This window comes from Cyprinus carpio, chromosome B12, assembly GCF_018340385.1.
Source record: "Cyprinus carpio isolate SPL01 chromosome B12, ASM1834038v1, whole genome shotgun sequence".
Lineage (NCBI taxonomy): Eukaryota > Metazoa > Chordata > Actinopteri > Cypriniformes > Cyprinidae > Cyprinus > Cyprinus carpio.
Window position 1 is genome coordinate 708652 of NC_056608.1, and position 72089 is coordinate 780740.

The following is a 72089-nucleotide window of genomic DNA, read 5'->3' on the forward strand; positions in this document are numbered from 1 at the left end:
GGAGCGGGCCAAATGAAGAGGGTCATCAGTCCTCAGATAGTTTGCACGCTGTCATGGGTCAGTGGAGGGGAGCAGCAATTAAACAGCAGCTTTATGAGTGATGACCTACTTGTGCTTGAGGCGTGAGTTGTGAGTTATGTGTGTCTTGTGTTTCTGAGACACATTGATTATTGGTTAATGGAAAAAAAGCAGTTTGCAATAAAAATACAAAAGAAACAATCTATAAAAGAGGTTTCTCAACAGGACCATGCATGAAAAACTTCTAATGGATTTCTACCATTGTTTCTATTAGGCGCACTCATTAAATGTAATAAAAGTAAATCAACTTTGACATTATTTATATTTCTATAATTAGACAAGCTACAATTACAACAAGCATGAGATAAAAAATGATCGGCAATATTAAATCTATACAGTCCCCTAATTATTATATCTTCTCTATTCTTCTCAACATTAATGATGTTTCACAAAAAATCGCTGTCATGGTGGTGTTTAAATGCCGCATAGAAAAGGGTTTTTTTTTTATTAATGTCTTTGATGCCAATGCCACCCCCACTGTGATGATCCCAAAAGAAAACCCCTTTTCCTTAAGATATAAAGACATCTTTAATTTTCCATCAATGAAAACCCATTTAAACTGTAAGGAAAATGTTCAAGGGGATAGTTCAACACTGCAAAAAATGAAATTCTGTCATTAATTACTCACCCTCAGATTGTTCCAAAACATATAAGACAAATGAAGATATTTTTTAATGAAATCCCGAGAGCTCTCTGACCCTCTCATACACAGCAGGATGCACTAACACGATCAAGGCTCAGAATCATAGTAAGGAACCAAAATCGGTTAAAATAATCCATGAGATAGAATCAGGGGTTCAACCGTAATTTTTTGAAGTTTACGAGAATCTTTTTTGTGCACAAAACTAAACAAAAATAATGCACTTTAGTTCAACAATTCGTCTCCTCCGCATCCACACCGAGTATCACAACACTATGTGCGTGCTTTGAACTGAACTAAAGGGGTCCATATGATTCGATTTCAACTTTTCCTTCTCTCTTTGGAGTTTTACGAGTTCTTGGTGAATAAAGAAGATCTGTAAGTTGCAAAGACTGAAGTCTCAAACCAAAGAGATATTCTTTATAAAGAGTTGAGACCGCGTCCACGCCCCCCCCTGAAAACACTGCTCGTTCTAACACGCCCCCACATCTCTACCGCGCCAGCATGTTCACATATGCAAGAAAGGTGTACCTTTTATTTCTCCGCTTAGTATTGTTGTTGCTGCCCCCGGCGCCCATGTCCTTTGTAGACGCTAGTGTGTTTCGACTGTGACCAGCGAAACTACCTTTGTTTGGGCTCTTCCAAAAGAGGACGATATCCGCTTCCGTCATGCCTGGGGCTGATCCGTTGCTGGTCGCTGACGGAAATACTCCAACTTTGACTCTGTTGGATCACAGAATCGGCTTTCCCCATGACAAAGCGCAGTCCATTTCCGGGTCATCACATGTTGGTTTGCTGCAGAGCACAAGGTACTTCACTTTCGTAGAATCCGGCTTTCTTCTCAATCATGTCGTTGGTGTGTGATGGCGTTTCACATGATGAAAGCGAAACTTGCCGTTGTTTTGGCCATTCAAAAGAGGCACCGCGCGCGACTCGAAATCATGCTATTATATCATGTTTATACTGGGTTCTAAATGTTGTGTCGCTTCACTTCGGCTGGACAAGGCATCACATATCGTAAGGGGCGTTAACATTCCGCCACCACACTTGACGGCATTCGGCCAATCACGGATGCACTGGATATCTGGCCAATGCACAGCACACCTTCCCCTAACTTTTCAGAGAGATGAGCCTTTGTAAAATCTACGTGTTTCAGAACAGTCGGGGGCATAGAGGAAAAAAAAATAATGTACAGTCTGTGGACAATAATGTGTTTTTTTTAACGCTTCAACCGCAATAACACAATTTTCTTACACACCAAATACGACAAAATAATGTTCTCTTTAGGCACCATCATATGACCCTGTACACACAGTAACACACCCGCCACATGTGCTTCGATGACAACGAAGAGCATTCAAATCATGCGCATACGTTGCAATCCACTCCAAAATAGGCGCAGGGGGACGCGGAGGAGATGAGTTTGTTTTGAATCAAGTCATTATTTTTGTGTTTTGTGTGCACACAAATTTTTTATTCTTCACTCGTAGCTTCAGAAAATTAACGCATTAAACGCCTGAGTTTAGCAATGATTATGTGGGTTCCAAAGTTGCCGAGTCACGCGTTATGGGAATTGGGTACGGGTTGCGTGAACTATCCCTTTACGGCTTGGACACTGTAAGGACCAACTTGGTCGTGTGCGTAATTTCAAAGTCCATAGCGAAGCAAGCAATAAATAAATAAATAACTATGGGTAATAAATAAAATAAAATGCTAAAATAAACACTAAAAACTAAATAAATACATTTTAATGTATCTATCAATCTGAATGTATTATTCAACGTAAATAAATTGCTCATAATAGCACACCTATAACAACACCAAGATCCATAGGGTCAATTCTCCCCCCCCCCTTTTTCTCAGAGAATGCATGAATATATATATGTCTATATATAAATTAATATTAAGCCACACACATACACATATTCAATTTTTACCTTGTTCTCTCAACATAAAAGTGTAAATTTTCTGGAAACTGAATTTTCAATCTTTGTCAACCCAGATAGAATACAACACCACTGTCACGTTTAGTTTTCATAAACATTTCGATTATAATTGTTTGATGGTGGTTATTTTATGTTTAATCCGTTTTTTACCTACCAAAACCTAAACTTTCCTTGTTTAAAAATAAATACAAATAAATTAAATCATATTGTACCAAGCTCATATAGAAACATACAGTATGACTTGAGTGCGACTATTCAAAACTCAGTTTTCATTTTTCCTTTTCAAAGCTAGTTGTTCTAGCTGACCTGGGACGCTCCAATTTATTTTGAAGGTTTTCTTGAACTATAATACAAACCAATGTGACTGAATTTGGACAGAACAGAGGCCATTCACAACATCTAACAAAGAAGTGGGTTTTAAAAGTGACACACTTAGTTCATAATCCAATGGTAACATCCACAATGGCCACAAATGGAACAGCCCTACATGTAAGTGCTGTGGTACTTAAGAGACACCCCTGCGAGCATGAAAGTGACCCACAACCACGTATCCGATTGCTGGCCCCAATCGGCCATACTCCATTAATCCGGCGGACTTTTGCAGAACAAATACAGGCAGATTTATGAGGATATCCAGCTGCTGTTGTGCATGATGTTTTTAACCCCCCACCTAAAGTGGATCTGAAATCCTCACTATTTACAACAGTCTTATTTAAACACCCTACCAGATTGTTCTGGCCTCACAGGGAATCAGGTTATACATTCAAGCAGGTAGTAATCTCTCTCCTCTCTCCTCTCCGCTCTCGTCTCTCGGACTCAACTCGCTGCTCGCTTGTTTAAAATGAGCTTGTTTTTGAGTTGAGACCCTCTCTCAGATACTCAGTGATCGACAAACATTGTCCTTTCAAAGCCAAACCTCCGTTCCATCCATTTTTTAATACGTCACATCAATAATAATATGTTCACATAATAATGTGGGTGGCTCATAATTATAATTCCATTGTTGTAAAAAAAAAAACAAAAAAAAAACAAAAAAACACTATAGTGCTTAAGTGCTTAACTTTTTTTTTTAACATAATCTGTTAAATCACATGGTTAAAAATCTATTTCTATGTCAGGGATCGTCAAACTGTAGGATTCAGTTTTAGGGAATCCTCAAAATATTTGAGAGAATAAAATTATGGTAGTTTATTTATAATGTTCTTTTAAGGGCTGTCAATGGTTCATTATGTGGCACCCAAAAACTCTTGATTGGGCGATTTGAACGTTTTAATTGTGAAGCAATGAAATGTTGCGGTTGTTCAAAACATACATTATGTGTCTCATAGGCGTATAGTAAAAGACTCAAGTTAGCGTTTTTGCAGTGTTGGTGCTATAAAATTTTTGCACTAATTTTGTTACTGTTCTAATGGAAAAAAAACATAATCAAATAAAAGGAGCAATATTCAGTTTAAGTTTTTCACTTTTGTGCATGTTGTGCTTGCCAATTTCCCTGCATGAAAATTGTGTTCAAAGAAATCTCAAGTAAATCATTAGTTTTAAAAAAAAAAAAACACACTTTTTTCTGAGTATTTCCAAAAAAGTGCAACTGAACCAGCAAAGTTCGGCAGTCAATAACATACAAATTTGTTTGAGAGAAAAAATACAGAATTATTCACGGCTGCATTAGCAAATGACACTCCACAACATCATACTGACTAGATGTTGTTTTACAACTATCCATCTGAAAACACTAGACAACCCCATGCCGTGTTCTGAAAGTGAAATTTGGTTTCTTACACCAATGGTTTTTCAGAGAAATGAACTTGTAAGGAGGAAGGATGTTTTATTGTGACAACTTAAGTAAGCATTAGTGAGGTTTCAAACGCCTTCATCATGCAATGTGTCTATTTTATCTAATAACACAAATTGTTCCAGTCATTGGACAGTTTATGTGAGAAGTACTGTAATTGATCCCCCATGAGTTCGTGACTTGGATAAAACACATGCAAACTGAAAGGCAGAAATGTTCCAGTTAGGTTTGCAGGTCAATAGTTATCCAGCCTTAAATCTTCTGACAGCACAAACTAAGCATCTTCAGCGCTGAATTAAAATGCCTGTCTCTACTGCTAATCTGGCTTTCAATTTAAGAGGGTTTTGTGCTTCACAGGATGAGTAAAGTGATTAACTCCAACTAGGAATACAGGTGCTGCACAGAGGAGCTTGTCCAACACCGGCATTGGGACGATTAACGGGGTTAAACCATTAGCACACAGTCTGTCCCGAGACCTGAAGAGAGGACTTCAGATGAGCCCAAACACAGGGACAGCCAGGAATAAATCACGCAGACTTAGAAATTGCAACGACCTTTTTTAGTGATATTATTAGACACAAGTGAAAGCATGTCCTGCTTTATTTACAAACTGTAATCCATGTAAAACAGAAGCTTCTTGATTCAGCAACCAGCCAGAGCAGAAGCAGGAACAGAGGCTGCAGTCTGCTCTAAAAAAACTGAAACACAAAAAGCACTTGATCCAATATCTGCCTCACACCCCTCTGCCACTCCAGCTTACAGCAAACACATTCACAATCTGTCTGTGCTCACACTCAGCTCACGGATGTTCTAAAAAATTCCCATTACGTATGCAAAAATTATGTTCATTTTTACAGTGCTTTTAAAAAACATTTCTTATGTGAAGCTTTAAATATCTTTCAACGGATGGTTCACACCAGAAATGACCAACATGTTGATATTAACCAACTGCTTTGATTTCTATGGAACACAAATGATCCTCACTGTAAAAAAAATAAAGTAAATAAATATAAAAAATAGAAGAGAAGAAGAAAAAAAAGATTTCTGCAATTAGTTATCACAACTTAAATTCAACATTAGAACAAAATCAATTGGTCATGCTTGACTTAAAAATGATATGTTTTAATTTACTTAATTAATAATTTAAGTTATTTCAACATATTTTAAGCGTGTTATACAGTAAACTAATTGGAAGCACATTTATTTTCATTATCGTATTCATGAAAATGAAATGTGATCAATATAAACCATGACATAAATTCTCTAAGAAAATTGATATAGCAACTAGTTTTACTCAGAAACTGCTAAGGAAATATTACAAATTAATTACCAAGAAACATTAAATGTAACTTAGATTTTTTTAAGTAGAAGGACTTTCCAACAATCCAATAAAAAAAAACTGTATACTGAACTACGAAAATGTACTGTGCTTTTTCAATATAACGTAAATATTCATTATATTAATTATACCTTGATCATTCATGTTAGTTTATTGTTTATACTATTTATTTTAGTTTATTAACTAATTTTATAAACAATGACACGTTTAATTTTTAAAATGTTGTATAATGTTGAACATTAAAATCTAACAATGAGACAACTAATTCTACAGCATTTATTAAACTTATATGTAACAAAGTGTTACCATTTAATAGAAATTTCTAACAGGTGCTTAGATGCCATTTTAGTTTCTACAACAAAAGGCCATAGCATTGCAAATAGAGAGTAGCCTACACATGATATGTTAACAGTGTATAAAGACTCTCACATGTTACGTCTTTCTATTTTAACATGAGACCAGTTTAAAATATGCAAATGCACTGTTTAACGAATGCCTAAAAGCCCGACAGCTGGCATACAAACTAATGCAAATACATGGATAACAATAAACATTTGGGTCATACTTGCGTGGAGGTTTTGTTCAAACAGTGTGAGTGCTGCTAATGTTCGTGTGACTCACAGTCTATACAGCAAACATACGGCTGTACTTTTCTTCACTAATGCAGCATTCTAGTCAATATATGAATTACTTTATAATGATATGAAAACATGGGGGGGTAGGGACTACTGTAGTGTACGCACTATTTTCGTTGTCTATTTTAATCTGTAGGCACAGTGCGGGAATGGCCTACTGGAGCAAACGGATTAATGTTTTATTGATGTTGTACTTTATGAGTTTTTACAACAAGAGCAACTGTTTTCCGGTTTGTTAAGGTGAAGGCCCGTTTGACAAATCTGTGGTGTGCTTGCTTGTCCCCAAAGCACTGATTAATCCTAAGGTGATTGTATAACCATTGTCACCAAGGTTTTTTTCGTCATAGGATCACTTTATGCTTATGATACTTTTTGGAACCACCGCCCATGTATGTGTATAAAGTGCTTTAGACATGTTACTTTTATATTACTAAGGTCATCCAGAATAAATATTGTCTAATAATTCTTTTGTTTTCCACAGAAGAAGGAGAACTAATACCAGTCCTGGCCTGACCTGAAAGTTTGTCAGCGATTACATAATTTCCATGTTTGGTTGAACTATCACTTTCCGGTATTTCTTGCGGCAGTGCAAAAGGACTACAGGGGACAACAAAGCATGGCGAGGATGTTTTCAGTAATGTATGACATGAGAGCCTTGACGTCTGAAATATTAATGTCCGAGCACAAGCCGGCGCTCATCATTAAGCACACGCGTCACCAGGCTGTCGGGGGTTTTTTAGCTGCTTTTCCATAGTGCATGTTGCCCAGTTAGGGGGGAGATGCAAATTCACTGGTTTAATCTCATGAAGCTCTTTGTCCTTTACTTCAGCCGCAGTTATTTCCCTTGAATGACTTTGAGACAGAAGGTTGAAAAGTAGAACACCAATTTTTCGACCTGTTTTGATGTTGCTGGCTGCCACAAACCCATGCAAAGCTGTGATGTGTTTAGATGCAAAACAGCCCAACTGCATTACTTGTGCACCACCTCTTCGTCTCTAGCACGTATCCGCCCCAGTCTATTGGTTACCATCAATCAAAACTGTGCACTCGCCGTGCTTCGTTTTCCTCAATCCGTGTCACAATACAACATTAATCCATGATGAATGAATCGACTGTCAATTGCCAAGCGAGCTTCCTGAATGTAGAAAGGCGCTATTTCTAAATGGTATTTCAGTCTGGCCCTCTGGCCACTTATGGCAGGCCGCTCCATCCCTTCAAAAGATTGAAAGGGTTCGTCTGCCAACTTTATCTTACTGCCATTCTCGACGCAAAACAACAGCATATATCTCTTGGAAAACAAACCTGGGATAACAGATTTTGGATATGGGAGTGCGTTGCCTGCCCACAGCAGAAAATGAAAGCCAGCCAGCAAGCAAAGCAATTATTTCTTATTTGAACATTTCAAGAACGGCGAGCCAGGTATGGCTCAGCACCTTAATAAAGCTCTGCTGCTCGTTATACTTTCATGAAAACAGTGTTTTCTAGCCTGAAGGAAATAAATCAGTCTTGCTGCTCACTGGCCCTGACCCAGGGGTCACATTTTTATAGATGGCTACTTCATCATCCAGCAATCCGCTCTTGGACTGCACACAGAAGACGTGCAATTGCTTGGACTGACTAGAGCGACCTTGTTCTCGTGATCCCTTTTATGGCATCAACACAAGTTCAAATAGATGTAAAAACAGAAATCCGCGTAAATCGCGCTCAGATCTACTGCCATGCCACTTACCAGCGCACTTGCAGGTGAGCGACCCCGGGTTTAAAGAGTGCTACTTTTTGTTGGGTTGATTGCCTACAATTATTCTGAATCGGTTTGTCTCGTTTTTTCGTTACTGACTTCTTTCTTATTTATCTCTAAGTCATCTCTTCCGAATTATCTTTGATATAGCATGTTAAAATCATTTCCACCACAAACATCATGTAACAAAAAAAAGTACTTTCTTTTCGACAGAATATTTTTACATTCTCTTCTAATGGCCTTGACAACCAAACCGGCCATCAGTTCGAGTTCCTTATTGCATTATGTACGCCATCACTTATACTGCACTCCCTCTAAGTTTCGTTTCCTTTTTCTCTCCCCATTTTCGTCGCTATTCATTCGTGCGCACTTTACGCTTCGTCTACCTTGTCCGTTGCAGCGGCTATCTTTATCCGGAGCTTCCTTCTCATACACGACAAAAGTATGGATGGCAAGGACATAAGTACATTATTATCTGATGTGTGTCTGTATTTGCATTCTATTTACACTCACTGTCACAACATTATCTGTGATGTATTATAACTGTCAGCTTATACGATGTGAAGGAAAAACACAACAAATTTTGGAGAATGCACTAACGGTTACCGGCTCTCTTTAACATGAATGTAGGCGCACGTGTGTTAAACGGTATTCTGATAAAACTTCTACCGGTCACACAGTCTGCAATCGGAAGATGGGATAGAATAATACACAACATAAAACCAGACAAAACCACCACAAAAATGGCCAGGTAATTCTGCATTGTACACTTGATGGCTGTCATGAGTGGAAAAGGATCATTATCGTCCGCTAACGGCACAATTAAATATCAGAACTGTTACACGCTATGACACTGTTTGTTACTAGATTTTGAACTTGATTTCAGAGCCTCGTTATACCAGGCAATCGCTAGTATTTTTTTTTCTTTGCAATCCTTTCTGGCTGATACCATTCAGAACTGGCTCACAGCGTACTATAGTCTGCCTGTACAGCCACTTGTCCGGTAGATTTCTAGGTACGTCGCTCAAACTTATACCGGATCTGTAGGCCTCCATCATTGTTACTCTCTCCATAACATGCCCAGCTCTGTAAATCACAACATATGCTAGCCGCGCCTTGCGACTTTCTAACAGCGAGAGGTGCGGATAACCTGGTCATCTATGTGCTGTGCTGACAGCGCTATATTTGATCACCAGCTTTACTGTGCTGACTGCATGATCACTGTACTGATCTCGCCAAACCTACTCTCAGTAGATCGATCACAGCACATCCACCCCGTCCCATGCCATCTTGAAACTGAGTTATTCCATAAGGACCGTTGGTAGTGATTGCTAGGCATCTGGGCGAGGGTCACAGAAGGATGCCCTTGCTCTGCCCGGAGGTCTGCGGATTCATGTAGAATATTTGGAAGTTATGCAGTGGGTTTAAGAGCCTTGACTGCAAATCCAAATCTAATCCAAACACTTTGAGCTTCTGACTGCCTAACACGATCATCTATCATAAATTTAATGTAACGTATTCCCAAAAAAAAATTTCGTGACTGGGTCAAGTTGTAAGCCTTCCATATGGTGGACTGGTCCGCCCGGTGTTGACGTACATTAAAAAAAATAGGGTATCATATATTAGTGAGACGCGATTGTAACAAAACTTACTCGCTTCCAAGCTATGTTGAAACCCTCTGACCTTTCTCTGAAAACTCTGTAATAGGAACAGTGCTCTATAAGCTCTACAACGTTGGATTTACATATTTTTGTTGACGTTGGGGTATAGAGTGTCGCCAATATGACCGTTTTCCACCGCTGAATTAGTATCACGCCACCAGCATGTCCCCCAGATATGGTTAGAGCCCTAGAATTTTTGGGCTTAAGCTGAGATCAGGCTGCGCTTATGATCACCCCGGGAAAAAGATAAAAATAAGTTTTTTCACCCCTAAAACCATCCCAGACCGTGATATGTTACAAATTCCAACTTACCATAAAACAATACCACAGTAGTATCATTAACCAAGGTTGCTATACACTGAAATCTGACTGACATTTTTGTCCTAGTTATGCTAAGATGTTTATGAAGCATTCGACCAGCAGAAAACATAGGAGGTCCATTCAGTGGGCTTCCGAACAACTTTGTTTGAATGCCTCACGGCACCAGTATTTTAATTGTATTGGAAAGCAATACTACTAAAGGGACTACCAATAATAAATGGGATCTGTTTGAGTTTCCTGAATAATACCAAATATTGACCCAGGCAATAAATGCCTCTAACTCTAATGCTTGATATGGGTGAAAATTTTGTATTACAAAAGTATAGTTGGACCTATCTTGGCCTTGGCCTTAACTTGATTGTTTGGACGCTATCAGGGGTCGGGGAGGTTAAAAATAAACCAAAAAAAGACCAAAAACGATATATATAGTTATAAAAGTATTTTTCTCTGGATGTATTTTCATATGTGATCTTCACATTAGTTTTTGTTTTACAAACCAACGATTTATACTTATCTATACTCGTATTTGTTACCCGCATCCTCTTTACTATAGGACATCGCTACTTACCTAGTTTTATATGTATATATACTATTTATCTCTAGACTCCACCTTCCCCGATTAAGCTTTTCATCCTCATGATATTCGATATAAATATAGTATAAATCATTTACCATAGTTAGTGGTAGAACTAATAAATTGATTCCTTTTAGCTTCTCACCTTCTCTTACAGACACAGAATCAAAACTAATTGTCACTTCCTGTGTGCAGTCACGCGGAATGCTAAAGGAAGGCAAGAATGTTTTAACAATATATCATTTCTCTCTAAGCAACTGCGTCATCATTGATTTATTGGCGAAATCGCAGTTTGTCACATTGAAGCTTCGTTCGTCGTATAGTACATTTAAATTTACGGAAATTAAAGGGCTTACGCGCAACCACACCACCATACTGAAACATTTTGTCAATAATCACTTACCCCAGTATGTTACCAAACCCCGTAAAAGCTTTGTTCATCTTCGGAACACATATTCTAAGATATGTTGGGATGAAAACCGGGAGGCTTTGTGACTGTTCCATAGGATGCCAAATACATAACAGTGTCAAGGTCAATATAAAGGTATGAAAAAGCATTCGTCAGCGAAATTCACTTCCCATCTGCCCATCAGTCCTGATTGCATCACCGTAACGTGTATGAAGCGACGAGAATCACTTTTGTAACCACGAAGACAACAAAATTTCCCGACTTTATTCACACATCCTCTCCTCTTTGTCTCTTCAAATCAGTGTAGCGCAATTTTGGAGCATATGAGTTGAGCCGCGCACAACCAACGGTCCTACAGTTGTTACTTACATGTATATTATCCTTTGCATTGAACAAAAACTGAGCATTAAGTGACAGCACGGCTAACACAGAAGAGTGTAAGCTGCCTGCGTTTAGCTCATATTCTCCAAAATGGCGCTACGGTGATGCAGAGAGATACAAAGGAGATGAATTGTTGAATAAAGTTGTTATTTTTGTTTTCTTCGTGTACAAAAAGTATTCTCACCGCTTCATAACATTGCAGTATGATCCCACTGATGGCCGTTGGAGTATTTCTGACGATGTCATTTTCATATTCTTTCTGAACCCATTGACACTGCTATTTATTTGACAGTCTATGGGACAGTCCACAAGCCTCCCGGTTTTCATCCAAAAATTCTTAAATTGTTTCCGAATACAAACAAAGCTTGTACGGGTTTGGAACGGCAGGGGGGGACGTGATTAATGACTACATTTTCATTTTGGGGTGGAGTAATCCCTTTTAAAAAATGTTCCACAGACTTTTGTCAGTGTGGCGCAAGTTGTAAACATTTTAACGACAACAAGGTTTTATAAATGCCCAATCACCAATGAATTCTGGTCAAATGAAATTCTATTTATCGAGGAAACCATTTAAAGTATTCACATGTTTGTGTTGCTTACCTTGTATTTTGCTATTTTAAGCCTGTAAGCCAGGCTTCGCGTGTGAGAAAATACCCTGCATAATATGTTGACCGGTGCTGTGTCCTGATCACATAAACTAATCCAATTTGATTTCCACATCTCCTAACTCTACAATCTCTCCGTCACACATTTATCAATTCAATCATACCAGTTCTGCAAAATTGCGCAATACTTTTTTTGTATCTCAAGCTACCGCCTACTTGGCTTTATTTACCCCAGAGCCTATGCAGGACTGTATATCTTCTGCCCTTTGGTAAACACTTCTTCCTGAACCCTGAACCACTTGTTGATATTCATGAAATATATTCGTAATGGTGTACTGGAGTAAAAAATGTGAAAACTGTCTCTGTCCTGTTTCTAACTATAATTAAAGTATGTGCAAATAACTGACATGAGAGTGGAAGTGCTCCTCCACACTCTAGGTGCACAAAGGTCCGGTGCCCGCACTACATTTTACTGAATCTAGTTTTGCTTTTCGCGTGCCTCCGTCGGTTTTGCAATTTTACTGCGGAGTAATTATCAAAACAACTACTTATTAGATGAAGGAGAGAACTCATACTTGTTTTCTTTTCAATGCACGCAGCTACCTATGTCATAGCTGTCACTCCAGGATGACATTAGATTTTCCAGCCCTATGTCTCTATATGAAGTACTCTACAGCATCCGGGAGACAGCATTGTCCATACACCACCTGCCTTCGAGGCGTCCCACCTCTCCAATCATACTCAGCAGTCAGGCGGCTGCGCGCACTTTCATGAATGACTGGTAGTCCGGTCTTCAAGCCGCCACACTGCAAGCCGCCAGGGGACAGTCAACATCATCGCTTTTCTTCACGGAGTATTACAAAACTCTCGTCCTCTCCCGTCCATGCTGCAAAGCAGGACAATGTCTTCCTTCGAGTCCCTCTCTTCAGCCTCCCCTCTCGTTCATCCTACCCCTCTGCCATGATGACACTCTGTTTACTACGATAAAACGCCCCTGTGGATTTTTGTGGTATGTGAATGCCCGCTCCGCCTCGAAGAGTCGACCGGAATTGCGGCACTCGCCCGACTGGTCATTCGCGCGTTTGGCTTCCCGCTGGTCGCAAGTGAAGCGAATATAAATTCCTGAAGAGAAGGGCCGTTTACAGAGAGTCCTCAAAGGGATGGCAACTTTTAGCATTACAGCGCCCCTGGACCTCCGGAGACTCTTGCAGAGACTAGTCATACATGTTTTTCCTTGCACAGCCTCATCTCGCGTCCTCCGACGGCCTCTAACTATCTGCTGGGGATGCTGCGAGCCGGACTTTGGGGGACAGCTTCGCAGAACTCAACGCTGGGATGGTACTAATAAGCCGTGCTGAGAGAGGACATTGACCGCTCCTCACATATGGTGGCACGCTCGCTGATAGCGTGGATGGATATAACAGCTCAGGGAAGGACTGGACACGCGACCGGACGCGGGGGACAGTTCGGGATGGATTGGAGTTAAGAAGGGGGTGAGGGGAGCGTTATTTGAGCTTCCTGCGGCTGCACCCGGACATCCGCGCGCTCGGCGCAGAGCCGCACTTTTTTGACAGACACTTCGCGCGCGGACTCGGCTGGTACAGGTGATAAAGACACAGGGAACGAGGGATGCAGGGTGTTGTTGTGGTTAATAAAAGCCCGCTACACAGGGAACGAGGGATGCAGGGTGTTGTTGTGGTTAATAAAAGCCCGCTAGTGAGTGAACTACACATGGAGAGTTGGGACGGCTGCAACACTTTTTGCATTTCCCCATAAAAGTTAAAATTGTAATCGGGGGTCTATCAACTCCTTTCCACACTACTGTATACATGGTGGTGTCATGAAAAAATAAGCATAGTTTAGTGATTGAATAGACAAAGGGCAAATTTGCACCCTGACCTATTTAAATTCATGTCATGCAACATTCATTGTAGCACGTAATTTCCGATATCCTCGTGGGCAGATTTGCCGACATAATCGGGTGCCCGAGTTCGAGTCCCGGACCTAAATTAAATTGGCACCCCTCTCCCACTTTGCTTCATGGAGAACTGTCCTATTAAAACACAAAAGGCGACGAATGCCAAGGGAAAGTGCATCACCAAAAAAAAAAAATGTGTCTACTCATCCTAATGTCACTACAGAACACAAAAGATATTTGGACTGTTTTAATAAAAATGTTGTTTTTTTAATAACACTGTTGTTTTTTTTTAATGAAATGAGCTTTTTTTTTAATATATAACCCACTTTTTAAAAATATCCCAGAACACAAAAGAAGTTGTTTTTAATGGTGAAGTAGTTTTTAAATCAATCAATCAAAAAAACACTTACATACCAATAAGCAAGTAACAACATCACTAATAGCACATGGTGCAAGAGCGCTAAATAAATCGCATAGTCAAAGAAAAATGCAACTGCATTTCCTCTTGGACAGTAGGCATCATAATCTTGCAACTGTTACTGTAAAACTAAGCAGCAACTGTTATCTAAGAATAACAATACAAAGTTACACATTTTATTTACAGTGTCTACTTAACAACTATTCCTAAACAGAATTTCTTAGGATAGCCTGTTGTAAGTACATTCCTTTATTTATTATGTAATATGTTAGCAGGCACTGTTACATTTGCACAAGTTAACACTACTGTCCAAAAGTGTGAAATTCACCAAAAGTGACCTCAGTGCAATCTACTCCCAAAGAGCGCATTATTTGACGAGGCGTGGTGTCAGTTTAACACTAGGCCACATCATGAGATTCATAAAGGTTTGAGTAATGTCGTCTGGTTATTGCAATCCGCTGAAGTGGGGCTGGGCATTATTTGAGTGTTAGTGGTCTCAGCAGCTGTTGCCAGATGTTCCTTTATATTGAAAACACTTGGTGTGTCGACTGCTGTATGTGTCTTGGTATCTTGAAACATCTCAAAAAGTGTCTGGCAGATTTGGCGGACAGGGAATTGAGTCTGCAGTCGTTGGGTACGAGGCGTGTACTAGTAGTCAATCAGTTATTTATTTGCTGGTCTAGAAAACAGTGTGGTGAGTTGATCAACAAGCCCACTGGAGATTCTGTCCACATCCTCAATAAAGTCTTGCTCTCAGTTTTATGGCTTGTCACGCTGCCTTCGAACTGTTCAGAGAGTTGACAAAACTCAATTACTTACCTTTTAAGCAGCTGAATGATTGTTTTGTCAATTCTTGTCACGCTGCCTTCGAACTGTTCAGAGAGTTGACAAAACTCAATTACTTACCTTTTAAGCTTCCACGGTTGTTGTTTTGCCTGTAAGGATATGCTTTTGATATTCCTTTGTGTTCTTGCACATAAATCGCCAGCTGTTCTGCTCAGAGGAACGAGCCGAGAGCAGGCAGACATTGTCATCTTCCCGGGACCAGATGGACCTCACAGCCATGACGGGCCACTTGACATTATTGTGAGACCCCGTCAATTACCTTTTAAGCAGATTAATGTTTTTTTTGTAAATTAATGATCTGTGTCAGGTTATTTGTTTTGTAAGAGGATATTTTGAGTCTTGTTTTCCACCAAACCTAATGATCTGCTCCATGCTGACTTATTCAGGTCTAAATGGAATGGACTGGTCATTAATCTTGTTATCAAGCGTAGATTAAATCTGTAGGTGTAGATGGGGGTGGGATGCTGGTTTTGCAATTCAATTCAGATCTTTTCCAAAGAGAAGAAATAACATGGCAAAAGAGTGCGGATAAGATCTGGAACAAGGCCGAGGTGAATAGATGGAGTTTTTGTCCTTATAAGTGTTTCTACCGATTGATTGGGGCACACCCAATGCTGAACCTGACACTTCACGCTAGAATTAAACCGGTTAGATTCAGTTACAATTAGCAAGAGATTTTATTCTGCTGAGACTCCCGAGTTCAAGTTTCAAACGCCAATAACTGTCACGTTCTTATAAAGAAAGCTATTTGCTGTAAGTCACCCTCAATAGTGCGCGAGAAGGAGGGCGAACGTGAAACAATAGTGAGATCTACACATTATCCATCACGTGCGAGCTTTGAAACACACATTTGCAGTTTTTGAAGTCTGAAACGAATCAAATATATTGATTCAGAAGGTACTAGGAGGCTCAGGCGAGCCAAACCGAAAAAATCTCAAGACCGATTTCCTGGGCACCATCCGGTAAATTAAGCAGCGTGTTTTCTTCAGTCCTGTCTGAGAATGCACCTCACTGTGATGATAGTGCCTGCGTCACAATGCTGTAATTTGGTTTGCTTGAAGTTGCATCTGATGTCATCACATTATGGGACCCTTCATTTTTGCATTCATGGAGCGGTCATTAAAATTGGCATTTAAATTCATACCCTGTATTCCACAGCCAAACCTTTATTTGGCAGAGAGGGGTTTTGATTTTTTTAACGTGCAGCATGTTTACTGCCGCCAAAAAACGTAATAGTTTGTGAGTCTCCTTGGGTTTTGTTATGCAGAAATGAGACATGCCTTTTATAGCAGTTCATAGGCTTGTCCCGAGATGAGCTTTTTGAGGCCATTAATTATTAAAGCATTCTCTATATGAGTTAGTGCATCTACTTCACAAGGACATAGACTCATCAAAATACTGCTGCTGAATAGGATGGTGATATTAATAGAGGAATACAGGAGCTTTTACAAACTGAAACGAATGAGATTTTGCAACTTCCACATGACTTTTCACAAAAACCACAAACTAAAACAACATGATTCGTACTACAAGAGACAGATATGATTGTCAGTTATATACTGTATATAACACTACATGAAATAGATGGCCTGATGGCATCATGTGGGAGTCTGGTGTGAAATGTTTGTGTAGTGTTGTTATTTTGGCTAGTGTCTATATTGGCGTGGAGTAAACTGTATAGTTTATGGAATCAAAATAAGCTAGATGGTCCAATGGTAATTCAGCTCTCATTAGGTGCTCTCAGGGGAGTGGGAATGGGGATCTGGCGTCTGAGCCCCTTGATGATGTGATGTTTCTGGAAGTGGGACGGGCAACACAGTGTACAAACTGACTGGCTGCTTTAATGGCCTCTATATGCACAAGAAACGGGATAGGTTGGGTCCAAACACACACACACGTGCACACACACACCACACACACACACACCAACACACACACAAACACACACCACGTGCACACACACACACACCCACACACACCCACACCACACAGAACACACACACACACACACCCCACACACAACACACACACACACACTTCCTAATCCCCCATTGTCTTTAATTCAAGTGCATATTCCGTTTTGCTTTGCAAAATTTAATATAAAAAAATTCGAGTTTCATTAAATTGTTGATTTTTTCACGAATTGACAAAATGTTAGCCGTTTCCATAGTCTTTAATTCTTAACAAAATTATTCCAAAGTGTCAGTAGTGAAACTACTGTTTAAGTATTTGCACAAAAAATGTACAGTTCATAACACGTCGTGCATTTCTTCAGTGTTTTTATGTCAGTGTTTTTTTTTTGTTGCAGTAGTTTTTATTGGTAATGTACTGCATGAGTCAAATACCAACTTTATACACTTATAAACAACCTAGAGGTATTGGAGGACATTACACAAGAAAATTCTTATTTTGTTTGTCTACTTCAAAAATTTCATGTTGAATTCAGTGTTACTTGCCATTCCTTTGTCAGTATTTTAGCAACAAATTTACTAGACATGTCTGACCAATTTCTTATGTATAAAGAAAATTTGACGAATTCCCTTATACACACACACACACACACCACACACACACACACACACACCACCACACACACACACACACACACACACACACACTACCATTTTTAGATCTTCTGCTAAACAAGGTTGCATTTATTTGATCAAAAATACAGTAAAACACTAATATTGTGTAATATTAATATACAATATAAAATAGATGTTTTCTGTGTGAATATACAGTATTTTCAAAAGTTCAGTCCATTTTACTAAAAATAATGAAGTACTTCAGAATGTTTTTAAAAGTCTCTTTTGCTCACCAAGGCTGCATTTATTTGATCCAAAATGGTCTGGTGTGTAAATATTATATTTTAAACTAGCCACTGTTTTTGTATGAGAATATGTTAAAATATAATTTATTGCTGTGATCAAATCTGAATTTTCAGCATCATTACTCCAGTCTTCATTGTCACAGATCCTTCATAAATCATTCAAATATGCTGATATATGCTTCTTTATTTGCACAAAAATGTTAAAACAAAGACATTCAAGCCAATTCTATTCTTTAAATTGCAATAATGGGTCACCTGTCCATGAGCGCCCAGGTGTGCGAGAGCTGTTTATTCGTAAGTCAGCAATTCTAAAAATGAAAAAAACGAAGGCTTCATCCATCCCATTAAACAGATACTCATTGGAATGAAAAAAATTCCTATAACATCCATGCTGTAGTTGATGCCTGGACAGAAGACAGGGTAATTGCCTCACATCTGTTTGTGCACAGCAAGCTGCTGATGAGGGCCATAGAGTGGCCCATCTACAAAAACTCCACCTGCCACCCGCAGCAGCTGAGGCCCCGCAGCATTACCATACCCCCATTCGCATGATCAAATACCCACGGCACCATTTGGTTTATTCAGGCTACCTCAGAGGACCGGGCACCGGCCAAATGCAGCCTCAATTAGGGGAGACCTATCCAACGGCTCCTGTGGGCTGCTGGGATTGGACGACACAGAGTGATGTGCCAAACAATGAAGCCGCTTCAAAGCTTACAGACAATCCATACTGCTTAGATTGATCCGTGAACATCTAACTAACAAAGACTTACCTGTTCTGAATCAGGCCTGGCTTTGTGTTGGATTCTGTAAAATGTGTCTACTCTATTGTATTTTAAGTTTTAATTCTTCAGAAATATCATGCTGGCTAATCATAATAACCTATCAAGCATTTGCCCAGATTACAAAAAGGCTGTTCAAGTTTTAGGTGAAATGTTCTCGCAAGCAAAAGCATATATTCAATATAAACTGAATTACTGAACTTCAACTCACAGACTAATCTGAATTAAATTGATGTTCCTTGGATCAGTATCTTTGTTATTATCTTAGATTGTCTCAGTTAATTTAAAGCAAATAAGATTCTACTGAATTGTGTATATATATTCACTAGTGTCCACAATAAAAAAGTAAAAAATCTAGTAAAACATCAGAAAATATATCTATTTATTCCTGGTTTTAAAAAAACTGAGCATAATCATCATCTTTTTTTATACATGTTTTTAAGGTATCTTTTCATAGTAAAACATTTTTAAAAATATAAATTCAGAAATCTCAGAGCGATGTTTTTTGAGCACTCACCCACGCATTTAAAGGTCAAATTATACTTTATTTTATGAGCCTTATTGACACATTTCCTGTTGATAAAATGTTTTTCAAATATTTAATATGCAGTGAAGCAACTTTGTTTTTTTTTCTAAGAAATAATTATAAAAGACATCTACTTAAAAAGTTTTCGTTTTCACGGAAATTACATTTTTTTAAAGAGCCTTTTTATGCTATGGTGTTATATCACCCTGACATTTTTCACTTTATGCTTGCAAAGATATCACAATTGTTTCAGGAATCAGAAACATGCTTCATCAGAGGAGGTGCATTTAAGTTACTGTATACATGTAATTGCATTAAAAGTGTGAATGTAAATAATATTGTTATTATACAATAAAATATTATTATATATAAATAATAATAATATGGTATTGTTGGATAAGTTAATAGAGTGAAAAATAATCATTGACCTCATATTCCAATACGGCATTCATTCTCTGTATCCCGTAACGTTCAAAGGTCGGTGGACATCAGAAATCCTTGCATTAGCTAGAGGACAAACTGTCAGGGGCACTTGCAAGTACGAAGCGGTCACATCGCTGGAGGCGAGTGAATAATTAATGATGGGATCTAATAGACTTGCTGGCCCCATAGGCATAAGTAAACAGGGAGGTCTTTAGACTAAGTGCTTTCTCAGATGAAGTCATTGATAATGCAGGCAGGTCTGGGGATTGGCAGGGCTGACTGTGTTGTTGTATCGATAGGAGCTTGCGTTGCAGGGACGGCTGGCCACACCGATGTGAGTGTCTGTCCCTTGCTAGAGGACACTAGAGGCATTATATGGCCCATCCTCAGTGACCTATCAGAACAGCATGACGGACAGTACGTCTTTGTCATCTCTTTGATCAAATGCAATCTGGGTCTGACCCACTGAGCCTCATACATTTAAAAACGGTGTCCTTGATTGTGGTAGAAAGTTTGGAATTCCACAATTACTTGCTTTTTTAATGGTCTACTTGTAATGTAATGTAATGTAAAAGCCTTGTTGTAAAATATCATATATATAAAACTATAACTATATAATATATGTGAACCTGGAGCACAAAGGCAGTCTTAAGTCTCGGGGTATATTTTTATAACAATAGCCAAAAATACATTGTATGGGGTCAAAATTATTGATTTTTATTTTATACCAAAAACCTGTAGGATATTAAGTAAAGATCATGTTCGATGAAGATATTTTGTAAATTTCCTACTGTGAAATATATTTAAAACTTCTTTTTTGATTAGTAATATGCATTGCTAAGAACTTCATTTGAACAACATTTAAAGGCGATTTTCTCAGTATTTATATTTTTTTGTGCCACCCTCAGATTCCAGATTTTATTTTTTTTGTATTTAAGCAATGTATTATCCGATCCTAACAAACCATACATCAATGGAAAAGCTTAGATGATTTATAATCTCAATTTTCTAAAATTGATCCTTATGACTGGTTTTGTGGTGCAGGGTCACATATAGTTTTTTTATTACCATTTTCATTTTATGAATGGTAATATTCATCAATTTTATGTCCAATAGTTCACCCAAAACTAAAAATTTGCTGAAAACATACCTTTTGGCCATCCAAGATGTAGATGAGTTTGTTTCTTCATCAGATTTGGAGAAATGTAGCACTGCATCAGTGTCTCAGCAATGGATGCTCTGCAGTGAATGGGTGCCGTCAGAATGAGAGTCCAAACAGCTGATAAAAACATCACAATAATCCACACCACTCCAGTCCATCAGTTAACATCTTGTGAAGCCAAAAGCTGCATGTTTGTAAGAAACAAAACCTTTTAAATAAAATGAGTCCATAATAACACTTCCTTCAGTGAAAAAGTCATCTGGTCTGAATCAGGAGAGAAAACATGCACAAAATGAAACAACCGTTACAAGCACAAAACAACTCTAAACAAATATGTGGGTGGATTTTGATGTGAGAGGACAACAGGAGATTGACTTTTATTATGTCATTATAGATTACAGACCTGTATTTTAAGGTTTAAAGTTAAATGCATTAATGATGTTTTGCATGAGGAGTACACTTTCAGCAAATTTTCATGTTTTCGTGAACTGTCCCTTTAAGAAACAACCACTGTGAATTTCATTGGCCACACCCCACAGGAAGTTGAACCGCAATGATGTGAAATTTACAATTCAGAAAACAAGTAATGCATTCTGTTTGTCAAATATAAAGAACTAAAGATAATTTCTATAGATGACAGATTTGGCCTATAAACTTTAAAACTTTTTAATTTTCTTCAAACTTTCATACAAGGCTTTGTCAAACCATCACTCAAAGTTTGTCTTGACAAAATTTCCATTACAGTTAAAGATGACACTTATTATCACTCAAAGTTAGTATTTCTTTTATTTATTTTATCTTCTATTAGATATATTTCTTTAAATTTCAGTTCATTTTAATTTTACTTTCATTTGATCCACAATTCCGAATCCTGTTTACGTTAAATTTTAATCAAATAGTTAAAGAGTAAAAAAAGAATAATACTGCTTATTCTCCTCATTGGCCAGGTTTCTGATCACAATAGGCATCACTGACATGGAAATGTCTTGCATCCATGCATTTATCAACTATGATGTCACCAAATCACAGAAGTTCAGAAAGAGTCTTCTTTGTAGTTTAGTCTCAGAAAGTTCTGATTCATCAATCATTTTATCTTCTGATAACAGATCAGAAGAACTTTGTTCCTCATAACATAATGGCTTTTATCACCACAGAAGTCATTTGTATTATCTGAGCACATTCTTCATTATTTACTTCGTCTTGTGTTTGACTGCTGCTCTGTTCTGGCATTACACGCTCAGTTTTTGTTGGTCTATTTGACTTCTCAGAGCTTGATAGATTTGGACTTGGAGTCCCTTAAATAGACATTAGTTGTGGTCGTTGTAGCAAAGGCAGGTGGGGTGCAGGTGGACTATTAAAGCTTGCGCCTGTGAGCCACTTAAAACAAATGAGTCCCATCTGCCAACGCTAAGAAAGACATGCGCACATTCCATTTGTTTCCTGTGTATGTTGGTAACCCGCAGTGATTGATGCTGGCTGCACATCTGCACGATAAGCAGCATTACTGATGCACATTCGGAGCCGGCTGACTTCTCATTTACAGCCAATAAGAGGCACAGTGTAGCGTGTGGCCCGGGCTGATCTGCTCGAGGACAGAACGCTGTGTCCCCTCATTAGGTCATGTGCTCCGGGCCGCTGGGGGCGTGATGTGATTTAGATGATCAATACTGGGCTGGCAGTCGCGATCCAGCTCTTAAGTAAAACAGATGTGTGGAAACACAAGATTGATGGTGGTAGGGAAGGAAAAGTAAGTTTCTAAGTAAGTCTATTTACTTGATGACTTTCCTAACTCTTCTTTATTGGTACATCAGATCAGAGTTCAAAAGTGCAAAAAAGTAGGCCTATGTAGCAGATTGTTATTTTAGCATCAATGATCTTAAAATAATTACAGGTTTTGTTAATATTTAGAATAAAATGTTATTTTTATATTATATTTTCTGTTTTTATTTCTGTTCAATTTTGTCATTAGATTTTTTTTTTGTTTAATTTTAATTATTTGCGTCAACTTACTAAACAAAAATAAGAAATCTTGCCCTGGCAACTATAGCTGAAATAATTTTTTTTTTATTTTTTTTATTGATTTTATTTTATTTCAGTTGAGATGTATTCCATTTCAAGAAATGTATTTTTTATGATTTTAATTTAACATTAATAATAACCCTGGTATTTAGATGTCCAAAGGGAATATTTCAAATTGAATTGTCATTTGTTTAATTTAAAATGTATTCAGTTAGAAAAAAAAATGTCGACATACTAAGTATACAGCTTAAGTAACACTTTTAACCTGTGTTACATTCCCGCTGTATGTCCCAATTAGTTAACATTAATTAACATTCATTTTTTTTTACCTTTTGGCTGCAGTTTTAACTATGTTTACGTTATGATAATATAGGATTTGTTTATGTTCTTCATGTGTCTCCTTTTTTTTTTTGTTACAATAATAAATGTTTAGATAAGAAATGCTTTAGCATTTTACATTGTATACAATAGTACACAATGTACTACAATAATATAGTTTGAATATATTTTCTTACTCATTCTACAAAAAGAATCCATGTGCAATCATAAAAAGTCATTTTATAAACCCTGTTTAATTCTAAAGCAATTTTTAAACAGCAGAAGTAATTTACTTTTTCATTTATCCTAAGCCAGATGCTTTACCTCTTACAGTTTTAATATGTTCGTATTTTATGGTGAACTCTATGTAGAAAATCCATATCAGAATAATAATTGGTTTCTTATAGCACGATTCTTTTAATATTCTAAATTAGTTTTAATATTTGTATAATTTTTTTTTCCATTTCGAAATGTTCCATTTTAGTTAAACTAGTAATTTTGTTGTTGTTTTTTGTCAATTTTTTTTAATGTATCTATATATTTTTTATTCATTTTTAAGTTTTAGCTTTATTCATTTTCATAACCTACATTAAGTTAAACTAAATGAAAATGATAAAAGTTGCTTTTGCAAATAGCTTAAGTAATTATTTTTTTTTTTTGTTAAACTACTTTTTATTTTATTGCATTTCAGATAAAAATTTTTTTTTTTTTCATTTTTTGTTGCTTCAAGTTTAAGTTTTAGTTCATTATAATAACCTTTTGATACACCGTATTCTAAATAAATGCCATTTTCTCAGTAAAAATTAAAACATTTAAAAAATAGTTAAAACAAGATACATTTACTCAAGCCTAGGCTTTCCAGAGAATGAATCTTCAATGTACTAAATGTACTTTTGACTTACTGCTCAGGTTACTCAAAACAAGTGCAAATTTCTGTTGGAGAAGTAACCAAGTATCCCTGCTCTTCTCTCATCTTTTAGGAGCATGATGCCTAAAGCCCTCAACGGGCAAATTGTAATGGAGAAAACACCCAGATACTTCATCTCCCCAGAGACACCGGGCCGCATCCATGCCATGTCACGCGACATCAAGCTGATCGTGGTGGTGCGGGACCCCATCACCCGCGCCATTTCAGACTACACCCAGATCATCTCCAAGACGCCCGACATCCCAAGCTTCGAGAGCCTGGCGTTCAGGAACCGATCCACGGGACAGATAGACTCCCTCTGGAGCCCGCTGTACATCGGCCTGTACGCCAGACACCTGGAGCGATGGCTGGCCTACTTTCCGCTCTCGCAGATCCATTTCGTCCACGGTGAGAGGCTGATAAGTGACCCGGCGGGCGAGGTGGGCCGCGTGCAGGACTTCCTCGGCCTGCAGAGGATCATCACCGATAAACACTTCTACTTCAACAAGACCAAGGGCTTCCCTTGCCTTAAAAAGCCAGAAGGCAGCAGCAGACCCCACTGCCTGGGCAAAACCAAAGGCAGAACACATCCTAAAATCGACCAGAAGGTCATTCAGAAACTGAGGGAATTCTACCAGCCTCACAACCTCAAGTTCTACCAAATGGCAGGCATGGACTTCGGATGGCAGTGGACCCGGAGGTCATTCAGAGCCTGAGGGATTTATACTGGGGTTTAAGATTAAACTGAGTTGGTCTAAAATGTGATCGAAGTGAAAAAAAACGATATCCTAGGATGGTCAATGGCTCCGTAGCTGTTCCAATCAATGCGTCTGCCAGATAAATAGAGGTCTGCGCACTTCAGGTTACAATAGTCTTTTCAGACCGTCGGTGTGAGCTCGAGGGAACTGATAGAAATGACCTTAAATCATCGGTTTCAGTAGACACTTTTTTTCTGCTCTTGCCATTTTGATGTCTTTTTTTATGTTGCTTAGTCAAGCTTCGATCATGTTTGTTCCATCCTTCATATCAGAAAGAGTCTGGATTTGAAATAAACTGTGTAGCATAGATGTATAGTTGCAGTATTTACACAGAACAGAAACAGACATCGTAGCGCCTCTGTGTGGGCTGGTCTACAATCACATTCTACATCCAGTGTCTCAAATTGGTTTCGATTGTCTGCTGTAATTGGTTCAGATGTAGACAATATGCAGATGAGGCCGGTCCTTTTGAATTTCCCCTCTGCATGCATGAATTTGCTGTAGTCTGAAATGCAGCCCACTAGAAAGCCAATAGATTATTTTAAGCTCCTGTGTAGTTGTTTGTTTGCTTTGTTTAAATCCCCCAAATTGGTAAAATGTAATATATATGTTAATGCAAAGTAAATATATTTTCTTTAATGTTTCACATAATTCGGAAATAAAATGATTAATTGCATCACGTCAACAAAATCCCCTCACAGTGCTTTTGGCTAATAAGAGTGCAAAAGGTGAACTACCATTCAAAAGTGTGGAGAGAGTTTGATGTTTTTAAAAGAAGGCTCTTCTGCTCACCAAGGCTGCATTCATTTAATCACAACTACAGTAAAAACAATAATAACCTTAAATATTTAAAACAGCTTTTCTATGTCCCAACTTATAACTGTGATGCGCAGCTGAATCTTCAGCATCATTACTCCAGTCTTCAGTGTCACATGATCTTCAGAATTCATTCAAATACGCATATTTTGCTGCTTAAGAAACATTTCTGATTATTATCAATGTTGAAAACAGTTGTGCTGCTTCATATTTTTGTGGAAACCATGATACGTTTTATTTTTCAGGATGCTTTGATGAGTAGAAAGTTCAAAAGAACAACATTTTTTTCTCTCTACTGTATCAGCCTGTAGGTAACTTCATTTACTCAACTATGATAGTTTCATCAAATGGTAAATCAATATGCACTATGTTAATACCAGTAAATTTATCATCAGTGCGAGTTCTGGTGCTTGCACATCCAGTTTTTAAGCAACACAATTGACCCTTAACAAAGACCTGTCCAGTTCAAGCGGCACGTGCACCGTTCATCTATTCCTCTTTACTAGTTATAGCATGAAATAAACACGAATGAACATCAGAAGACGTCAATACACACCATTTTTCAAGTTTGAGTCCATCGACATTAATCTACTAATGTTTTGTTTGTTTGGTGGTATTATGATTGGTCAGATCACCTGTCAATCAAACTCCAGTTAAGGGGTTGACCTTGTTGTGTCACATGACGATTGGTAGTACACGAAAAAATAGACATTATTGTATATGAAATATAGGCCTATGATATGTGGGCTTTAATTGACACACAACTTTGATTATTTCTGAAAAAAAAATTTTTTTAGGCAATGCCTGTAATGTAAACAGACAGTGTGGTCACAGTTAAGAGGCACTACTGATAAACACCTTGCATGTTATTTTAAAATAATCAGAATAATTACAACAGAAAGAAAGAAAGAAAAATAATAGTGTGGACAAAGTTAGCAAGCAAGCTGGTCAGATTATGCACCTAAAAATAAACGAGGATTTTCCAACTTTTGAGTGATTCGTTTTATTAACGTTGTCATTTTAATTATAATACAAATGCATTTTGTTTTATTGACCACAATATTATTGTTCACGATTGTTAAGAGTGGCACTTTTGACTAATTTATCTAGGAAAAAAAGAAATCCAAAGGGAAATGCAAAAGAGAAACTCTCATTTTCCCCTCTAGCAGTGTTGGTAAAACATTGTCTATAGCGACACCCTCTGGCCAAAACAATCAAGTGTTTCTAAGCAAAAAATAAACGCATGATTCAGGTTATAAAGTTTCTCTTTATCATTATAATAATGCATTGATTTAATATAGTGATTACTTTGTGTCTTGCTGCTTACATTTCATCAACATAAAGTCAAAGAAATCCAATAAATACAAAACAACCTATCAAACCAAACAAATAAACACAGCAAACAGCTCACTTAGGAGAAATTAAACATGACCAATCTGACATAAGCTGACATGCATTTTACACCTTTAGTCTAGAAGGAGTTGGTCACTGTACATTACTGTAAAAAAGTATAATTTATCTAATGTATATGTTTCATTCATTATTGCACATTAAATGTAAACAGTAAATTTTGGCAGTACAGAGACTCTTTAGACGGTTCATACATGAATGGATAAACTGATAAGTGATTTAATCTTATGATTTGAATGAGATCAAATATACAGAATCGAAAGAGATGATAAGGAATTCAAGTAACTTGACCTCATGGATCATGTTCTTCCATCCTAATCAGAACAACACAGCGTCCCACAGTTAAATCACTTCTTTTATCCCAAACATTTGCATGCGCTTAGCTCATCTAGAATTCAATTCTTCTTCTTTTCACAGACACACATAGATCTTTGCACTTGAATAACAATTAAAAACAAAATAATTCTCTTGATTTTTCATTTATATTTTAGAGCTGATGAGTTAATGAAACGGAGCTAAATGAAATAGCAATCCTTACATAATTTGATATGTGTTGAGATTATTATGGATGATCAAATAGGCTATAAAATAAACAGATCGAGGACTTTTGCATGCTACGGTTAAAGAACCAGGATCAATAGCACAAACAAAGGCACTCAGCAATGTAATCTGTGTCTCATTATTGCATGTTTAAAAAAAACAGACCCTCAGAATCGATTTGGAAATGACTTCATAATAAAGCAGAGAGGGAAAATCTAAAGCAGCAGGCAGCTTTCACAAAAAGACGTTTTCTACTGGATGAGTGTGGTGGCTCTCAGAAAATGGGAATATTTCTAATGCAATTTCAATGGTTAGATTTTAAAAAATGCCTTGTGTCACATTTTATTCTCTGGGATTGAGGAAAGTCGTTCATTCGTCGCAGGTCTGGTTCCAGAATCCATTTTACGCATACAATGTCTTCAGCACATTAATAACAAACTAAAACTCACAGCACCACCTTCAGACAACAGCACAACATCAAACCAAACATTATGCAACAGTTATATAATCTCAACGTATCACCTCCAATCAAAGTTTCCACATCTGTTAATGACACTAGAAGAGCGAGACGTAGATGACGACTGGCTTCAGCAGTACTCCTCTCCTTGTGCAGACGGCAGGTCATTGAGGTCCAGGAAGACTGAATTGGTGGACAGCTTGCGTCCAGAACTGGACAGGTCCAGGAACTCCTCAGCTGTGCTGGGGACGGAGCTGATGTACATGTCCCACACCTGGTCTGGAGAGTCCAGGTCCAGCAGCTTCTGCTTGATCTTCAGGTTCTTCTCAATGTTCTTCTGCTTGTGTTTGAACTCCAGAATAGTCTTAGTGTATCTGTTGATGGTGGTGACGGAGGAGGCCATGCAGGCGGTGAAGGAGCTCCAAGCCAAGCTGGAGGAAGAACGTCAAGAGGGTTTCAAATCAACAGCTGTCTTATCACTAGGTATTAACAAGGGCAGCATCATTAAGGACAGATTATGGACCTGCGAGACCCAAAAAACATGCATCTTGAAACTAATAATTCACAAGTTGTTGTATACATACATACATACATACATATATTAATCGTGATTAATCTCATCCAAAATAAAAGTGTTTCATTTACTCAATATACTGTATGTGTGTGCTGTGTGTATATATATTTTTATTTTTTTTTATGTATACACACATATATATAATATATATATGCATGTATATATTTAAGAAGAATATGTTATGTTTATATATTAAATATATTTTTATATAATATAAATTATAAGAATATAAATATATAAATGTATATGTATGAAAATATATGCTGTATGTGAGTGTATCTATATATATATACATAATAAATATAACAGTACACACGCAAATATTATGTAAACAAAATTTTTATTTTGGATGCGATTAATCACAATTAATTGTTTGACAGCACTAATATATATATAAAGTGGTGTGTGGTGGTGTTCTGAGCAGGCAAAGTCTTCAAAGGTTTTTTTTCTTTTTTTTTTCTTTAAATCAAATATAAATTCATTTCTTGAAATTTGCACCAAGCTGATCACTTACTAAAAAGATCATGTTTTCATGGCATTTTAAGTATTACTTTGATATAACGTGGTTATATCTATGTGTGTGACTTGTTTACTTACTTTTTTCAGTTAGTCTTCTTATTGATTGTCTTATTTTTATTAAATCTTATAAATTAATTTATATTGTGATTCACGAATATGGAATGTGCACAAACACAATGGGCGGGATTTATCGCATGAACCAATCACAGGTGACTTATTTAACTTTACCAAATTATATTATAATTTTTAGCTCACATTCAAGCATTGTTAATATTGGTTTTGCATTTGCAGTGTATTGTTTCCAGAGCAGTTAAAACCACCAAGACATGCATCCCTGGGCTTCATTCTAACACTTATTAAACCTAGACAACAGAAAACATGACATGAGTGAACGTACATGTAAGACCAGCTGTAGTCCCAGTTCTGTGGCTTCCAGTCCTCTGGACCCAGACTGACGGTCAGCTGGAACGCTGTAGTGAACATCATGTGTGCTACCATCCCGAGAAGACCTGTGACCCACAGCAGAGACACACACTGTTACAGACTGAGCCCATATTTACCACCAGCAGGAGGCAGTGATGAACCACAGCACAGATGAACACCAGCAGCATCTCACACACTCACAATATAACACTGCACCTCAAACTGCGACCACAGAATCCTGCAGGTCCACATGCTCAACAACATCTAACTCTGATCTAATGGACATTTTCATGAGCTCATATTAACTACACTACATAACCAAAAGTGTCCAGGTATAATTTTAGTATAATTTCAGAAAATGTAAAAAAAAGAAAAGAAAAACAAACAAACAAACCATATTAGAAAATCCTAAAAAATATTAATCAATTAAACAAAAAAGATTCACTTGAGCAGCAACATTGTGAAGCTTGCTTTCAGAGAATATATCTTGAGGTATTGTTCTATCTATTAGAAATGTTGGTCTAAGCAGATTTCATAGCTTTACTATACTACATTTTTTTGCACCTGTTAGTATTGTGTGTTGCTGAAATAGCCAAACCTGTTCATTAAAACGGGGGTGTTACGGCACTGATTACAATGCTTCCATGGTTCCCTATGTGTGTATAAGTTAGTTGTGGGAAAGATCCCACAGAACAATGTGCATTTAAATTTAAAGTGTAACATATTTAGATGTTTATCGTGTGCAGGATGATGATGCATCAAACAACGTGTTATTAGGAAACAAATAGAAACACTTCCTAATTTAGTTGTTTAAGCACAACATGGAAAATTATAATTTATTCAGTGACTTACATACAGGCTTATGAATTTTTACATCTTTAATCGTCCATGATGTAGTTGAGGAAATATCATAATAGCAAAACTTTGAATGCAAAGTGAAATGATTTCACTCAATTAGCCTTTAGGTTTAAATGAATAATAAAGTATGCATGGGATTATTGAATAACCCTGTAAATAAAAAATAATAACACCAGTAACATCATGCCACTCTGGGCCTTCAGTGCCAATTATTTTAAAACAAAAATTAAAACTTTTACTCCACAAGTCCAAAAACATTAATGTATCCACAAAATTGTCATTAACAAACAGACACAAATATGTTGATGTTCAACATAATACAGTGTCAAAGATCACTCATGTCCAGAGATTGACTGACTAAATCTAATAAATTACATTCAGTTGTAATGACTAAATTAAAAAACAAAATCATAGCATAGCCATTCATCTACTTATGTTCATCTACATATATATATATATACACACACACACACACGCATATATGTGTGTGTTATTTATGTATTATATGTATTTCATCTCAATGCATTGACTGTGTTGTCCAATAATTAGAAAATTCTCATCTTGTATAGATGTTTACAGTTGAATAATCTCGTATAAATGCAGTTTTCACTCAATATAAATCAGAGGACATGCTAGGAAATCTTTGTGAATGAATGAATGAATAAACGAATGAGTGTGTGTTAGCAGCAGAAGCAGCGCTGGTCAGGCTTTCCTGCTTAATGGTGTCATTATGTGGAAGTGAAAGCAGTCTTAATGCTCTGGCCAGATGGCAAACTGGACATAATCAACAGCGTCAGACCTGCAGTCTGGACAATCAAAGTCACCTCGGCAGAAATAGCAAGGACAGAGGTAAATTACACATTATTTACAGCTCACTAAGTCTGCATTCTGAGCCACAGCAAATAATATCAATGAAGGCAAATCACAAAATTAAGTGGAAAAACAACAAAAGCAACCTGAAAAAGACAGTCTGAGCTTTCAGACTCCCTATAAAAAGCAGTTTGTGTCTCTTATAGTATCATGTCCATCTAAATCCTCACATGCATGTCTGACCGATAACCCTCACGTCTCCATGCCAACCGCAGCGCTCCGTCTATATGCAGACATCTTCACAAACACACTACTGAATAATAACAATAAAAAGCGCTTGTTAACTGCATTAATTCATGAATCAGCAGAATTCTGTTCAGCCCACGTTCACTACAATAACCCATCAGAATTATGATTAGTTATTTTTATTGCCTCATTTCCCAGCAAACTGCCAGCACAAATGGAGCATAGGATGTGACTGATTCCTTCAGGCTTACTATATAATAGATTAATACTGTAAAAACACAAAATAGATTCTCAGGAGATTCTCCAATGACCCTCTGCTGTCAAATATTCAAACCTGCCACATCGCATTTGGGTACGAGGCATTTTAAAACCAATAAGCTTAAAGTCTTTTTCATACTAAACTATTGACTTTAGAAGACTTACAATATAGCTCGAAGGACATTTTATGGTACTTTTATGTGTTTTTTTGCCTGAATGAACTTTTGATTAAATTTTGTTTTGGGTTTTTTGATATAGTTTTTGATTATTGTTGATGATTATTGTTGTTTCTATTTTTTTTTTTTCTTTCTTATCTATAATATAATATAATATAATTGTCACAGTTATGGACTTTTGTTTGTGTTTTTGTTCCTGCCTTAAGCCCGATTCGGACAGTCATTGTTTCGCATGTAGACGTCTGTAAAAATAAATTTACATATCACCTCAGAGATAAAACTCATGGATTCGGATGGTGATCTATTCACAGAGGAGGAGTGAGTTCTGTGATCCTACAAACCTGGGAACGCGCTGCTCACATGACCAGTCACATAATTGTCTGCTGTAAATAAAATGAATTTTATTCTTATTATTGTGGAAAATGCATTTAGAAATACTTATGTAAAATGTATTCTTATTATTCCAAACATATTTTATAATATATAATCCTATTTGTTATTTGATTATTTAAATCTCCTATTTAAAAAGACGCGCTATAGTTGTATATAATTATACGTGATATAGTTATGTAGCCTACATATCCGTTTATAATACACATATTAAAACTGTTTTGCATACCTGCTGCTGCTATAATAAAGACCCATTTCGAATGTTTGCGTGCTTTTCTTCTCTTTCTGCTCCCAGTCGCTGTGAGCAGTTATGAAGTATTGTTCTTTTTAATACTTTCCAGCATTTCAGAAATAAATATGTATGCAAATTACACCTAAGTACAACAGTTAACGTACCTTACGGTGTTCGGGAGTGCTCAAAAAGGGTTTAAGCATGGAATTTTTCTTGTAAACTCAGAGATGTGGATTCTTACGGCAATTAAATTACCACACAACCACAGTGTTTGTCAAAAACAAAAGGTAATTTGGCCGAGAATTTTACAGGGGTGGTGAGAGGAAAAACACCGACATCCTGGATTCGGACGGCAATTAAATCACCGACTACCCCTTGTAAATGGTGAAAATCAATGGAGCAACAGGACCGTTTGGTGGAGGACCATACCAGGGATTTTGTAGATCTGTCGTGCCTTACACACTTCCCTGACTGCTCGCTCAGCGTATTCTATCACACCAGCCTGAACGAGCGGAGTAAGGCACGCCTGCCAGCGAACGGTCCCAAGGAGGATTTCGCCGCTTTCATGGAGTGGGTGCTGGAGAGAAATGGACTGTATTTCTCTGTCTGCCTCGCCGAGGAAGACATTTCCAGCCCCACTCAAACCAGAGACCAGTCAGTCGTCATCCCGCGAATGAACTTTGCTTATTTTTCATTGCCTGCTCCTTGCCTGCCCCACGCCCACCTCCTGAACCCACACCCTTCCTCCTCTGTTGGACTGTTTTTGTCGGCGCAAGGATGTGCCATTCTGGGAGGGGGGCGAACTGTCACAGTTATGGACTTTTGTGTTCCTGTTCCTGCCCTATTCTTCCTTTTGACCAAGTTTTCTTGAGTTGCCCTGTCTAGTTAATTTGGTTCCACCTGTGTTTATCTCATTTGTCTATTAGTACTTAAGTCCTGTGTTTTCCCCGGTTCCTTTGTCTGCTATTGTTTGTATCTTTTTTGGTTGTACTACCACTTGCACCTGGATTCTTTCTGTTTCTTGTCTGGATATATCATTAAAGGACTGTTTTTGGATTATTCCTGCATTGTGCACTTTTACAAGCACTTTTGTGTTTTACTAACACAATGGAGTTGTTTTAAATGCAAGGCTTTTATAAAGAGCATAGTCAGACATGCGTTGCAAACAACAATATCCAAGGCAAAAAGCGTAATCCAACAACAGGCAAAGGTCAGGGCAGGCAGCAAACAATCAAAAGTTTGAAAGACTGCCCAAGGTATAAACACAAAGGCAAGGAAACATGGTTAGAAAACACAGGAGACAATGAAATGTACAGGCAAACAATAGTCAGTCATGTGTGCGAGTATGAGTGCAACCTTCACAGTCCTCCTAATATGTGACAGCTGTGATCTGATGATACCAGGCAAAGGAGTATGGGAAATGAAGTAAAGGGTGAATGGCAAAGCTATGGGATGGAGTGCCCTCTGGAGGAGTTCACGGGCACTCCAGCTGGTGATCGTAACAAATATAATATAAATTAGTGCTATCACAGGTGATTAATTTAATAGCATTAAAAATATTTAACATCGTTAATGCAGGAGCTACTCCACTCACAACTGCTGCTTCTGTTTCTTTTTTCTTGACAAGAATTTTGTTTATTTAGATGCAGAATGTCTTTACGTCCACATCAAACAGAAGACTTTTCAGATGCTCACTCCTCTTCAACACTTCACCAGATGCTAAACAAATGAGCGCGGAAACTGTACAGGTGACGAGGAGCTTCAATATAACATCAGTGAACTGTGGTCAGATGAGACGTTGTCAGGCCACATGTCAGTAAAAAATGTCATTAAAAATCTGTTTTATTCGAGCTTCAAGCATTGTTTTTATCAACACTTGAATGTTGGTAGGTTTCATAAAAAAGGCAACATTTTGAGCAAAAAGCTGAGATAATCGCATTTTTATCAAATACTACATCTCAATGCAAAGATGCAGTAGATCACTTCTATCAGCACTCTCAGAGCTTGCACAGTCCTTTACCACTTCCTGGATTGACAGTTCACGCTGTAACATTAGGCAGTTTTCATTTATATGCTGTTTATTGTTGGTGATTGAATTTTTTTCATTATGCATATGCATACATACAAGATTGCTTGTTTCTGCATCTTCCTCACCTGTATTATTGATCTGCACATTCTAGACTCATTCAGGGGATGCATAATAGTGCCCCTGAGAATATAACAGCGGGAATGCGAAAACCTGAAAAATTCCATGTTTGGCAGGGAAGCATTGTCTCACAAATAATGGAAAATTCCGTGTTTGGCAGCGGAAGAGTTAAAGCACAAATGAAAATATGAGCAAGAGTGTCAGATCTGCATCATGTTCAGCAGCGGCAGCTCTAACCCAATAACCCAGCTGCTGCGATGTCTGTTAATCAAAGAACAAAAGAAAAAGAGGAAATCAATAACTTTTGTAGCTTTAAGGATTCATCTATATTTAATTTAGAATTTAGTGTTTGATAATTTTATTCAATTTCTTTACATTTCCTACTTGTTGAAGGGCACAGGTAACTAAATATGACATTTATTATAATGGGTTTATGTGAAGACTGTTTTAAGTTCAGTAAAACTATAGTTGATCTGATAGTTACTAACAGACCACAGAGAATCATTAGAACTTATAATTTACTAACAGGGCTCTCTGATCACAATATGACCATGGTTGTACGGAAACTCACTAAACAGCGTTTACCCAAATTTACGAACGAAAGTAAACAAGGGAACCTGGGTATCCCTAAAATTAAGTTGACACAAGTTAAAAATGATTTAGATCATTTAGATTGGAATAATGTTTTACAATCAAATGATTTAGAAAATTGTTGTAACTCTCTGATGAAAAACCTCACAAAATCTGATTGGGAAATATAGTAAGACATTCAAAGGCACGCAACGAAAAGCCTCCTTACCATGGCTGAATAATGACACTCGTCAGCTAATGAAAAAGAGAGACTATGCATTGAAAAAAAGCGCTGCTCTCCAAAACAAAAACGATTTTCTCATCTTTAAAGGATTGAGAAATGCAGTAGTTAGAGAATTGCGTAAAGCAAAAGACTTTATGCAATGATTTAGGATTCGGAAGGAAATAGTGCATCCCTTTGGAAGCACCTCAGTAGCCTTACTAAACTTAAGCCTAGTCAACAAAAAACAATAGCTGAGTTGGAAGTGAATGGAGTTATCAGTACTAACAATTCAGCTATTGCAAATGAACTTAATAATTTTTTTATTCAGTCTGTTTGAGGAGCTTGCTAAGACTTTTGAACCAGCAACCCTATCACAGACTATAAAGTCTGACCAATCAGATCTTTTTCAAATTAAAGAGGTTAGTCAGGAAAAAGTACATACAATTATTAATAAATTAAAAAAATCTAAGGCAAAGGATGTATTTGGGTTGGGCACTTCCTTTATTACAACTCACTGCTCTGCTTTAATTAAACCTGTAACCCACCTTGTAAACATTTCCATCAGAGTGGTGGGCAAATTCCCACAAAGTTGGAAACTATTATTTAAAGCTATTATTACACCGATTTTCAAGGCTGGCGCAAAGAATCAAGCAAGCAACTACAGGCCAATCTCAATACTGCCGGCTTTCTCCAAAATTCTAGAGAAAATTATCATAGAACAGTTAGTAGAACATCTTGAAGGTAACAAACTTATCAATTCTAAACAGTTTGGATTCAGAGCAGGGTATTCTACAGAAATGGCTAATTGCTACCTTACCGAGAACATTAAGAGTAAAATGGGACAAGTGTAATGTTGTGGGAGCTGTGTTTATAGACCTAAAAAAGGCCTTTGACTCCGTGAACCACAACATACTATTGAATAAACTTACCACCTTCAACTTCTCTGAACATGCTATCGGCTGGTTTACATCATATTTGGAGCATAGAGAGCAACGTGTTAAAATAAACACCGAACTCTCAACATCATTACAATCCACAATGGGTATTCCACAGGGCTCCATTTTGGGGCCTCTGCTCTTTAGTCTATATATAAACGACTATACCTACATGCTGTCAGTCAGCTAACTGCCAAATGTATGCTGACGATACAGTAATTTATGCTTCAGCTAGGACACCAACTATAGTAGCAGAGACCCTCACTAAGGAAATGGAGGGTATATCCCAGTGGCTTAAAGAAAAATCATCTGACGCTTAACTTCAAAAAAAGACGGTATCTATGTGCTTCTCAATTAGAGGAAAAATTAAATGTACAATTAAAATAGATCAAGAAGCCATAGAGGAAGTTGAGGAATTAAAATTTTTAGGTATTATTCTGGATCCCCAACTCAAATTCAATACACACATTAACAAACTCTGTAAGACTGTTCGGACAAACCTAAACTGTTTTAGAATGATTAGGCATCATATACCTGTCAAAGCAGCTTTGCTGTTTTTTCATGCTATGATACTTTCTCATTTATCTTATTGTGTTACTGTATGGGGCCAAGCCTCCCAGACAACAGTCAAACCCATCATGTCATTATACAAACAAGCACTGAAAATAATGGATCAGAAACCAATTATGTGGGCATCACTGTTTTGATTGTACAGAAATACAAGCTTTTAAATTTTGAGAGTTTTATTAAGTTCTCTTTTCTTAAACTGATTTTTAAATGTATAAATAATCAAGCTCCAGCCGTACTCTGTCCTTTTGTGACAAAAATAAACACAAGGGGAGTTGCCACTAGGAGAGCAGCGGGTGGTAACTGCATAGCAGAGGGGCGCAAAACCCACTTTTGGCCACTCAAGTTTTTTTTCAGTGATAGGGACCCATTTTTTGGAATGATTTACCAACGGAAAATAAAAACAGAAACCAACCTGAAAACATTTAATAGAAGAGGTGAAACACTGGCTGAAAGAAAATCAAATATGTGGACATTGACTCATTTTTTGCTGCAATGTATTGTCTGTGCTGGATATGATGTGTTTGTGTTGTGTTGTAATAGTGTAATGTGGTCGGGGATTGTGTAAAATGTTAATGTTTATAAGGTATTTGTTGCATGATTGTGTAGTTTACACTACGTAGTTTTTTATGTTTTTAGAAAGGCCCTGACCAGGGACTGGGGGTTGAAATTAGCCTACTGGCTAGAAACCTTTTATGCAACACATTTACACATTTTGTTATGGCTTTGTCTATGATAATTATGTATGTAACAATGTGCGCTGCATTGTCCCTGATAAATAAATAAATAAAAAAATTAGAATAATGGATAGAAAAAAAATGTTAAGATTGTTTTAAGTTCACTTAAATTAGAAGTTTTTTAAAGTCTAATAGAATTGTTAAAATTGATAGCTCTCAATTATAATGTTATGTTTTATGAAAAAATATTTATTTCCTGTTGTAGTCAGTAGTATTGGTATCAGTGATACTCGCCTTCATTCATAAAACAGACACCGTTAAACGAATATAAAAAATATACTGTTTATATGTTGTTTCTACATTAATTTGAAGATTGAATGTGTGTAAAAGTATATTTAAAAACTTTAATCTTAGGTGGGATTAATCGTGATTAATTTCATAATATAATATAATGTTATTTTTATTATTATTATTAAAAATCATGCAGGTCTGGAATAACACAAAGATAAGCAAATAATGACAAAATTATAATTTTCGCTTGGTTTATACTTTAGGAACATACAAAATGTTTATTGCTATTGTGTAATAAAGTAAGGTTATACTTGGCGTTTTTGATTGGTCTAAACACTTGAATCTACAACTGCTCTAAAATCGAGTTCAATCAAGCAAAGGTAATGAGTTATTAAAGTCACTAATTTTCTATGTGACAATGTGCATTAAAACTAAAACTTTTAATATACATCATGTACTTAACGCTTCACTGCATCTAAACGTCTGGTGTGTTAAGAATGCAGTCGACTGCTCTCTTCTGTTGATTGTGTCAAAAGAAGAAAGAAGATAATTGAGGTTGTAGCCCCGTTCCCATGATGCACAGCGTTCATGATCTCACTCTCTCATGAAGCTCAAGAAAGAGATGACAGCGGGCCGTAAGTTCATCCCTCAGACTTTATGCAATAATAAAACTCTACCGTGACACAAAAGGTCTCTCAGCAATCTTACACTGTGTTTGACACACATTTAGGACGGGCAAAGCCTCATTTAAATACAGAAGTGCATTTTTTATGATGTGGGAGGTATTAATTTTAATACCAATAAATGTGGTGTACAAACATTCAATAGTAATTCTGAAGTGTGTAAAAGGTAATATTAATTAATAGGATTTTTATTTTATTTTTTACAAAGGAAGATATTATTCATTTGTTATTATTACACTTTGATATAATATAATATAATATAATATAATATAATATAATATAATATAATATAATATAATATAATATAATATAAATAATATAATATAATATAATATAATATAATATAGCCTCCTGAGGCCCTGCGTTCTCATATGAGGACATTACATTTTAGTGAATTTCTCTGAGACTATACATGCCACATAATATAATGGTAATAATATAATATAATATAAATAGTAACAATGATAATATCTCAACTCTATATTATTATAATAATAATAATAATAATAATAATAATAATAATAATAATGTATAAAGGTAAGATATTACTTACCTAAGTTTGACTATTCATATTATAGACTTGATAATAATATAATATAATATAATATAATATAATATAATATAATATAATATAATATAATATAATATAATATAATAATATAATATAATAAAATAAAATATAATATAATATAATATAATATAATATAATATAATATGAAATGAATAGTCACAATGATAATATCTTTATATTAATATAATTAATTAATTTTTGTAATTAATTATTATTAGTAGTAGCAATTGAAGTAGTAGTAGTAGTAGTAGTAGTATGCATTATAATATGAAAAATATTATAATACAGTATATATATATATATATATTATAATAATAATATAAGCATAAATGTAGGATATTGGCTGTACAGTGCAACTCCCCCTCCATACAGTGGACTTGCATAGTCAATGCTACACTGAAATATATAAATAAATAAGTAGAACAGGATTTAAGCAGATTGAATTTCGACGCATATGTCGCCATAAACCCTTAAATTGTGAAATTGTCAAAAATAGCCTGGATGACATTCAAGAGTACTGCTAACCAATACTGTGAGGCTTATGTGGGATTTTGAGCCGGATGTTTTTATATGTATCTGGGGAACAGATAGGGCTCTGATACCACATTAATGCAAAGACATTCGCCACAAAAAACCAGGCAGAGGACAGCCTGCAGGTAGACAGACATCGACCAGTAATGCATCTCCGAGGACAGCTGCATTGCAATAGCTAGTAAAGAAGAGGGACATTTGCTGGACCTGTTTTTGATTTTTTAATTGGTCATACAAAAACAATATGGCTTGAATGGGACAGTGGACAGTGTGCTGACCTTTGAAGGATAAAGCCTGACAAAAGATGATCACTCAAAAATCAGCATCATATTCAGAGACAACGATGTCAAGCACATGCTGATCATATACAACTAGTGTGGCCATTCATCTGGTTTTAGGTCAGACAGTGCGGTTTTGAAATGCCATGTTTGCCTACATGTGCAGGCTTTTAAGATTACTATTTTATACTTTCTGCAATGCAAAGTAATAGATAAATACATTTGCTAATGTTATGTTCAAATCATTATGTAGTGATGTACAATTTAGACACAATATTTTCTGGACTAGACTGTTTTACTCTATAGCTATGCTCGACAGTCATTGCATCCCTGATCAACAAAGTGGTGTTCTGTTCTTGAATGATCCACCGTGTTTGAACAAATCAGTCAATGATTCAATAAGCCATTCATAAAAAGTTTCTAAATTCGAAACTGCAAACTAATATGCTACTATTACTATACTATATTATTACATTATTATATACTAATATTTTTAGTCTAATTTTACTGCAGAAATAGTAATAGTATGCTAGTACATGGTTCTGAAATCAGCAAGTCATGCCCTTCATTTCCGAATTATTTCTAAATTAGTAAAATCAATAATCCACTTGTTAAGACTACTCGTGGTTTTAGTTTCATATTTAAAGTATCATATTATAGCTCTATATTCAGTATATTTTATATTATTAATCTCCTAACTTTATGTATGCAATTGTAAATGCAGTGGTAATGCATTCATTGCATCTCTGAGCTGCATTAAACAAAGTAAATGCATCTAAATGCCACTTCTGCATAGCAAAGATGGCTTTTATCAATATCGACTTCATTTAATTGGTAATTGGATTTCATATAATTGGAACTGACAAAATAGATGACACGTCTTTTTTACTATGGTTAAAAAATTGTCCTTATAAAGGTAAAAATGCCCCTGAGAATCAACATACTGTATCATCCTTTAATCCTCCGTTTTTTGGTGTTATAGAAACGCCGCCCTACATGCAACATGTTACCTGACAGGACTGTGAATATGGCAGCAAAAGCATTCAGTTTCAGTCCATCGATGACGTTTCCAAAATGGCAGACTTCGATGGACATGAGTATTCCTCCGGTGGCCAGCAGTAAGATGTAGAGACACTCGGCTACGATGCAGAGCCACAACACACCTGTGAGGATATGAGAGAGAGAAGCGATGTGTATCGAGGGAATTTCTGACAGGCCCTGAGGAAATTATGGATGGAAGAGTCCAGTTCTATCAAGATTAGGAGAGAAAGCGGATGGAGCCGCTGATTAAGATGATGTGGAGCCACAGACACTCACGGAGAATGACAAACTGAACCGCTGGGGCTCATTTAGATGGGCCTCCCATCGGGAAGCGGTTGAAATATTTATATACCAGAAACTTGACACTAGATTTAAAAGGAGATTTCAACTTTGAAAGCATGCGGATGCATCTACATATTTCATAGAGTTTGGCGGAAATCTTCATGCTGTCACATGCACTTTAAGTGGGAGGATGATGAAAATATTCACACATATGCCAAAGTGTGGAAGATGTAGCCTAGTTTTCTATGAGAATAAATGTTAAAATGTAATTTATTCCTGCGATCAAAGCTGAATTTTCAGCATCATTACTCGAGTCCTTCTGAAATCATTCTAATATGCTGATTTGCTGCTCAAGAAACATTTCTGGTTATTATCAGTGTTGAAAACAGTTGTGCTGCTTCGTTTTTTTTTTTGTAGAAACCATGATACATTTTATTTTTCAAAATTCTTTGATAAACATAAGTTCAAAAGAAAAGCATTTGTTTGAAATAACACTGTTACCTGATCGGTTTAATGTGTTATAATGTAATATGTAATATTACTGTATATAATAAAACATTTTATATATATATATATATATATGTACACAGTATATATACTGTATATATATACTGACCTTTCATACATATGGGTTTTAAGAATATATATGCACATAAAACATGAAAAGATATAATAGTGACTGGCATGTAAAAGGCATAAAGTTTGAAATTCTATATAGGGACTTGGCACAAATTACTTTTTTTCCTTTCCTTTATTGTGCACACTCGTATTTGTCATTGAGGCATATATGAACACATTGTACATGTATCACCCAGATAAACACAGACTGACTTCATAATGCATAGATTACTCACAAATAAACTCTGTGGCTATAATCCACAAGAATATCATTATACTGATACATGCATTTCATTTGGGATATAAAGGATGATTATTTTTTCACTCTTGATTTAGACCTCAGCTCTGTCACGGTCAGTGCAGAATGAGCTGAATTACATTGAGGAGCCACATCATCATGCTTAACTATCATTATATCTGATGGATCTTTAGTCTGGACCATGCGTCTATCAATTACACTCAGAAACAACTGTGCTAAAGATGCTGGCGCTGCTGGCTGCTGAGAGAATGAAATCGTATTGACAGGTTCATATATCTACATGAATGAGAATGAGGCACGTCTACGGCTGACAGAAAGATTAAAAAAATCAAGCTTGATTAAAAGTGACTGGACCTTTAGATAGCAGGTGCAAAATAAAAGAGCGGACATCAGGAGAATTGCTTTCATTAAGGACCTGAGCAACACCCTATTTAAAACATCATGCAAAATCGGAATATTCCCCAGAGTTCATAATGAAGAGTGACAGACGTACCTCTCTCATGAGGAGGAGCCACGTTTATGAAGCTTCTGCATTTCTCACCTGCAAGAGGAAAAGACATTCAACGCATCGGTGTGAGACTCACTGAGTTTTTACTTCATGATTATTAATGTGAGAAAAAAACGTTAGTTATTTTAAGAGAGAATTTAAAAATGATACTGTAAAATCCTGTTAATTGGTTAGATGTAAGTTATGGTAAAAAATATCATACTGTAGTATAAAAAACATATGTATTTTTTAATGTAAGTAAACTGTAAGCTAATTCATACTCTCTCTCTCTCTCTCTCTCTCTCTTACAATATATAAAAACAAGCCTTTTAGTAAAATATTTTTAAAAATTTGCATTTTTTAATTTATGGAATTTATGGCAAAGGAGCATTTTCAGAATAAATATGCATTGGAGCGCTTAATATATGTTTTGTGTATTTTTTTATGTTTATTGCATAAATCCTTATAAATAATATAATTATAAAAAACTATTTTTCAAACAAAAAATAAATTACATTAACTAATATTAACTGGCAATGAGCAATGCAGTTGTTACAGTATTTATTCATCTTTTGTTAATGTTAGTAAATAAAAAAAACTATTTATTGTTATTTCATGTCAGTTTCATTAAATATTATGAATAGATACGGTCTTTGATTTTAATAAAGTATCAGTAGATGTTTTCATTGTTAATTAATATTAACAAATGAAACATTATTGTAAAGTGATACCAAGAAAGAAAGAAAGAAAGCATTATTCAAACAACTACAGCTAGTCCTAGAAGAAAAACAGCAGTTTCGCTGAATGGGTAATGGATACGGGTCAGTAGGTTTAGAGGTGCGCCCAATACCTGATAGACAGAACACCCTAATTAAATCAAATCACCTGTCCAAAAGTTTAACACAATACATATATGATGAAAATGAGAGGTTTTTGAGCTGCTATTCAGGCTGCAGCATCCCCTGACATTAATGAATCTTAAAAAGGAAACAGGCTTGTTTGATAGTCATCATAATTTATTTAGTGATGTTAGGAAGGCAAAACAAGGTTTACACACTTCAAAAGCTGAATATTCATACTGTGCCAACCCAACTAACAGGGAACGCTGACTTTCACTAATACTTTTTAAGGGTTATAAGACAAACATTCTTAATGTTTATAGAACATTCTTATAATTAATATTTGTTACATTCTCATAATGTTGAGAGGAAACATGTTCTTGGGATGTCCTTTTGATGTTATCTGTATGTTCTCAGAACTATGTTCAGTAACATTCTTCAGTAATAACAACGTAACATTCTCATATCATTTTCAAAATGATATAATGCAATGTTCCTCTAATGTTTGCATAACCAAGGAAAACGTTCTTTAAATGTTAACAAACGGGTGTTTTAAACATTGAGAGAACATTCAAATGTAACATTCTCATAACGCTTTCAAAATTATAGAATGGAACGTTCCTCTAACATTCGTATAACCAAGAAGAAACGTTCTTTTTTTTTCCTATGTGAGTTTTGAACATTTAAAAAACATTCAGAAATAACGTTTATAACAGTTTGAAAATTACAGAATAAAATGTTCCTCAAACGTTCGGATAACCTAGAAAAACATTCTTTAAACGTTAAAAATGTGTTTAAAACGTTGAGAGAACATTCAAATGTAACAGTCTCATAACGTTTTCAGAATGATAGAATGGAATGTTCCTCTAACATACGCATAAACAAGAAAAACGTTCTCATTAGATTTTTATTTATTATTTATTTATTTAATGGACGTTGTGGACATTAAAAACATTCAGAAACAGTTTCAAAATGATAGAATGAAACGTTCCTCCAACGTTCTGACAGAAAAACGTTCTTTAAATGTGAAAAATTGGTATTTTAAACGTTGAGAGAACATTCAAATGTGACATTTTCATAACGTTTTGGAATGTTCTTGTAACGTTCATAAAAAGAAACATTCTTTCTACATTAAAAAAACGGACGTTCAAACGTTTAAAAAACATTTAGAAATAACGTTTTTAGATCTTAATGGGAACGTTAACGAAGGTTTTTTTTTTTTGCCGTTCGCTGGTGTGATGGGAAGGAAATCCGCATCCTTACCGACAAGGTCGACATTCTGCTCGCAGGAGAACCAGATGCCGGTGTGGAACTTCCTCAGAACAAACTTATCTTCGCCGGTCTCCCAGATATACTGAACCAGCCGGCTGTCGTTGATGTTCGAGCTGTTGTATCTAATGCAGTGCGTCTGTTTGACGGTCACCGGTCCGGTACAAAAGGGCTTGACAACTTTCCGGTTCCCCTCGCACCAGTAGCTGGTGGTCAGCGCGGATATGGCGAGGATCAGCGCGAGGAAGTTCAAGGTGAGCGCGAGCGAGGCTCTCCGCCGCCGGTCCATCCCCATGATGATGCACACGGACCCCGCTGCAGTTTAACCCCGGTGCTTTGTCATGTGTTGGCGCGCAGTGCTTCTCTCGCTGCTCTCACAGAGTTCTGCACGCTGAGCTCCTGCGCGCTTCATTTCTCATGTGATGTCAGACACACAATGAAAGCACGAGGCCACGGCGCCCAGTCAGATATTCCCCGTCAAATATGTAAATCAGCATGGATCCAGTGCTCACAAACAACCCTGGCAACATCTGGATCTCCTTCCTTATGAGCTGACACAACTCAGTGGAAAGTGTTTGCTATTAGGCTATCTCTAGCGTTGTTTAGGTTTAGGGTATAATTTTTAGGTTAGGCATTAAAAACGTGTTTTGAGATGTTTCTAAAACGTTAAACGTCCAGTTTATGACGATTATAACGTTATTCAATGGTAGAAGAAACGTACTACTAACTATTTTCACCCAAAATATAACGTCATTTGAATAGCCTATTTATTTTAAAAAGAACATTAAAAATGCCATTTTTATCGTCGTGATGTGAACATTACGTGAAGGCTACAAAAACGTTCCTTACAACGTTCTGCTACAGTAACTTTATTTTCAGCCAAAATATAACGTTATTTAAACGTTTATTTTTAATATTCTAAGTTTTCTCTCAACAATATGAGAATGTTCGAGTACAAATAGCATTTGAGAATGTTGATCTCTTTTCAACGTAATGACTTAATGAGAACATATAGGCTATCAAACATTATTAAAGTTATGAGAATGCTCCATAAACATTAGCCTACTTTAGGAATGTTTTGTCCTAAAGAACAATATGTATTTGGTGTAATGCAATGTGTTTATGTGGTTTAAGGTAAAAAACAAAACAAAAACATTATTTTCCACATACTGTACATTATTGTTGCTTCTCTATGCCCTGCCTTTTTGAAACAAATTGATTTTTACAAAGCTCATCATTCTGAAAAGAGAGGTGTATGGTGATTGGCCAGCTATCCAGTGCCTTGTGATTGGCCGAATACTTCAAGCGTGTGGTGGAAATGTTACGCCCCTTAGCGTACTGTGATGCGCGACGAGATAAAACCAATGAAACCCATTACAAACGAGGCATTTGTTGCATCCAGTGGTGACATAATTACAGATTATAATGACTTATACTGTCTTTTTACACGTTGTGTTGTATATCGCACTGCGTAAACATAAAACCATGTCTGCATTTGTGTTCGGAGAAACGACAAACAACAAGCGCTACCCTACACTGCTCAAAACTCTGTTTGAATCATTAGTGACAAATCCTTTAAATATGAAAACGTACTTATATGCCGTGAGTCAGAAGCGCCAGACTGTCCTTGAAATGTTGGAATTGCCCCACTTTATAGGAACAGCCTTTGTGCACAGCCGGTATTGTAGGCTATTCTCCCAGGTTCAGGAAACAATCCTCTGTAAACATGTCTCCATGACATGGCGGTGGCGGCAACAATACTACAACGAGAATCAAAATACACAATGTAAGTGATAGAAAAACAAAATAGGCTACAGAAGTGACAAATAGAAATGATTTTGAATCAGTCTGATATCTGAAGTAATATTTCCCCCTTGTAATCTCTCAATACGGGAGACACAAAACACTGTCAGACACAAAAGCAGTGTGTCTGATGTCAAATTATTGACAAATCACATCTGTTCATTTGAGATTTCAGGATGGTTTCAAACTGATTTCATGTCCATCTTTTGAAATGTCACCTCAGTTTGACAGGGACGACAAAATAACCATATTAAACACAGTAGCCATTTATTTTTTATTTTGCTGGTGCTGTAAGCTACTAGTAGGACCTAAACAAACGTAGATCGATTTTCCACAGAATCCCAAGCAACTCTGCAGGACAAAGTTCATATGGTTGTGACAGAAAATACATACACAGTTACTTTACTATTAACTATTATTTCAAAATAAAATGTATATTGCACAAAACCAAACTATAAACTCACCTATGTGTCTATGTGAGTCTATGTGATGTTGTTGAGTTCATAGCAGGTGAACATTATGCATGGTGGTTTAAGGCTTTGAGAATAAAAATGTAATGCAGTTTCTATAAAATAAAGCAAAGAATAAAATTAAATGGTAAATTATTCTCAGGAACAAAGATGACAACCATATACAATTCATTTTGAATATTAAAATATTTTTTAAAAAAGTAGTCTCCTAAAACATAGTCCAATAATCTTTATTTACATATTAAAAACAATTTTTGACTGTACAGTTATGAACTGTACAACATAGTCACCAAAAAGCTTGTAACATTGTCACTGTATATTTACAGTAAACAGCTACAACTAGTAGCTTTTCACTGTAAAATTAACAAAGAACATGTAAAATTAATAAATAGCTACCATTTCAAACATTTAAAAGGGGAAATGTTTCCCATTTTTTGACAAACACTCTCTTTTTCCTCAGAAAAAAACATCTTTTGTGTCTATTGAATGCTTCTGGAGATGTTGTTAAACTCATATCAGGTGAATCATGAAAAGAGGAGCATCAGGGCAGGAGGTTTAAGTGGTTTTGAAAATAAAAACGTAATGCCAATTTCAATGAAATTACGAGAAGACAATACTGAAACCATACATTTTCATTAGGAGTGTTCTAGCTACCTTACTGACTCATTTTAAAGTGGAAACATTGCCATTTTCCATAAATATTCCCCTTAAAGGGCTCATTTTGTGTCTGTTGAATGCTTCTGGAGATGTTGTTGAACTCACTCTAGGTGAACTGTGGAAGGAGAATCTACTGACAGAGGACTGTCTAATGTTTAAAAATCTAATGTCATAATTTCAATAGAATTAATAGAAAATGACACTGAAATTTGCATTTCTACTACAGTATATCTGATTCATTTCACAGTGGAAATGCTGCTGGTTTGTGGGACGGTGTTTGATCGCAGGTTCTCATGAAGGACGCTGTGGAAAACAAACTGCTTCATTTGCCACCTAATTCATTTCTCTGTGTTGGATAAGAGGCCGGCTGATCAATATTAGTGACAGAGCGCTGAAGGATCTGAAACACCCTTGTGTCGACTGGACGTCTCTGGGGAATGAAGTCAGTGTCACGTCGGTGGAGCTCACAAGTCCTTGTCCTGACAAGCTGATACCCAAGGGCAGAAAACTTACGACGACGCTTAACAGATGCGTCACGCTTTGTGCACACGGTGTCCATACAGTAATGAATGTCATTTCATGTCCCAGACTCTTCCTAAATCCAACAGTCAGGTTTGAGAAAAGCAAGGCTTGTGATTTTGGTGTGAAGTTGTTCGCTGTATGTACAGTTGTTGCTGGAAAGATAATTGTGTTTTATTATTGCCATCATTAGGTTGATGTATCTATGGCCTAGAGAGCATTAGGCCAGGAACAAGCAGCAAGAATGGCATAAACCATCAACGAGGGGAATGTTCCAGTTGGATTACAGTTTACCTGAGCCTCGGGAAATCACTGCAGACCCATCGTAAGTGGATATGGGGAAAGCTGGGAAGGTTTACACACTTACATACACATGTGGCATGAGGATCAATATTTTAAAGAGAAGAGACAACACAAGTGATAGAACGAGACTGAGCATTAATGAATGGTAAAAACTCTTCGTCAGTCAAATAAAATGACTTGAGGGTGTCTTTGGGACAGTTGCTTGCTTAAAGGGGTCATATGATGCTGCTAAAAAGAACATTATTTTGTATATTTGGTGTAATGAAATGTGTTTATGTGGTTTAAGGTTAAAAAAACACATTATTTTCCACATACTGTACATTATTGTTTCTCCTCTATGCCCCACCTTCTGAATGGCCTAGAGTGAGCCACGGCCGGCATTAGTGAGTAGAGGCGGGCGACTTGAGGCGGATTCTACGAAGGAGCGTACCTTGTGCTTGCAGCAACCACATGTGATGACCCCGGGCTGGACTTCGCTTTGTCCATGGTGAAAGGCGATTCTGTGATCCACAGTGCAAAGTTGATGTATTTCCTCAGCGACCAGCACGTATCAGCCCCAGGCATGACGAAGTGGATATTGTCCTCTTTTGGAAGGCCAAACAAAGTAGTTTCGCTTTCACAGTGTGAAAAAAAGCGTCTTTTATACGTGGTGGCGGTGGCAACAACAATACTAAACTACAACGAGAATAAAAGGTACGCCTTCTTTCTTTGCGTGAACATCTGGGCGGCGTTATGTAAATCTTCCCACATACTGACGTAGAGATGTGGGGGCATTAGAACAAGCTGTTTTAGGGGGGCGTGGACGAGTCTCAGCTTTTATAAAGAATATCTCTTTGGATTTGAGACTTTAGTCTTTGCAACTTTACAGATCTTCTTTATTCACCAAGAGCTTGTAACTCTCCAAAGAGAAAAGAAAATTTGAAATCGCATCATATGACCCCTTTAATTAGGTGCAGCTTAGCCATTTACAGAGGATTGTTTTGCAGCTTGGTTATTAGTGGAGTTTTGTTTGTTTTTATTTTTTTAAAGTGTTGAAAGCTTTATATTCTGCCATATGTGTGTAGATACTAATGCAGTGCAGTACACTAGAACATTTAATATGATCAATAACTCAACATATGTTTTTTCATTACTTTAACTCATTAAAATAATTTAACCAATTTCAACTTAAAGTTATTCATCATTCACCTAGACTATAACTTGTGCAGCCAATTGGTTCATTTTAAAGTTGAATATAAAGTTGCTATTTTCCATAAAAGCTCTCATATTCCTCCAAAAGGCTCTTTTTGTGTCAATTAAATGCTCCTGGGATGTTGTTGAACTCATAGCAGATGCATTACAGAAAAATGACCATCAGGATAACTCTATATGAATTACTGAACAGAGGACATAATCTCAATAACATAACGAGTATTACAGTGAAACCAAATATTTTTGTTTGGAACATACACTTCAATTAAATTTAAGACAGCGACTTGAAGGAAAAGTTCATGTTTGGTTAATATTTGAAACCCAAGTTAAGATATTTTAATGAAACCTAACATGTTTCCATCTCTCTATTGAAAGTCCATGTAACCCAAATTTAGAAAATTTAAAAAGGTCATGAAGGTGTTGCAAAAGCAATCGTCATGAATCGAAGTCTCGCAAAGAGAAATTAATGGTTTATATAATGAAAAGATTTAGAGCTCATGTTGACCTCAAAATTGTCTGGTAATTTTTATCCAGAGAGGATTTTCATTTCCCCCAAAAGTCTAAATAATGTTATCACATCAATCATCTCTAGGTTACGCATGTAACCCTAGTTCCTTGAGGGAACGAGACGCTGCATTGAACGCTTTGGGGAATGCGTCTAGCGTGAGCGACTCTGAATATCGTGTATAATCAGTCCAATGGAAGAGCGTGACGTCACGGGCGGGGTGACGTAAGCAACCAGGAAGCTATAAAAGCACGTGCCGCGCAGCTGGCATCAGCTTCGAGTACCAGCAAGCGCCGACAGGGGTGCCGGAGGTATGGCTCCGAGACGCAGCGTCTCGTTCCCTCGAGGAACTAGGGTTACATGCGTAACCTAGAGACATTCCTCTTCAGGAACTCGAGCTGCGTCGAACGCTTTTTTCTCAGCCTCAGCGCACCGCGGAGGAAACGTGTAACTAAGGGGTGTCTTCCCAAAGACTGACCATCGAGAAGGGCGTGGTAGGCTGCAATGGCCGCCACGTAGACCTTCAGTGTGGAGTGGGTCAACCCTGCAGAGAGCCTGGCCTGTAGGAACTCCAGAACTGTACCAACTGGGCAGTTTGCTGGGTCTAGCTGGCGGTCTCTGCACCATGAGGTGAAGAGTTTCCACCTTAGGGCGTACAGTTTCCTCGTTGAGGGAGCTCTGGATTGGAGGAGGGTCTCAACAACCTCGGTTGAGAGTCCGGATGCTATGAACTGTGCCCCCTCAGGGGCCACACCCACAGCTTCCACAACTCCGGGCGAGGGTGAATTATCGTGCCCTGCGCCTGGGAGAGTAGGTCTGCCCTGATCGGTATCTCCCACGGAGAGCAGTCGAGGAGCGAGACCAAATCTGCGAACCATACTCGGCCCGGCCAGAACGGGGCTACTAACAACAGACGGACCCCGTCCCGGCGTACTCTCACCAGAACTCCCGGGAGCAGAGCAATACCCACATTCAGTTTCCCAGGAATATACACTGCTCTGAGTGAGAGGAGTTTGTCCTGGGACCACACAAGGATCTGGTGCGCCAGCTTGTACAAGGGGCGTGAACGCAGACCTCCCTGGTGGTTGATGTAAGAGACCACCGATGTGTTGTCGGTGCGCACCAACACATGGTGATCCCTTAGGTCTGGGAGGAAGTGCTTCAGTGCACGATAAACTGCTAGCATTTCTAGACAATTGATATGCCATGTCAGATGGCGACCGCTCCACAGACCGCGGGCAGGGTGGCCACTGATGACCACACCCCAGCCAGTGAGGGAAGCATCCGTCGCTAGTGTTACACGGCGACCAGGAGCTCCCAGCACCGGGCCCTGATTCAAGAACCAAGGTTTCTTCCACATGTCTAAGGCACGGAGGCAGCACCGCGTGACCTTGATAGTTCGAAGTGGATTGCCCCTCGGGGAAAATCCCTTGGTCTTGAGCCACCACTTTAGGGGTCTCATGTACAGCAGGCCAAAAGGTATCACGTTGGACGCAGCTGCCATTAGACCCAACGATCTCTGAAATTGTTTGACAGAGAGTGACTGGCCCTCTTTGACTCTCTCGACTGAGATGAGGATCGACTCGATACGAGCAGGGGACAATCGTGGCTGCATCGCGGTCGAATCCCATACTAGATAGGTGGTTCTCTGAACTGGAGAAAGTACACTCTTCTTGGCGTTCAGTCTCAAACCCAGCTCCCCCATATGTGCGAGAACGACATCTCGATGCCGAGCCTCAACCTGCTCTGACTGAGCTAAAATCAACCAATCGTCGATATAGTTGAGAATGCGGATGCCCTGCATGCGCAGGGGGACCAGAGCCGCATCTACACATTTTGTGAACGTGCGGGGTGAGAGTGCAAGGCCAAAGGGAAGTACTCGATATTGGTACTTGACCCCCGAAAGCGAACCTCAGAAACTTCCTGTGTTGTGGAAGGATGGATATGTGGAAGTATGCATCTTTGAGATCTATTGTGACAAACCAGTCCTCGGACCTGATCTGAGCTAGAACATGCTTGATTGTGAGCATTTTGAACTTCAGTCTCATAACTGATCGATTTAAGACCCGCAGGTCTATGATCGGACGCAACCCCCCATCCTTCTTTGGAACTATGAAATACCGGCTGTAAAACCCGGATTCCCTGTCTTGCGGAGGGACCACCTCGATGGCCTCCTTCTCTAATAGGGCTTTCACTCCTTGTTCCATAACCAGACCCTGCTCGGGGTCGACCATCGTCGGAGTAACCCCATTGAACATCGGCGGTGCAGAGCCGAACTGAATATGGTAGCCTTTTTCTACTGTGTGCAGGACCCATTGTGATACATTTGGCAGTAGTTTCCACGCTGGCAAATAATCTACTAAGGGAATCAGTCTCTCGAGACTGACCTCTGGTGTAAGAGGCCCCTGCAGGGGCGGCGAGCGTCTCAGTCCCGCTACGCGCACGGGCGGAAGATACTGAGAACGATGCTCGCTGGGGACCGCTGGGGACTCGCTGGGGCTTGGAGGGCAATGCCGGGGCCTTCAGAGACGATGCAGTACTGGGGGACAGATAGCTCGCGAGCGTCTGTTCCACCCGGGGCATCGCTCTGTAGCTGCACTCTGCCATCCCCACTACATTGCCGTAGTGATCTGAAGAGGGGATGCAGAGGCGGGCTGAAAATGGGCGTTTCCACGATCTAGCGATCTCTTCGTGTAGATCGGGAAAGAACGGAAGGCCCCGGCAAGGAGGTGGTTGACTCGCCCGCAGAAAGCGTTCGTCTAGCTTGCTTTTCTGCAGTTCAGTTGTCTTCTCGGCAGGCCAATCAATACTTAACTTGGCCACCACATGAGTCACCACCTCCAAGAGCTCCTCATACCTAGGCGAGTGGGGTGGCGAATCCCTGTCGACAGACTCCACATCAACCTCCTCGGAGGAAGAGAGGCGGAGTGTCGATCCCTCTCCCTGGGTGGAAGGAACCGCAGAGCGTGCTTCCGACTCCAGAGATTGGGCGCCGGATCTGGCAGAAGTGGAAGGAGATAGGGACTCGCCCGTCTCCATTCCCTCTGTCAGATCCCCTTGCGAACCCCACGAGTGCAGCTGCCATTCTGCCTCGGCAGAAGCGGGGCCGGCACCGCGGGGAACGCTGGCGAAGGCTCCCTCCTCGAAGAGAGCCCTCCGGGAACGAAGCAGCCGCACCGACATTCTCTCACAGTGTGGAGAGTCTGCCCCCTCAAGAGCCGACTCGGTGTGCTTCGAACCCAGGCAGACCACGCACAGACTGTGTGTATCCCCGCTAGTTATGTATCGCGGGCAGGGAGGGACACACAGTCTGAAACGAGATCCGGATTCGCCTTTAGAGTTTTTAGTTTTCGCCTTGCTCTTAGACATGACTTGGAGCTCTACTGGACAGACAACAGTAAATAAGACTCACAAGACAAACTGAGGACATTCACACACAGAGCGCTTGCTGAAGACGCGAAGTTGATGCCAGCTGCGCGGCACGTGCTTTTATAGCTTCCTGGTCGCTTACGTCACCCCGCCCGTGACGTCACGCTCTTCCATTGGACTGATTACACACGATATTCAGAGTCGCTCACGCTAGACGCGTTCCCCAAAGCGTTCGACGCAGCTCGAGTTCCTGAAGAGGAAATAAAACTTACTGACTTTGCACATACAGGGTATAACAACTTCACAAAATGTAATACTTTTTGCCAACTTTTCACATGTATGCAGTTCCCATTGTAAAATGACCATAAAAGTATTATCTATATTTCCCTTTCAGTCGGTCACTCTCGACGTCACGTTGGTGACCCACGAATTGGGATATAGCTTCGATAGACCAGTCTACTTCGAGTGTAAACTAAACGAGCCAATGCACATTGGCATGCAATTGTTGTATCCAGCTGCCGCTGATCACAACGTGAGTATGTGACGAGTGGGGCGGGGCCGAGAGCCGTGGGAACGGAGCAAGGCCAGTGGAGTGATTGGGAAATGAGCGACACCTGCTCCACTCACCGGTCTCGAGTCCCACGGAGGAGATCGGGAGGATACAAAAGAGGAGCGACGACAGTGAAGGACGAGAGAGGACCAGGCCTGGGTTTTATTTTGTGTTTGGTTTTTGTTTTGTATTTATTTTGTCATTAAAGATTTATTTGAATGTTCGCCGGTTCCCGCCTCCTTCTTCCCGTTATTATGGAGTTTTTATATTGTTACAGAGTATAATAAGGCAGCAGGTGCAATGCATACCAGCTTTTCGCTTCGGAGCCGAGCGTTAGTATTGTTCTGCTCAAACTGTGTCTAGCTGTGAACTATGAGTTCAGCACGCTCTCGGAAGCTTTATGTGTTGGCGAGACGGCGCTTCAGCGGTGGTCGTTCCCGAGTTGAGTGGGTTGCGCACTTCAGGCTTCACTACCCCCTGTCATGTTGCAAGTGGCCAATTCCCCTGTGCGCCTCAGCACTAAAAGAGCATTTCCTAAAGAGCAAATTTCGCTAAAAGAGCTTCACAGGTGCATCTTTGTAAAGATGACGGATCATCCTTATAAGGATGCTTTTTTTACCCGTGCGTTTCTGGGTGTGGTCGCTACCTGGCTGATACCTTTGGGGGGCGGAGTCCCATTGCCGTTGCCGCGATCTGGGGCTCATTCTGGCGTCCGACAGACGAGAACCACTTCCGGCAGTAGCGCTGGCGGTTTGAGGATTACAGTGGTGGCAAACCCCGCAGGGAACCAACCCTCTGGGGACCATCACTCCTCTTGCACCTCCGATCCAGTGGAGCAACCCACGGAATGCGCTGGGCCCTCTTCAAAGAGCGTACCAGTGGTATCCAGTGGGCCTCCCCCCGACCAGATGTTGATCTCAGCATCGGAGGGAGAGTTGTCCGATGAAGATTTGACCATACTGCAACCCTCCGCGATGGTGGCAAAGCCTGAGTCGGATCTGGAGATGACAGCTATGCTTTCCCGGGCTGCAGAGAGGGTAGGGCTCGAGTGGAAATCTCCACCGCGTCCCGGTGTGCATGACGAGCTCACCAGGTCGTGGACGGCACCTTTTACTGTCAAAAACCAGCCGGTGGGCTCCTCCTCCCTCACCACCCTCGAAAGGCGGTGCAGTGAAGGGGTATTCGGCGATTCCCCCAGTGGAGCAGGCGGTAGCGACGCAATTGTGTCCTAAGTCCACCTCCTGCTGGTGGGGTGCTTCCTTTCCGGGCCTATAGGCATTCGTCTGGTCTAACCGGCAGTGCCTATATGGCTTGCGGGGAAGCTGCTTCCACCTTACACGCTATGGTGTTACTGCAGGTGCACCAGGCCAAGGCACTGAAGGACCTGCACAAGGGTGGTCATAATCTGCAAGTTCTGAAAGAACTCTGAACCACCACTGACCTCGCGCTGGGTCGTGCGATGTCCACTCTTGTGATCCAGGAGCGCCATCTCTGGCTAAGTCTAGTTGAAATGAGGGACGCTGACTAAGATTGGTTCCTTAATGCCCCTGTGTCCCAGACTGGTCTCTTCGTTGATGCGGTCGAGAACCTGGCCCAGCAGTTCTCGGCTGCATGGGAGCAGACTGAGGCGGTCCAACTGCTGCTTCCACCCATCCACTGGCCGCAGTGCCCCAACCTGCTCGTCGCAGAGGATGGCCCCCTGCGTCCGCCCCCATGCCGCATCCACAACAGTTTTTGGGGGATGGTGAAGGCACCTCTCCCTCCCCCGGAGGAGGGCCGGGTGAAGAATCTGGAAATCTCAACAAGAGAGCAGTTTTCTCTATCTCTGGGTCCCAGGAGGGCACAGAGAGTTGTGGATGGCAAAGCACCGGACCGCACTCATTTTCCTCCTTCGCCAGATGGCAGCAGCAGGCAGTTTGAGAGCGTCAACAAAGGCCCTACTCACGCAGCCTCTGAAAACCTGTGGAACCAGGTGAGCCTTGCACCCAACACTCACACCACTCTCTGGCCCGCTCACAAGCCGTCCGAGTTGGGTCCATTTGTTCCACCTCGCTGCCCCACGGCTGGTCCCGCTTGTACATTTTCTAGGCGTCTGGTCAGCGCTACCCAGCCCGTCTCGCTGGCTTCTGTGGACCATCAGCCTCGGCTATGCGATTCAGTTCACCCGGCATCCCCCCAAGTTCAGCGGTATCCGCTTCACTACAGTGAAAGCGGCCGATGCCCCTGTTCTGCGGGTAGAGATTGCAGTCCTACTGGCAAAGGATGTGATAGAGCCGGTCCCTCCAGCTGATATGACGGCAGGGTTTTACAGCCCTTACTTCATTGTACCCAAAAAAGGCAGTGGGTTACGGCCAATCTTGGATATGCGAGTTTTGAACTGGGCCCTTCTTCGGCTACCGTTCAAGATGTTGATGCAGAAATGCATCTTCAGGTGCGTCTGTCCCCGAGGTTGGCTTGCGGGGTTCGACCTGAAGGATGTGTACTTTCGTGAGTAGACCATTCTGCGCCACAGACCTTTTCTGCAGTTTGTGTTCAAAGGACGGGCATATCAGTACAAGCTCCTGCACTTCGGAATGTCCCTGTCTCACCGTGTCTAAATGAAAGTCGCAGAGGCGGCTCTTGTTCCCCTCAGAGAACATGGTGTTCGCATCCTCAACTATCTAGACGATTGGCTTATACTAGCACAGTCTCGGGAAATATGCATTTCCCCCAGTGAGCCTTCTCGCACAGACACTGTGCAAAGTCCGGGAGGACGAGGAGCTATTCTTGCTAGTGGTGCCGTATTGGCCCACTCGGACCTGGTTCCCCGAACTAGTGCTCCTCGCGACAGCCTCTCCTTGGCCGATTCCTCTGAGGAAGGATCTACTGACTCAGAGATGGGGCACTGTGTGGCACCCGCGTCCAGACCTTTGGAAACTCCATGTCTGGTCCCTGGACAGGACACGGAGGTTCTAGGTGACCTTAACAAGTAGGTAGCGAACACCATAACTTTGGTGAGAGCACCGTCTATGAGACACGCTTATGCTTTGAAGTGGAACCTGTTCGTCGAGTGGTGTTCTTCTCACCGAGAAGACTCCAGAAGATGCCTGATTGTTGTCGTGCTTTCCTTTCTGCAGCAAAGGCTGGAGCGAAGGCTGTCTCCCTCCACTCTCAAAGTCCAGGTTGCTGCTATTGCTGCGTTCCATGACCCCGTGAATGGGAAGTCTTTAGGTAAGCATGACCTCATCATCAGGTTCCTTAGAGGGCCAAGGAGGTTAAATCCTTTCCGGCCCCCCTCTATACCCCCTTGGGACCTGACTCTAGTGCTTAAATCACTACAGCAGGGCCCATTCAAGCCTTTGCATTCAGTTGAGCTAAAGTTTCTTTCATTGAAAACTCTGCTCCTGCTTGCACTGGCCTCCATCAAGAGGGTAGGGGACCTGCACACATTCTTGGTCGATGATTCGTGCCTAGAGTTTGGGCCGGCTGACTGCAAGGTAATCCTAAGGCCCTGGCCCGGCTACGTGCCCAAGGTTCCCACTACACCCTTCAAAGACCAAGTGGTAAACCTGCAAGCACTGCCCCTGGAGGAGGCAGACCCAGCCCCGGCTTTGCTCTGTCCCGTCTGAGCATTGAGATGCTAAGTAGAACGGACAGAAAGCTTCAGGACAGAAAGCTTTGTCTGTTACGGAGGCCGGCAGAAGGGGAATGCCATCTCCAAGCAGAGGATGGCCCACTGGATTGTGGATGCCATCACTCTGGCTTATCAGGCACAGGGTGTGCCCTGCCTGTTCAGGTTGCTCACTCACTCAACTAGAAGTGTTGCATCCTCCTAGGTGCAGGCTCGTGGCGCCTAACTGACAGATATTTGTAGAGCTGCGGGCTGGGCGACTCCAAACATGTTCGCAAGATTCTATAGCCTTCATGTATAGCCGGTATCCTCCTGTGGTCTCACCTCAAACGGGTAGTGCCACCGAGATGCCCCAGTTAGTGTCGGCTTGCTAAAACTGCTCCAGAGTGTCCGTACTGTAGACCCTGTTGAGATCCTCCATCACCCTCAGCAGCCGGACGCGGTGGAATGTCTGATGAATCTGTGAGAACCATGGGAGGCTGGGTTCCATATTGAGACCTAATTGGTATTCATATGTGTATAGTCCACGGTATAGCCTTAGATCTCGTGTTTCCCCGGCAGTCTTCTGCCTTCCCAAGAGGGTTACAATCACCTCCAATTTCTCCATATACACCTAAATGGATGCTATATGTGTATTTGCTCCCGAAAACTCCTTTGGGAAGGATGGGGCTTCTGCAGTGTCCCTGTTCCAGGTGGAATGGGTACGTTTTCCTAGTATTATCTAATCTCACCCAGTGAGGTAGTGCTTTGACAATGGTGAGTGGAACTACTTGTTCCAAACCCCGGCCTACACCAAATTGGGATCCCAATTCGTCGGTCACCGACGTGGCATCGAGAGTGACTGACTGAAAGGGAACATCCCGGTTACGAATGGTAACCCTCATTCCCTGAAGGAGGGAACAGAGACGTCACGCCCCATTGCCACGGTTGCTGTACCATTGCTGAGCAGTCAGGTCACCGGCTCGGCTCCTCAGAGAACACCTGGTATGCATTGCACCAGCTGCTTTATTACACTCACGCTGTGATCAGCGGCAGCTGGATGCAATAATTGCATGCCAATGTGCATTGGCTTGTTTAGTTTACACGCGAAGTAGATTGGTCTATCGAAGCGATATCCCAATTCGTTTGTCACCAACGTGACGTCTCCGTTCCCTCCTTCAGGGTTACCAAATACTGGTAATATAAAAACCTAATTGGTAATTGTTCTGAGCTTATGCGCTTCAGTTTTTGAGTGAGGAAAAAAAACATTATTTTTGCACTCAAAAAAAAAAAAAGGTACAAAAGCTGTCACTGGGGTGGTACCTTTTCAAAAGGTACACTTTTTTACTTTTTAGGTATTAATATGTACCTTTATAGTAGCAATATGGACTCTTTAGGTACAAAGGTGTGCCTTTTGAAAAGGTACTGCCACGGTGACAACTTTTGTACCTTTTTTTGAGAGGGTGGATAATTTTGGCAATATTCAGTGTTCAAATACTGAGGTGCATGAGCTCATATCAATGAGGCCTATAATCAAGCAGTTCCAAAAAGAAATACAAAACCTGTGCTAACTGAAAGAAAACAAGTTGATAAAAAGATTGAATCTAAGATTTGGTTATAATATAGCGAAAGGTTTACAAGCAATTTTTAAAAGACCAATCATTTTAGGTAACACTAACAGAATTTTCAGCACAAGGGTTAATTTTTTGGCTGAGCGATCCTTTAAGCTGAGTCGAATTTGCTGGAAATTAGCTTGTTTTCCAGTGCAGCAGCACTGTCTCCAGCGTTTGTGTGCTGTATGTGTGTATTCATAGCAAGTAAACATCTCTGAGGAATGAGAACGTTGGATGACAGATTTCTGGGAGATAACAGAAACTGTTTTTCCATAATTCCATAAGAAAGTGTTTCCATAAAAGCAACACTTTCTTATTCCCCCCCAAAAGGCCTGTTTGTGTTGTCTTGAATGCTTGTGGGAATGCAGACAGAGCCGAATAACATTTGCACGCTGAGTTGCAGAAACTTTAATTCTTTAATTGTCTGCCAAAGTTTGGTCTCAGACTCGTTGCGAGCACAACGGCTGTGTTTGCTGACAGCACACACACGTTCTTCTGTCCAGAGAGACGAGGTGGAGGTCAGAGTGTCTTTGTGTCCTCTATTCTAGCATAAGTTCTCATGTTCACCACTCTTCTGATGAGCTGCATTCGCTGGAGATGATGTTGCACACCTGCGCTCAGTGTCCTTCAGTTTACCTCAAGGTCAAATAAGACTGGGCATATATCATAACAGAACAATACGGATTCTTGGATCAGTGCTTGGAAAAAAGACCTGCTTCAATAGAGAATTATCATAAAAAAAAACTTTATTGTGTAATTGCTTCTGCCCGCAATATATGCGCTAAAGCTCTGATTAACTGTGTCCCCTAAAGGCAAAAGTGCATTATTTACTCGTTAACTTTGACAATAATGGAGACATTTCGTGCTCCTAGTTGTGCCTCCTTCACAGCAAGCCATGGAGCTCATTATTATGTCCTGCTATCATAGAAGCTCATTACAATAAGTATGTCATTTATCAGTCTTCTGTGGTGAGTTACAATTAGAAGATGGCCTCGGAGAATACGATGAAACTGAATTTAGGTTGGATGGGACTGTTATTGTGTACCGTCACGCAGGTGAAAAGGCTTAAGGTTACTAATCTGAATATGATTTATGAGTCACAACAGCGAAGCATGAGGACGTGTTTGTTTCTAAAGCATCGCCTCTCTAGAGTTTGAATGGATGAAGCTCTGCTCAGAGAGGATGGGAAAGATTTCTTACATTACAGTGGGCCACAGGTGGCTGAATAGACTTCCCAATCAGTTCACAGATATTATTCCAGTGGGAATGAAAGGACTTTGCTATATCAAGGTACAATGAAGTTCTGGATGTGATAAAAATCACAGGGAAATGCATGTGTGCAATGATGCATCAGAACACTAGTGAGCATTTTTAAATATCATATACATGAACACTACTCTTCAAAAGCTTTTTGAAAGAAATGAATATTTTATTCAGTAAGGATGCATTAAATTGATCAAAAGTGAATTTTTTTTTTTATTTCAAATAAATGTTGTTCTTTTGAACTTCATTGAAGAATCCTGAAAAATAAAATGTATCACAGTTTCCATGAAAATATTCAGCAGCACATCTGTTTTCAACATCGATAATAATCAGAAATGTTTCTTGAGCTGCAGATCATATTGTTATTTTTGATCAAATAAATGCAGCCTTGGTGAGCAGAAGAGACTTCTTTGAGAAACATAAAAAAAAATGACTTACATTTTTGCATTGTTACATTTTTGATTGTTGGACAACATTTGTTTTCAAAAAGATCAAAATGAATTTAAATATAGAAACATCTTTTATCCAAAGCAACTTGAAGTATATTTGAGCTTCACATTTTGCCAGTATGTGTCGTATCTTAACATCAGGCTCCTTCAGAAATGTCTCAGTTCAATCTTGTCAGGAACTCATTTTCAAAAGAGACCTTTGCTACTAGACAGCATGTCAGACTGACATATAAAGTTTGATTTAGTAAATATGGTGAGAAATAGCCAGTGCTGTGAAGATCATGAAGCCAATGAGTGACTGCCTGTGGACTTGAATATTGTTGCATGTTCTCACATTTCCTCCAGGTTTTTTTTTTTTTTTTAGTGTTGATGATCCTGCTTAATGGTTAATTTCATCCTGAAATTGGCAATATAGATGACAATAAGGCATGTTTTTAAGTAAATTGGAATTGCAAAGGTATCTTCCCCATGAGAACTATTTTCTTAGAAGTGCTCCGAGTCTGAGTAAAACAAATAAAATCTCAATTTATTTCAAACGCCATTAAAATGAGACAATATAGGCTTAATTAAACATCAATAAATGTTATACTGAACATTAAGAGCCCTTCATCTTGTTTGCAGTGCCTCTGTTTCTTGACTGAATGTTAATATGCACAATGAAATGATCATTCAGAGCATCAGTGAGAGTCACAGTTAACCGGACTCATGAATAATAGGGTTAAAAAGCTCGCTGTTAGCCCTTGGCAAACATATACTCCATCTAAAGTCATGCTGGATTAAGGACTGGGCAGAGAAAATAAATAATGCATGTTAGCAGTGATGGAGCGGCAGAGACACCTGAAGACGGATCGCAGAAGAGCCAATGCGATAAAGACGCCTGCAGCAGAAAACAATCACAGCAGACTGTCAAAACTCTTCGATTAGGCAAGAATTCAAACCTGGAATGAGCAACTGATTGTTTTATATTTGCCATGAGCTAGATGATAATAGGTGTCATATTATTAAAGGTAATATGGCATGATATTTCTGGGATAATAGACACATGTCATGTTGCAGGATGATTTAAAACACACACACACACACACACACACACACACACACACACACACACACACACACACACACACACACACACACACACACACACACACATATATATAAAGTGACTGGATAGTTTGAAAGCTATTTGCGGCCTCATCTCTCTGTAAATGAATAACATTTAAAACAGAGGCAGATTATTAACAAACAGTGATTTTTTTTGGAGCTTACGAATTTATATCAATAATTTTTTATATCATGATTGATTTTTTTATATCATTTTTTTATAGCAATGTATTGTCACCACTGGAACAACTTTAGAGATGTACTGCATTGAGGTTGGTAACATTCAGTGTTTTTAGTCTCTTCTGCTCACCAAGGCTGCATTTATCTGATAAAAAAATAAATAATAAAAAAAAATACAGTTAAAAATGTTAAATGTTACTACAATTTAAAATTTAAAGCAGCAATTTTAAAAGCAGCTTTCTTTGTGAATATGTTGTAAAATGTAATTTATTCCTGTGATCAAATTTTTTAAATTTTCATACTCCAGTTTTCAGTGTCACACGATCCTTCAGAAATCATTCTAATATGCTGATTTGCTGCTCAAGAAACATTTAGAATTATTATCAATGTTGAAAACAGTTCAGAATATATATATATATATTTTATGAAAAACGGTGATACATTTTATGTTTCAGGATTCTTTGAGGATTAGAAAGTTCAAAAGAACAGCATTTACTTGAAATAACATTAACAAATAAGTTTTGTAATATTATAAATGTCTTTACTGTCACTTTTGATCAATTTAATGAATACTTGACTAATAAAATTGTTACAAAATCTTACTGACCCCAAACTTTTGAACACTAGTAGATTTTACAAACCTTCTTACTTCTTGTAGGAACTTAAATAGCTTGAATATGATTTGGTTGCTGCATTTACATTTGCATAACAATTGCTTTTAAAATAAATCTCTCTATATACTGTACCTGTCCTCAACTCAAGCACAAGCTCCATTCATAACTATAATAAAAACCCTTAAAAAGCATATCAGAAACTTCTAAATCCAAAACACAGAACAATAAACACTCATCTTTTTTTAAACTGCTCAAAAACACAAGAAAATATATTTCAACCCCCCCCATTCCCCAGCCTGCTGAGAACTAAAATCCTTGGCTTGGTTTCTGTTAAAGCAACAAAAATAATTCATGCACTCCCAACACAAATGGATAAAGTAAATGTCTATTACACAAACTTAAATGCGTGAAAAGAAATTAAGTTGACCAAATGTGGCAGAACTGTGTTGCATTTTAATTAGCTCAATTGAACAAGCTGCAAAAATCTTTTGAGACCCTTAAGAAGAGCCCTGAATACTAATGAGATGACTGTCTAAATCCCACTGTGACTGGAGTTGAATATATATAAAAGTGGCTGATGTGTGTAATGTACATAAAACTTTCCTTCATTTATGAGGTTCAATTCACACTTTAAATTGGCTGGTGACAAAGCCGCTCATCTGAAACTTGACAAAAGAGACTTTATGTGGGTCAAGATCAAGAGCTAATGCTGGAGGGATTCGATGAGGAAAACTCAGACAGAAACAAAGACACACCAAAGACGTCGCAGCCATTGATCTCACAGGAACTAGCCACTGACAGACGACAGAAACCGTCACGAGTCATGATATATTAAAACCAGGAGTCAAATCAGTCAAACTCGTCGCAACAAAGGAGCTCAAACCTTCACCTCGGGGCGAGAGCAGTCACAGTCGGCCTGGAGAAACCTGCTTCATCAGACTCAACTATCTGCTGGTGGCCGCGCTCCATCACTGGAATGAAATGGATTCCTGAAGCGGCTGCCGTGTGGAGAACGGCTGATTGCCTGAGACCTTTAATTTGCCGCTCTCCAGCCTCCATCCATGCCGCAGGGATTCAGCTTCTCCACCGACACGCGTCACGCACCGCACCTCACCTCAGCTCCCCTCACCGCCATCATGCATTTAATGATGATTTATAATCCAAAGCGGTAATTACTGCTAAACTCTGAGTTCTACATCAAAGACTAGTCATTTAATGAGTTTACCACCAGACTTCGTTAAACATTACCTGAGGTCAAGAGCCGTGACCCAGATACCGAGTCTTGGGACGCAACAAAATATATCAACTTGTCATAGATGCTCCATCTCAACTTCATCTGAGTGTTTCTCTGCCGAGCTGGAAGAAGCTGATAGATACTTGCTGTTGGAGAAGTTATACCTCAACTTCTTATGAGTTTTTTGTGGTTTTTTGTATTTTATTGTTTATCTCTTGAAGAGAAAGTACAGCTTTGAGAAAGAGTTATGGGAAGTCATCAAATTCATATCACGTTTACGTTAAGTGCCCTACAGGAACATGCTCACTTATTTGTCATTTCTTTTGTCACTCAGTAGGAGTTTTTCTCACTGTTAATAAATCTTAACCCTATAAAGCCTACTGCACAGAAGGCCTCTAAACTCAAACTACTACATTCTTTCGTCTTATTGACAGTTTACACTTTTTATCAAGCAGAAGGCCTTTTAGTGTAATTGCACAACTAAACATCCACCTTCAGCTTGTGCTTCACATATATTTTTGCTGTCAAATCTTTACTGATTTCTATAAAGCAAACGTAAGAGTAACTTTGACATTGTTAGTAATATTTCCAGATGAACACTTACTGAACTGAAGCAGCTCAACTTTACTTAATTCTCCAACATTCGTTTTTTAGAAAATGAGTGCGTCTCAAATCTGATCATCAGGATCTTTTGAGGAACGTTTATTTCCAGAAGCTTTACTTTCACTGTTCTTTAGTGGAGGAATGAGCTTCTCAAGCCTCCAGAACATCTCACATCTTCTGAGGAACGTTTATTTGTTTATCTCTCAATCATCATTGGATTGAATTGCATTATATGTTTGGATCATTTAGCTTTACTGAGACATATTACTGGAGATAAAGAGTGATGACTGATGTCAGAATTACATCATAAATATCAGCATCTGGACCAAAATGCATATTATTGCTTTCTAAATAAAAAAAGTCTCCATATACTCACTGTATCAAACTATATGAGCCATAAAACCCTGAGGCATCAAATATGATACAAAAACGGTTTCATGATATGATATTCGATAAACTTCAATTTTAAGATTTTTTTTAGTTGTCTGACATATGCATAATGTATTTTTATTTATTTAAAAACACTAACTAGCACTATTCTTTTTCTATTCTATCTACTTGTTTTCTTTTTATTTATTATGAAAAACAACCCTCTAACACTAGAATTCTCTATTTTTTTATTCTTTTGAATTGTTTTATTTTATTAAAAAAGTCCCTATAACACTAGCATTCCCCATTCTTTTCTGTTCTCTCTACTAGTTTTCTTTTTATTTATTATGAAAAAAAAAAAACTTGCTACATATATTGCGTTAGACTAACTGAGACTTGTAAAAGCACTTGCATATTATTGCTCTTTTGTTGATTTGATTGCTTCTATTGTCCTCATCCAAGTCGCTTTGGATAAAAGTGTCTGCTAAATGACTAAATGTAAATTTCAAAAGGGAACTGATTATTAAAAATCTTATTGCATCTGGTTTCCCTGATTTTTAGGTTTTCACATCAATTTGTTTTGTACAATATACTAGAAAGTAATGGAAAGCAAATAATTACCAATGTATTATTCCTATGCACAATAGAAAATAGATTAAACAATATGCTAAATATATAAAGAGCTGTCCATGCAGACACAAACATGCTCATATGTTGAATGCAAATCAGCTGTTTTGAATTGTGGAGGGTTACTGTCAAATGGCCTGTCCATTGGGCATAAGAGATGTTGTGAGGTCGAGCCACGTTTTTCCCATCAAGCACTCTCAGACAGACACGAAACGCCATTCATCTCATTTATCAGCATGAGAGCTGGGCTGATGTTCAGATTACAAATCTTTCCAGAAGCTTGTTGGTGGAGCTTTATGTTTCAATAGGAATAGGAGAAGAGTCAAAGACCCAACACACTGCCGTCTCTCAAAGGACACTGCGTTGTGTTTTGGGAAATAGGTCAGTCATGACTGTAGGTGATCTCAGTCCAGATGTGAGATGAATAAATGAGTGTCAATTTGCTAATCTGCAATGGAAAAAAATGGCTTTAGGTTTGGAAATGTGTTTAAGTCTTACATGGGAATCAAGAAAGATGATCAAAGGGTATAAAAGCTTTGATCTGGTTCAGAATCAAAATAATAGTTATAATATGAACTTGAATTATATAACATGTTTAAATGGAAAAGGTCCATGCTAAATAATAAAGGCCCAATTAATTATTAAGGAAATATCCTGAATATTCTGTTGAACCCCTTGTACATCATATATACAGTAATTGTGTATTACATCCATGTCTTATAATAGAAGTGTAATATCCAAGCTTTGCTTGTTTTTGCCACCTAAATGATTTTCCACCTTCTTATAGTGTTGTCACTGTAATTGAAAAAATAAAATTACAAAAGCATGCTGCATTGTGTTAGTGTGTCCCGTCAGCAAATTCTAGGCAAATATAAAGGATTAACCCTGAGTGTAAAGGGATATGCTCATATTCTCTCAGTGACCGTGTGTTTATATAGGAATGGAAATCAGAGACAATCTTTAAGCCTTTACTGTCGAGTATTTCCCTGGATCTGAGCCTTAAACAAACCCAGTTCATAAGCAGCAAGGTCTGGCGACACAGCTTGTGTTTATCCATGCCAAATATCCAAACAATCAGCCATGACGAATTAGCCACATCCTCTTGAAAAATATGAAATATGTGGCATTGGAATGTGGGAGATACGAGTCAGAGCAAACATTACGCAAAATGTGAAATTCTTTATCTGATCTTGAATTCATTTGCAAACATACATCATCTATATGTATACATCACCGAAGACACATCTATCTATCTATCTATCTATCGAGCAAACATTACGCAAAATGTGAAATTCTTCTATCTATCAACTGTATATACACATATAGAGTGACAGAACGATAGATAGAACGATAGAACAATATACAGGTCCTTCTCAAAAAATTAGCATATTGTGAAAAAGTTCATTATTTTCCATAATGTAATGATAAAAATTTAACTTTCATATATTTTAGATTCATTGCACACCAGCTGAAATATTTCAGGTCTTTTATTGTTTTAATACTGATGATTTTGGAAAACCCAAAATTCCTATCTCAAAAAATTAGCATATTTCATCTGACCAATAAAATAAAAGTGTTTTTAATACAAAAAAAGTCAACCTTCAAATAATTATGTTCAGTTATGCACTCAATACTTGGTCGGGAATCCTTTTGCAGAAATGACTGCTTCAATGCGGCGTGGCATGGAGGCAATCAGCCTGTGGCACTGCTGAGGTGTTATGGAGGCCCAGGATGCTTCGATAGCGGCCTTAAGCTCATCCAGAGTGTTGGGTCTTGCGTCTCTCAACTTTCTCTTCACAATATCCCACAGATTCTCTATGGGGTTCAGGTCAGGAGATTTGGCAGGCCAATTGAGCAAAGTAATACCATGGTCAGTAAAACCATTTACCAGTGGTTTTGGCACTGTGAGCAGGTGCCAGGTCGTGCTGAAAAACGAAATCTTCATCTCCATAAAGCTTTTCAGCAGATGGAAGCATGAAGTGCTCCAAAATCTCCTGATAGCTAGCTGCATTGACCCTGCCCTTGATAAAACACAGTGGACCAACACCAGCAGCTGACATGGCACCCCAGACCATCACTGACTGTGGGTACTTGACACTGGACTTCAGGCATTTTGGCATTTCCTTCTCCCCAGTCTTCCTCCAGACTCTGGCACCTTGATTTCCGAATGACATGCAAAATTTGCTTTCATCCGAAAAAAGTACTTTGGGACCACTGAGCAACAGTCCAGTGCTGCTTCTCTGTAGCCCAGGTCAGGCGCTTCTGCCGCTGTTTCTGGTTCAAAAGCACACGCCTGTGCACGGTGGCTCTGGATGTTTCTACTCCAGACTCAGTCCACTGCTTCCGCAGGTCCCCCAAGGTCTGGAATCGGTCCTTCTCCACAATCTTCCTCAGGGTCCGGTCACCTCTTCTCGTTGTGCAGCGTTTTTTGCCAGACTTTTTCCTTCCCACAGACTTCCCACTGAGGTGCCTTGATACAGCACTCTGGGAACAGCCTATTCGTTCAGAAATTTCTTTCTGTGTCTTAACCTCTCACTTGAGGGTGTCAATGATGGCCTTCTGGACAGCAGTCAGGTCGGCAGTCTTACCCATGATTGCGGTTTTGAGTAATGAACCAGGCTGGGGAGTTTTTAAAAGCCTCAGGAATCTTTTGCAGGTGTTTAGAGTTAATTAGTTGATTCAGATGATTAGGTTAATAGCTTGTTTAGAGAACCTTTTCATGATATGCTAATTTTTTTAGATAGGGATTTTGGGTTTTTTTGAGGTTTTTTAGAAAATCATCAGTATTAAAACAATAAAAGACCTGAAATATTTCAGTTGGTGTGCAATGAATCTAAAATATATGAAAAGTTTAATTTTTATCATTACATTATGGAAAATAATGAACTTTTTCACAATATGCTAATTTTTTGAGAAGGACCTGTGTAGATAGATAGATAGATAGATAGATAGATAGATAGAATGATGGATAGATAGATAGATAGATAGATAGATAGATAGATAGATAGATAGATAGATAGATAGATAGAATGATGGATAGGATAAATAGAAGGATAGATAGAGTGGTTAGAGAGAGCAGTAGATAGAGAGACAGAACAATATAAATAGATAGATAGATAGATAGATAGATAGATAGATAGATAGATAGATAGATAGATAGATAGATTGAGCGATAGACATGTATTTTCATTTGGATACTTCACTTTGCACTTGCAGATTGCTTATTATCCTCTTGTTGTATGTGTTTTGGTCTTTACATTTCTTAGCTCCTCTTCTTTCACTTTTTCCTTTGTTTTCGATAACCAAAACTAGCTAGCTTTATCTCAATGTACAGCTGAGTTTTATGGAATTAAAACCAGAAACCTGATCAATGGATCAAAGCGAATCTGCTTTTGTTTCAGTCAAGGGGTGAAACTCATAAAGCACTGCCTATTGTGAGCTTCCACTTAACTGTAATAACAGCTGCACCTTTACAACACATTATGTAAGACAGTATAATATATCACCAGAGGAAGAATGATTAATAAGTATTCATATACGTAAATCTCTTTTATATTACTGTTACGCAATCAGCTGCTTATAGGGTAATGCCACTGAGAATATATTGTTGCTATGAGGAGAAATCTATCTCTGAAACACCTTTAAAGGACAGAGAAATGTATAACTGTCAGGTTATGTCAGGATTCAGTATCTAAGTAATAAAAGTTTCTGGCTTTGAATTGATTATAGTTGATGCAGTTGATTAGCATGATTATGTTAATGATGATGTAAGGATTCTGTTATACTGGAAGTGTTTTAAATGTCATTTTTGTAAGGTTGTGCATGCTATTAAATGTAGAGCTGTGAGCTCTGAATCCAGTTTGCAAGGATTATTTTAGACAGTTTTATCCAGTAATGCTGTACATAGCATCCTTGTGTAATTCTCTGTTAAGCACGAAATCCCTCAACTTTTGCATGTGTTTGGAATCGATTCCACTTTACTGTTCATGAGAGTGGAATGGCTCTCTTTTAATATGCAGCAGCTTAGCAGTAAAATTGAAATGGCTATCTGTGCTTGTCTATGGCCTTGGAGAGTCAGTGTTCACTTTCAGATTCACACATAGAAAGCTAATATTTGGAGACTGAAATGATATGTTAAGTGCACAGATTATTTATATTTATGTCTTTCATTCTTCAATAAAGAAGCTTTAGAAGAATAATAAATCACTCTATTCCAATGGGTGCATTACATATTGTAAGTGGTACATGTATGGTCTGCAAGAAGATGGATGGGTGGAAGGATGGATAGAATGAAAAAAGAGTGACAGACTGATAAATAGAGATATAGCTAAAGAATAGACAGATATAGCAATAGATAGATAGACATAGAGTGATAGACAGATGACAGAGTGATATATTGAGCAAGGCAGAGCAATAGACAGAAACAGCGATAGATAGAGTGCTAGACAAACAGAGCAAAAGATAGATAGAGTGATATAAATAGAGTGGTAATTAGGGTGAAAGATAGAACAAAAGAGAGCCATAGATAGAGCAAAAGACAGTGATAGACAGAGGGATCAATAGAGCACTTAATAGATAGAGATAGATAGAGTAACAGACAAATATATAGAGCAATATAAAGAGTGACAGATAGAGTGATAGGCAGATAGAGTGATATGTAGATATAGAGCAACAGATAGAGTGATAGACAGAACTAAAGACAGAGCGGTGGAGCTGTAGACAGATAAAGTGATAGATATAGAGTGACAAATAGAGTGACAGAACAGAAGACAGAGTGACAGAAATATAGACCGACAGAAAGACAGAAAAAAGAGAGAGACATATTGCATTAAAGACAGCAACAGACAGACAGAGCAATAGATAGAACCAAAGAGACTGACAGATAGAACGAAAGACAGAGTGACAGTAAAAGAGCGATAGATAGAACAAAAGAGAGAGACAGATTTAAATACAGACCAACAGATATGCAGAGCAATAGATAAAAGACAAAATATAGTGTTAGATAGAATGAAAGACAGAGTGACAGATAGATAGGGCGAAAGATAGAACAAAACAGTGAGAGAGCAATTGTGACAAATGGTGGCAAAGAAAGTGACAAATAATATAGTGACAGATAGAACGAAAGACAGTGACCGATAGCTAGAGCGACAGATAGAACAAAAGAGAGTGACAGATAGAATGAAGGACAGAGCGGCAGATAGACAGAGCGATAGATAGAACAAAACAGAGTGACAGAAAGAATGAAAGACAGAGTGGCAGATAGACAGAGCGATAGACAGAACAAAAGAAAGTGACAGACAGAACGAAAGACAGAGCAGCAGATTGACAGAGCGATAGATAGAACAAACCAGAGTGACAGAAACAATGAAAGACAGCGGCAGATAGAGCGATAGACAGAACAAAAGAAAGTGACAGACAGAACGAAAGACAGAGCGGAAGATAGACAGAGCAATAAATAGAACAAAACAGAGTGACAGATAGAATGAAAGACAGAGCGACATACAGATGGAGCTAGGCATGGGCCGATTACTGGTTTCAAGATATACAGCGATTTGAAAATGTCACGGTTTCAAAACCACTAATATTTTCCATTATACGGTTCCTGCGGTATGCACTTTTTTCCACGTCTCCTCAAAGACTGAAAGAGTAAGAATCCCTCAGACTGACTGCAGTGTAGAGAGTAACACTGACCCCTCCTCCTCCTGTTGGTGCGAGCTAGCGGCCAGTCAAGTGTGTGTAGGAAGGCCGAACTTAAGGAGCTGCCCCCGGAACTTAAGGTCCTGCCGCGTCCGCACAGCTTTCAAAAGTATACTCAACCGCAGATGAGCGTGGATGGATGAGCTCGACACATGCCCAGTACCACGGGGTGCGCGGTTGTCTGCGAGCCCTCTTGATGACGAAAATAACGTAATGCAGACGGTGCGCAGACGGCCGAAGTATACTTTGGCCTTTACGTGATTGGCAACCAGCTTATTGCCTTATTGCAACTCTCTGTTCTGGATTTGCACAAACTGTCTTGCAATGCAATCATATTCCAAAATGTAATTTATGTGAAAATATGAAGTCTGTTAACGC

At 38.7% G+C, this 72089-nt stretch overlaps 2 protein-coding genes across 2 annotated transcripts; one reads left to right on the top strand and one right to left on the bottom strand.

Moving 5' to 3' along the window:
* The first annotated feature begins 1387 nt into the window (after nucleotides 1–1387).
* Nucleotides 1388–24984, top strand: hs3st3l (heparan sulfate (glucosamine) 3-O-sulfotransferase 3-like). Its single transcript, XM_042736029.1, is given in 5 exon segments — nucleotides 1388–1527; nucleotides 13362–13457; nucleotides 13549–13633; nucleotides 13635–13723; nucleotides 24342–24984. Coding segments are annotated over 5 exon segments (1053 nt in total).
* A 2978-nt stretch (nucleotides 24985–27962) lies between these two features.
* LOC109061023 (germ cell-specific gene 1-like protein) lies at nucleotides 27963–45522 on the bottom strand. Its single transcript, XM_042734887.1, has 5 exons — nucleotides 44997–45522; nucleotides 42901–42948; nucleotides 41218–41370; nucleotides 29740–29851; nucleotides 27963–28680 (listed from the first exon to the last, which is right to left on the bottom strand). The coding sequence occupies exons 1-5, from the start codon at nucleotides 45295–45297 to the stop codon at nucleotides 28380–28382; spliced, it is 915 nt and encodes a 304-aa protein (XP_042590821.1). The 5' UTR covers nucleotides 45298–45522; the 3' UTR covers nucleotides 27963–28379.
* Between the last annotated feature and the right edge of the window lie 26567 nt (nucleotides 45523–72089).

Bases quoted from the DNA above. Each gene is read 5' to 3' on its own strand.
- LOC109061023 (XM_042734887.1), bottom strand. From the start codon at position 45,297: ATGGGGATGGACCGGCGGCGGAGAGCCTCGCTCGCGCTCACCTTGAAC. The intron at 42,949-44,996 runs GTAAGGATGCGG...TTCCTCTTGCAG, and splicing joins GCAGAATGTCGACCTTGTCG to GTGAGAAATGCAGAAGCTTC. The intron at 41,371-42,900 runs GTACGTCTGTCA...ATATCCTCACAG, and splicing joins GGCTCCTCCTCATGAGAGAG to GTGTGTTGTGGCTCTGCATC.